General features: G+C 50.5%; 2 protein-coding genes across 4 annotated transcripts in view; both read left to right on the forward strand.

Annotated features, from left to right (window-relative positions):
* NPM1 (nucleophosmin 1) overlaps positions 1–8,117 on the forward strand; it is a 21,003-nt gene extending 12,886 nt beyond the window's left edge. For 2 of the 3 annotated variants that reach the window (XM_003900513.3, XM_031666599.1), the window contains 5 exons: positions 229–286; positions 926–1,012; positions 2,522–2,623; positions 4,925–4,999; positions 7,741–8,117. In XM_003900513.3, coding sequence (XP_003900562.1) covers positions 229–286; positions 926–1,012; positions 2,522–2,623; positions 4,925–4,999; positions 7,741–7,779 — 361 coding nt within the window. In that variant the 3' untranslated portion in view covers positions 7,780–8,117. Of the gene's footprint in view, positions 1–228; positions 287–925; positions 1,013–2,521; positions 2,624–3,603; positions 3,944–4,924; positions 5,000–7,740 lie in introns of those variants that run through there. The other variant, XM_003900515.3, reaches the window with a different exon arrangement.
* Positions 8,118–16,429: 8,312 nt separating this feature from the next.
* FGF18 (fibroblast growth factor 18) lies at positions 16,430–54,268 on the forward strand. The gene is made up of 5 exons (XM_003900512.2): positions 16,430–17,014; positions 17,190–17,226; positions 32,734–32,914; positions 45,511–45,617; positions 53,192–54,268. The coding sequence occupies exons 1-5, from the start codon at positions 16,983–16,985 to the stop codon at positions 53,456–53,458; spliced, it is 624 nt and encodes a 207-aa protein (XP_003900561.1). The 5' UTR covers positions 16,430–16,982; the 3' UTR covers positions 53,459–54,268.
* Positions 54,269–70,133: the final 15,865 nt, after the last annotated feature.

The following is a 70,133-nucleotide window of genomic DNA, read 5'->3' on the forward strand; positions in this document are numbered from 1 at the left end:
TTCAAGGTTCAGTCATGTAGCATGCAAGAGGATTTTCATCGTGTGTGCATATACATTTTCATTATTCAGCCATTTAACAGTTGGGTTACTTTCATCTCTTGGCTGTTGTGAACAATGAATGCTTCGATTAACACGGTGCACAAATAATCACGTCAAGGTCCTGCTTTCAATTCTTGTGTCTTCTCCCAAATTTTGAAAGTGCTTAATGTCTTGATGTTTCATTTGTAGTGATGATGATGATGATTTTGATGATGAGGAAGCTGAAGAAAAAGCACCAGTGAAGAAAGTGAGTAGATACAATGCTGCAAGGTTGTTAAACTAACAATAGAAATAGTAATTTTTTAGTGCTATTTGCTTGTTTTGTAGTTGAGGGAAGCTGGTGTGGGAGATCATCTCATACTGAAAATTAGTCCTTAGGAGGACTACAGAAAACTTATAGTGGGGAATGGTCTGTTTTCTTTATCCATGTAGCCCTCCACCCAATTTGTTAGTCTTGTGTAACCTTTTGTTCAAGTGGTTGCTGCTTTTTCTTTTCTTTTTTTCTTTTTTTTTTTTTGAGACAGAGTCTGTGTCACCCAGACTGGAGTACAGTGGCGCGATCTCGGCTCACTGCAACCTCTGCCTCCCGGGTTGAAGCGATTCTCCTGCCTCAGCCTCCTGAGTAGCTGGAATTACAGACTCAGGCCACCACACCCAGCTAATTTTTGCATTTTTGGTAGAGATGGAGTTTCACCATGTTGGCCAGGCAGGTCTTGAACTCCTGACCTCATGATCTACTTGCCTCAGCCTCCCAAAGTCCTGGGATTACAGGCGTGAGCCACTGCGCCCAGCCTGTGGTTGCTGCTTTTCTTACATGGCTTGGACAGTTCTGTTTGCACTGTTGCTGGGGTCAGGGACAGTGATTAAGATAAATTTCTAATTGCAGTCTATACGAGATACTCCAGCCAAAAATGCACAAAAGTCAAATCAGAATGGAAAAGACTCAAAACCATCATCAACACCAAGATCAAAAGTAAGTGGTTACATTTACATATGGGTCTCATTGATATAGTCGGGGAAAAAAGATTCTACTGTGGAAGAATCTAGTATGTCTGAAATTTCATCGGCCTTTATAGAACCCCTGTAATTGCTGTTTTAAAGTTTAAATCAGCTTGCTGCAGCCGGGCGCAGTGGCTCACTCCTGTAATCCCAGCAGCACTTTGGGAGGGAGGCTAAGGTTGGTGGGATCACTTGAGGTCAGGAGTTTGAGACTAGCCTGGCCAACATCATGAAACCCCGTCCTTACTAAAAACACAAAAATTAGCCAGGCATGGTGGTATGTTTCTGTAATTCCACCTACTCAGGAGGCAGAGGGTGCAGTGAGATTGTACCACTGCATTCCAGCTTGGGCGAAAGAGTCAGACTCTGCCTCCAAAAAAAAAAAAAATCAGCTTGTTATGTGTTACAGGTACACACAGACAAACAAACATACTAAGTAATGTGCTGCTGGGGTTCCAGTGGCGGGGGGAAACCAATAGACTTTTTTTTTGAGAGAGACGGACCCTCGCTTTGTCAGCGAGTCTGGGTTAGAGCTGCGTGATCTCTGCTTGCTGCAACTTTCACTTCCCGGGTTCAAGCGATTCTCCTCCCTCAGCTTCTCAAGTAGCTAGGACTACACGTGTGTGCCACCAGGCCCAGCTTATTTTTGTATTTTTGAGTAGAGGTGGGGTTTCACTATATACGTTGGCCAGGCTGGTCTTGAACTCCTGACTGGCCTCCCAGAGTGCTGAGATAGGCGTGAGCCACCACACCTGGCCTGAATTTTTTATGATTGTGAAGTCAATAGTTGTTTCCTGTAAGGAATCTTTGTTGAAAAGTATACCTGCATAGAGTAGAGATTCTCAACCTTGGCTGCATATTAGATTGAAGTAGAACATTTAGGGCCAGACAGGGTGTGATGGTCTCCTTTCTGGCCTTACCCCCTTCCTTGCAGAAAATGGAATTTAAAGGAGAAAAACTTAAAAAGAACCCAATACTGTGCTCTGCTTATGGAGATTATCATGAAATTGGTCTGGGGTGGGCCCCAGGCATCAGACTGCAATGACTTTCTTGCTTTATTCTTAGGGATCTTCTGATTTCATTTTTTGAACTGAGTATTGTGCATAAAAAAGTGAACTCCCAAGTTACTCCTTTTTTTTTTTTTTTAAAAAAAAAGATGGGTATCCTACTCTTGCCCAGTTGGGAGTACAGTGGTATGATCATAGCTCTCTACAGCCTGCAGCTGCTGGGCTCAAGCAATCTTCCCGCTTTAGCCTCCTGAGTAGCTGGGATTACAGGCATGCACCACCATGCCTAGCTAATCTTACAAGAAAGATTTTTAAGAACAAAATTGTGTGGTGTGAATTTATTGATAATTCCAGTTGTATAATTAGCTTTATAAGGGAGTTTTGTAAGACTATTTGAGGAAATCCAGATAGAATGGGTTTTAAATTAGGAGTTGTATTTATTCTTATGACCTTTTGGAAGTTCATTTCCTTTTCAGGGACAAGAATCCTTCAAAAAACAGGAAAAAACTCCTAAAACACCAAAAGGACCTAGTTCCGTAGAAGACATTAAAGCAAAAATGCAAGCAAGTATAGAAAAAGTGAGTAAAGTTATTTTAAAAAAAAACTTTCTCCCTGCTCAAATTGCATGTGTCTAGTTTGCGTAGACTTGAATGTTTCTTGTTTTTTTTTGTTTTGGTTTAATGTACTTGCCCTGTTTGTGGTATGAATTTTTAAAAAAATGAATTATAAAACATAATCGTGTCTATGGTGATTTGCATATGCAAAATTAAATATGCCTTATTTTCCATTATAAAAGGAATGTAGTGCACTGGTTGCAAGATAACATTCTGACCTTCCATGTTAAAATAGATCAGTGAGAACCCTTGACCTATTCTGGTTGTAAGATATGCTAGAGAACCAACAGAGGGCGTATGAGACTTCATTAAAATTGCAAACAGCTGGAAAAGTAGACTGGTTGGTTGGTATTATAGTTAAATATTCATGATTGACCCTAGTCAGAAGTAATTTTCAGCAGATTGAGACATTTCTGTTTGCCCTTTACACCAAGTTGTCACCAGTTAAATACGTGTAGTAATAGCTAGATTTTGTGAATGACTAATAGGTTTAAATCTAGTTTCCTTTTGTCTTAAATAATGGAAATGTGGGAAGACGATTAGGTCTCTTGTCTGATTGACTTGAGTAGGATATGAAATAAATGGTTTAAATGCCTTGGAAGCACATTTGAGAGAAGCTTTAATTCAATGAACAATACTTTTAGACTGCAATTATTGAGAACAAATGTGGGGTGGTAAGGAAAAATTGCCAACTCATTTCCCCATGTTTTTCCTGTGCTCTATGGATTTTTTGTTGGCTTGTGTAGATTTCCTTGTACAGTGATAAGTCCACTGGAAAAAAAATTTTAGAACTGGAACATATTTCTTGTTTTAGTCACACTGGAAACCCTTTAGCCTTCCTGCTTATCAGATTTTTGTCCCTTGGATACAATGCTAAAATGACATATTTTAGATTCCCCTCCCCTCCATTTTAATATGGTCCTATCTCCTTGGTTTAATTGCAGGCGCATTGAACAGCCCTGGGCACTACATGTAAATTAAGCCCAAAGATGGGGAGAAAGGAAAAGGAGAGACAAATATAGTCCATACTGAGTGTCATCAACAATCCAGACTGAAGTCTTCTATTTTAATCTCAATCCCCTTTTCTGATTTGCCACCCATGCCTCTTCAGGCTGGAAACAATCTCACTCTTGGTTCCCTAAAGCACTTTCTTCTGACTGCTGTGATTCAGTGAACCTTGCCCTTTGCTTCTATTACTTGTGCATTTGCCTCACCTCTGACAATGTTTTAAATCGCCTTTGTATCTCCTTAGCTGCTCAATAAATATTTGAATGAATCAATTAAGAATGTATGTGACAATAATTTTGAAATGGAAATTGAGGTTTATTTTACTAGGTTATTGGAGGCAGTTAAGTTTCCTAATGCTATACTTGATTCTGCCAAGGTCCCTTGGACATTTGAAAACCTTTTCAATCTTTTAAAAATGCATAAAAGATACTTAGAGGGAAAAGTATTAAATTTAATAAAAACAGATATATTCAGTGCTTTAAGGTAATTCCAAAGTAGAGATAAATAAACATTTCAAGATATTTGCAATAGTAATGTTTTGAAATTTTGGTGACAAAAAGTTACAGGTATTGCCAACACTGTTGTAGTTTCTTGCCTATATCCATAATTTGAAGGAAATTGAAGGAAATGGTAAGAGTGATTAGTGAAGTGTAATTACTGTAATTTCTCCCCCATTGTAGTTTCTTGCGTATATCCGTAATTTGAAGGAAATGGTAAGAGTGATTAGTGAAATGTAATTACTGTAATTTTTTCCCCATTCAACTTTATATATCTTTAGTTGATGACCAGATCATTGTTGTTCTGAACTGGTTTGTGATCAACAAGTGTTTTGTGGGGTTTTGTTTGTTTTTTTAAACAACAGTTTGGGTCACTTGACATGGTTCTCCAAAGGAGTGTTATAGGTTGTGTTTGGTTCTGGGTGATAAAACCGGCTTGTTAGATAATACAGATAAGCAGCCGAGTTGCCATGTCATGTTTGTCTGTAGAATCTCAACTGTAGCTTTTATTTTATGTTCCTAGAGAGGTCGTCTGGGAAGGTTTGACCCTTTGGCAAATCTGTTTGAATAGAGATACTAGCCATGCTGCCCAATAGGGCTGTCTGGCCCTGAAAAAGACATTGAGTATTCTTGGAAAGTTGAAGGGAAAAGGAGTAAACTGCTCTATGTAGTAGCATTGCAGATCATTGAGGAATTTTCTAAAGGTATCTCTCTCAGTGTATTTCTCTACTTACCTGTAATAATGCTTTTGTCTCAATAGGGTGGTTCTCTTCCCAAAGTGGAAGCCAAGTTCATCAATTATGTGAAGAATTGCTTCCGGATGACTGACCAAGAGGTAACTGAATTTTCTGGGGACAAGATGAAGTCCAAGTTTTTCGTGATTTATTATTATTCTGCCTTTACCCTTTTTAAGTGTTGGCTCTTTTTAAAAAGTTCCTAGCCACAGATAATTCATTTAATGAAATAATCTGAAATTCATGTATTTAATGAAATACATGAAGAATACAGTTGGCAGTCTGAGACGATAACTTTAGTATATTTTCCAGATTTCCTATAGTTGGCAAATTATTTCTTGGTTATTGAATTCAGTTTTACTTTTTTGGTACTATTTTGGCTAAGGAAATTGCTGTGGTTTTCCTTGTTGCTCCATTTGGCGGCTTGGGGCAGTCTGGTCTTTGCTTTTTTGGGAGTTGGTAGAGATCTTTTTTTTTTTTTTTCCCATAGATCTTATGGGAAATACATTTTGCCAAAATCATCCTAACGTGAAACCTGGAAGCAAGACACTAAATTGTGGCTACTACTAGATATATAAGCTTGAGTTTAGCTGTTAGATTTTACAATTAGTACGAAAGTCTTAGTCAACATACAGTTTATGCATTTATTTTTGCTCTTATTTACAGTTGACTTATAAGTGTAAGGAAAATGTAAAAGTGGTTAAATAGGGACATTAGGTAGGTATCGTGTAGAGAACCGATGGCTGCATTTAATGGTTTTTAGGTTTCCTGTAGTCAGCTTTTTTCAGAAAATTTGGCAATTAGCTGGTTTTTTTCTGCCATAATATTTAGCAGGTCAGTTATTTTAATTGCACCTTAATTTTTAGTTTTCGGGTTTATAAAACCCTGATTTGGTTAATTTTGACTTGGGCTTTGCTAAAGTTGCAGTGATGGGCTTTAAGATGATCAGATTCAGTCTTTTGGTTGCTATTCTGTTTTTTCTCTACATTTGAATCCCAAAGTTTAAAGTGTGAGCTTTGGGAGTTTATTTGGAATACTAAACATTGATTGAGCATAAGTTATTTTGAAACTTTATGCAACAGGTTATTTTGAAGCATTATGCAACAGGTTATTTAATATTGAAAATAGTGGAAAGTCAGACATAAATAACCAATATATACTAACAACTAAGCATAAGAGATGCATTTCTTCAAGTACAGCCAAGGAAAGTGATAATTTAACAATTAAGTTGCAGTGGTCCTCTGTACTTTATAACAAAGGCTTGTAGCTACAAAGTTTTGTAGCTATTAAATTACTGAACCAGCACTTCTACCAGAAGTATTTTGTTTTTAAAAGTATTTTTCCCCAGGTTGTTCTTGAACTCCTGGCCTCAAGCAGTCCTCCCAAGTTGGCCTCCCAAAGTGCTAGGATTACAGGCATGAGCCACCTTGCCCAGCCTACCAGAAGTATTATCTTGCTCTAGAATTGAAAGTATTCTCGTGTCAGAATGAAATTTCTGCAATAAATAGTAAATGTTTAATAACTTGAATTACTATTAGAGATTATCAAAACTAAATGCTTCCCGTCTTTGACATAGAGATGCAAGATGCAAGCAATGACAATGTATATTTGTTTGAACCTGATGATGAGAAGATCTTTGGCTGGGCGTGGTAGTTCATGCCTATAATCCCAGCACTTTGGGAAGCAGCATGGCAAAACTCCGTCTCTACTAAAAATAATAAATTTAGCTGGGCATGGTGGCATGTACCTGTAATGCCACCCACTCAAGAGGCTGAGGCAGGAGGATCGCTTGAACCTGGGAGGCAGAGGTTGCAGTGAGTGCCACTGCACTCCATCCTGGGTGGCAGAGTGAGAGTCCATCTCAACAAAAAAAGATTTCTATGATATTTAATATTGGCATTCAGTATTCAGTTATCTTGTACCTGAGAACCCATTGGCTGTGAAACAGTGACAGCTGAGAGAATCCTGTCATCTTATTTTCTAGTTCTTGGTGAACTTCTGGATTTTTATTCAGAACCACCTTGCCATGTTGGCCAGGCTAGTCTTGAACTCCTGACCTCAGGTGATCCACCATCTCGGCCTTCTGAAGTGCTGGGATTACAGGCGTGAGCCACCATGTCTGGCCAGCTGTTTTTTGTTTGCTTTTTGTTTTTGGGTTTGCTTTGGTCACCCATCTGTAGTGTGACCTTGGCTTACTGCAACCTCTGCCTCTTGGGCTCAGGCAACCCTCCCTCCTCAGCCTCCTGAGTAGCTGGGCCTCCTATAGTTGCACACCACCATGCCCAGCTAATTTTTGCGTTTTTAGTAGACAGAGTTTCACCATGTTGCCAAGGCTGGTCTCGAATTCCTGAGCTGAAGTGATCTGCCCACCTCAGTCTCCCAAAGTGTAGGGGTTACAGGCGTGAGCCACCATGCCTAGCTTCAGCAGATAGTTTTTTCTAAGTGTACACATGCACAGGCACACATGCACAGGCAATTCAGAATACGTTTCTGGTGTTTAACTTTATTTGCTAAATCTGGCCAACTCTAAAGCTGATCTCAGGGAAGATGAAGTTGGAAGTAACATTGGCCAAATTGGTCTCTGGTCTTTCTCTTTATTTCCTTAAGTAAATGAACTATTAAATATTAGTATATTCATATTATTTTTATGACTGATTAAAGTATTAGGAATTAAATTATATCTGAGCATAAATTTTCTTGGAGTCATTTCTTTATCTAGAGTTAACCTATTTGGTGGTAGAATGAAAAATAGATGTTGAACTATGCAAAGAGGCATTTAATTTATTGATGTCTGTGAAGTGTTGTGGTTCCTTAACCACATTTCTTTTTTTTTTTTTTCCAGGCTATTCAAGATCTCTGGCAGTGGAGGAAGTCTCTTTAAGAAAATAGTTTAAACAATTTGTTAAAAATTTTCCGTCTTATTTCATTTCTGTAACAGTTGATATCTGGCTGTCCTTTTTATAATGCAGAGTGAGAACTTTCCCTACCGTGTTTGATAAATGTTGTCCAGGTTCCATTGCCAAGAATGTGTTGTCCAAAATGCCTGTTTAGTTTTTAAAGATGGAACTCCACCCTTTGCTTGGTTTTAAGTATGTATGGAATGTTATGATAGGACATAGTAGTAGCGGTGGTCAGACATGGAAATGGTGGGGAGACAAAAATATACATGTGAAATAAAACTCAGTATTTTAATAAAGTAGCACGGTTTCTATTGACTTATTTAACTGCTTTATACTTTGTCAAAGAAATAATTTACGTAGTTAGGAATGGCAAATAGTATTCTAAAATTCTATGAGAATGTCCCTGCCCCTCCCCTTCAATAGTTCACTGGAGCTAACCACTTTTTCATCATAAGGATTTAGTGCTGTGTTCCCACCTCCTGATGATAGTTAACAATTATAACTATGCAACATGTTTCCAAATGTTCCATTAGACCTCCTATCCGCCTATTCTAGCCTCACTCACAAAGAAAATCTGACATGTTAAAACAGCTTAAAAGCAGCCTTTCAACCTGTATTCTTGTTTTTTTTCCCCTAGGCTGGAGTGCAGTGGCACAGTCTTAGCTCACTGCAGCTTCCGCTTCTTGGGTTCAAGCAAGTCTCCTGCCTCAGCCTCCCAGGTAGCTGGGATTACAGGTGTGAACCACCAGCCCGGCTAATTTTTGTATTTTTAGTAGAGATGGGGTTTCACCATGTTGGCCAGGCTGGTGTTGACCTCCTGACCTCAAGTGATCTGCCCACCTCAGCTTCCTAAAGTGCTAGGATTATAGGTGTGAGCAACCGCACCTGACCTCAACCTGGATTCCTTGTCTGAATCAAAGCAATTATTTCAGTGACTATTTGCTGAAGTTGCCTAATAGTACTTCTTACAGATGTATAGGAGAAAAATTATCACATAGATATGAGGATATTCGGGGACTAATTAGCACCTTTATATGTTCTACCTTAAGCTGGTTACACATGATCTGAGTTGGATATACTGATTTCATTTCTATTGTTTTGCTGTGGTATATACTCCAGTAGTTTGAGCAGATGAGGGAATGTTCTCCAGTTCTGTGCCGTTTTCCTTGGGAGATTTTCATCTCCCACTTCTATCCATTCTTAGACTTGTTTGATTGTCTTGGATAGTTTTTCTCATTCCTTTTTGTTTAAACTCGGGAAAGAGACTTTTATTTTGTCTTTCAAATTTTTGTGTTGATTTTAATATACCAACTGCTTGCTGCTTTGGGTGTGTATCTGAAATCTAAAAACATCACTCAACATTTTATTTATTCCAACATTTTGAAGTGGTCTTGAATTTTTTTCCTTTCTTGTTTTGAGATCTATTCTCGTTCTGTCCCCTAGGCTGGAGTGTAGTGGTGTAATCTCAGCCCACTGCAGTCTCCCATCTCAGCCTCCCAAATAGTTGGGATTACAAGTGTGTGCTACCACATCTGGCTAAGTTTGTATATACACATAAAAACAAATATGTAAATATATATAGTATATAAATATACTAAAATATAAATATATTTTGTGTGTGTGTGTATATATATATATAATTTTTTTTGTTAGTAGAGATAGGGTTTCACCATGTTGGTCAGTCTGGTCTCGAACTCCTGACCTCAAGTGATCTGCCTGCCTCGGCCTCCCAAAGTGCTGGCATCGGGCGTGAGCCAGTGTGCCCAGACAGGCTTTCATTCTGTGCTGGAAATGATTTTAATGTGATTTTTTTCTTTTTTGCCAATTTTTAGAATGATGGATTGATACCTAGCAGCTTGTGAAAAGGAATCAGTGAGTGAGTTTAACCTTAATTCAGATTTTCTGTATTTGTATATATCTCAACCCACTGTGTTTTTTTGATGCTGATATTTTATTTTTGACCAAGGGAATCCCCTTCAAGCTTGCTCCTGTCATAGTAGATCTCAGTAATCTGATCACTCTTTGACTTCTTCTGTGACAGGGTGTTTCATCTTGCTCATTTTCTTCCTCAGACCTGGAGTGGCCATTTCCCCCAAAGAACCCTGCCTCCCTTAGAAATAATGGTATTTGTAGACCACTGTCTGGGTGGGAACATTGCTTGTTAATACTGGGTTTAGGGTAGTCGGTTGATTAGATCAGACCAGACCCTTTGGAAAAACAAGGGAATGAACAATTTTAAGTGCCGAGAAGGGCATGTTGCACAGGTTGGCTGACAAGCTTTTCATAAGTCAATAGTCAATGTAACTACAGAGCTACCTTCAGTCTCAACCAGAGAACAGGTAGAACAGGTTACAGTAGTAAAAAGTAAGGCCATGCAGGGAAAGCAGATGAGCTTAAAAACACGCAAATACAGAATAATAGGTGTATCAATGCAGAAAATACATGGTTTTGACTTAATATGTAGTCATGGGTCACTTAATGAATGATGGGGATACGTGCTGAGAGAGGCACCATTAGGTGATTTCGTCATGTGAACATCAGAGTCTACTTCCGTGAATTTAGGTGGTATAAGGTACAACCCATGCCTCCAAGGCTACAAACCTGTGCAGTATAGGTGAACTGAATACTATAGGTACTTGTATCTCAATAGTATTTGTGTCTCTAACAGAGGCATGGTAAAAATAAAGATAAAATGGCATACCTATATAGGGCACTGGAATGAATACAGCTTGCAGAAGGGGAAGTTGCTGAGAATGAAAAGCCTAGGACATTACTGTAAACTATAAACACGGTATATGGAAGTTGCTGAGTGAGAATGAAAAGCCTAGGACATTACTGTAAACTATAAACATGGTATACTTAGACGTTAAATATAAAAATGTTTTTCTTCATTAATCTTAGCTTACTGAACTTCATAAACTTTAAAAACTTTGACTCATAATACTTAACTACAAAAACATTTATGTTGCCCAGGCTGGAGTGCAATGGTGTGATCTTGGCTCACTGCAACCTCCGCCTCCTGGGTGCAAGCAATTCTCCCGCCTCAGCCTCCCAAGTAGCTGGGATTACAGGCACCCGCCATCATGCCTGGCTAATTTTTTTTTTTTTTTTTTTTTTTTGGTATTTTTGTAAGGGTTTCACCATGTTGGCCAGGCTGGTCTCGAACTCCTGACCTCATGTGACCTACCCACTGGGTAGTGCTGGGATTACAGGCGTGAGCCACCGTGCCCGGCCTCAAAAATACCTTCTTATTCTGTACATTTCTATTAAGTTTTTTTCAACTTTTTTGTTAACTAGGCGTAGGCTTACGATAGGGTTATTAGCCTAGGCCTACCATAGGGTCAGGATCATCAACAAGTCACTCATCCACCATACATTGTCCCACTGGAAGGTCTTCAGGGGCAATAAGACGATGCTGTCATCTATAACATTGCCATCTGGAATACTGCCTGAGGCTTTTTTTTTTTTTTTGGTTAAGGATAACACTGATAAAATGCAATAAATATGTAAATCAGTAACATTTATTTTCATAGTATCAAGTATGTGCTGTACATAATTGCATGTACAGGTTTCTTTGCACCAGCATCATGAACACGAGTAATGCATCTGGTACAATGGTCAGCTCCCTTTTAGTCTGGGTCCACCATACAGGTGGTCTGTTGTTAACCAAACCATTGTTAAGTAGCTTTTATTTTTGTTCTGTTTTTTGAGAGTCTTGCTCTGTTTCCCAGGCTGGAGTGCAGTGGTGCAGTTTTGTCTCTATAACTTCTGCCTCTCGGGTTACAGTGAGTAACCTTCTGCCTCAGCCTCCCAAGTAGCTGGAATTACAGGCAACATGCCACCATGCCTAGCTAATTTTTATATTTTTAATAGAGACAGCATTTCACCATGTTGGCCAGGCTGGTCTCGAACTCCTGACCTCAGGTAATCTGCCTGGCTTGGCCTCCCAAAATTCTGGGATTACAGGTGTGAGCCACGGCGCCCAACCAGCTTTTTTTCTTTTTTTCTTAACAGATAAAATCTTTTTTTTTTTGACAGGGTCTCAGTCTCTTGCCCAGGCTGGAGTGCAGTGGTGTGATCTTGGCTCACTGCAGCCTCCGCCTCCCGGGTTCCAGTGATTCTCTCACCTCAGCCTCCTGAGTAGCTGGGACTACAGGTGCACGCCAACACACTCGGCTAATTTTTGTATTTTGTATAGAAATGGTTTCACCATATTGGCCAGGATGATCTCAAACTCCTGACGTCAAGTGATCCATTCGCCTCAGCTTCCCAAGGTCTGGGATTACGACCCGCTATGTAGCTCTTGATAGTACTAGCTTAATGAGCAAGGAGAGATGAGCATTGTATAGGGTGTGAGTCTTTTCTTGGAAATTGTCCAAGAAAAAAAAAGTTGAGGGTTACAAGTTTGTACTGAGCCTATTATAAAGGTGTCCTGGACTCTGGAAATACAGGGTTAAAGTTTAAGAAAGTGAGGCTACTTTCTAGCCAGTTCCTTAATGAAAAGCCAGTTGCTCCCTGACTCGTGGACTTGGCAGTAGAGGTCCCAAGATTTAATGCTGTGTGCTTTCTAGGAGCTGGCTTTGAGAAAACTTTACAGCCTATTTGTGCTAAGGGTCTACTTTGCTGATTATCTGATACTACTGAAGACAGTGCTGCTTGAGGCTGCTTGTCCTTTTTTTTTTTTTTTTTTGAGACGGAGTCTCACTCTGTCCCCCAGGCTGGAGTGCAGTGGCCAGATCTCAGCTCAGTGCAACCCCCGCCTCCCGGGTTCAGGCGATTCTCCTGCCTCAGCCTCCTGAGTAGCTGGGATTATAGGTGTGTGCCACCATGCCCGACTAATTTTTGTGTTTTTAGTAGAGACACGGTTTCATTGTGTTGGTTAGGCTCCTCTCAAACTCCTGACCTCATGATCCGCCCACCTCAGCCTCCCAAAGTGCTGGGATTACAGACGTGAGCCACCGTGCCCGGCCTGTCCTGTGTTCTTAGGCTAGATGTTTTCCATCTCTGTCTCCACAATATTTGTACTCCACAGATTCCCTGAATCTTAGGCGTCTTCTCCGTCAAGACTGGGAAGAAGTGGAAAACAAGTGGAAAGATTGCAGTGCTCAGTTTACTTGCACACTTGAACAAAGGGATTTAAATACATACTTTGTCTTAGACAAAAGTTCTAGGTGCTTAGGGTTAGTCAGTAGGCAAGGCATCGAGATGCTCTGCAGGGCTTTCATTTCATTGTGTTACCAGTCAACATACATTCTTAACTCCCTCAGAAAATTGCCTGAGTTTATTAACTTAGAGCTGTGAATTTAATGCAGGTGTGTCTGATTCCGACCCCAAAATAGCACATGGCTGCGTAGCCCAAGCTACAGTACCCTTACCTGGACTGGTAACAGCTAGCTTTCTTAGTGTCCTGCTTACTCCAGCTACTAAGAATGAAGTGGGATGGTGTAACAGCATTCCACTTCATTCTTAGCCAGGGTAAAGCTTTTTTAACAAACTGATTTTTGACTCAGTTTGAAAGCCCTTAATTGACAAATTGTGGCATATCTATACTATGAAATACTATCCCATGATGAAAAAGAATTGACTACTGCAAAATGCAACAACGGACCAATCTCAAACATGCTCAGCCAGACACAAGCACATACTAGGTGGTTCTGTTTATATGAAATTGAAAATAAACCAGTGCCAGATAAATGATTGTTTGGGACCAGTAATTGGGGGCTGGAAGATTGCCTGAGAAGAGGTGGTGTTTGTACCTAGATACATTTGTCAGAACTGAACCGTACACTTAAAACGGATGCATTGCAAAACTGGTACCCTTAAGCCATTGATGGCTACTTCATTTCCTGCGAAGGCCTGGTCAAGAACATTGCCTGCTTTCACCCTTATCTCTTGCCACACTCTCCCTGGCTAACCCTGCCAGTCGCCTAGCCTTTTTCTACTGGAGGCACTTTGCATTTTTTACCTGGAATATTCCTTTGCATGGCTATCTCCTGTCTTTGGGTCTTGGCCTAAATGTTACCAAGAGGTCTTCTAGCTTGCTCTATCTCCTGTACTGTTCATCTCATCCCACTGGTTTATCTCAAAGCACTGGTAACAAGCCAGCATTTATCTCTTGGTGTGTTTGCTTATGGCTCATCTTCCCCAGTGGAGACGAAGTACTTTTTTAGTGCAGGGATCTTGCCTGTCTTTCAGTGAGGGCCCGACACTGTAGGATCTCAATAAATTGTGATTGAACTAGTAAGAAGTGACTACTAAAATAGTGGTATACATTAAGTGTTGTATGAACATGCTAAATCCAGATAGAACCCATTTAAGATTCAGGCATATGGTAAATAGGACATATTGGTAAATAGGTACATGAAACCAGACGTGAGGGTGTGAGTGGTGGGGAAAAGAATGTGTAGTATAAAATTGATTTGGAGTCAAAAGACATTCTGACTAGATGCCTCTTCAACTGTAAATTGGAAGTGATCTTGCCTCCCTACTTCATACAGTTGTTCAGAAAGAAATGTGAAAATAACCTGAAAACCATAATTAGGATTATTAGTTAGCTAAAATGTTTGGAGTTTTCATTGTGTGCCAGACACTCATTGAGTACTCACAACTCTGTGAGAGTCGTTACTGTTCTTAGCCATATTTTGTAGAGGAGGAAGCAGAGTCTCAAACCGTTGCTTGCTGGAATTTGTAAGTAAATGTTGGTGACAGTATTCAAATGCGCTACCTCTGACTCCTGAGTTTATGCTCTTACTCAGAAGTGTTCTCTTGGCTGGACTTTTTGGTCAGTCTGATTTGTTTGATAGGTGAGATTGGCAAATATACTTTATCCGAGCATTGAAAAATACTGCAAGCATTTTAGATAGGGTATAAATAATTATATACCCATTCCATTCACAAGTAATAATAGTAACAGTACAGAAAATTTGAAGCATGATTCTTAGCCAGGAGATACTTCAAACTAGCAGATGGTAAGGCAAAAACCCCTCTTCACTGGGTTTGTCAATCTTCCTATAAAGCAAGATCAAAGATGGTGGCAATGACTGAGGTCATCGGTGGGAGAATTTCTGTCCATTTCTATTTATGGTTCGTCATTGCATCCTATCTTGGGATTGGTTCATTTTCTCCAGAACTTGGAAAGTTACGAGTAACTTTGCAAGTCCAGCTCTGGCAATCAGAATGTCTAAGTAAATTCAGCTCAAAAGCTTCATGCAGGAATTTTCGCCATCACTCAGCACCTGGTTTTGAAAAGGTTTTCTGCACTTGTGTCCAGTGTTGGAACAGAGGCTGTTTAAAATAGCCTCAGCTTTGAAAGGGAACTTAAAATAGCTTGCAAGGAGGCCTGATATTTGGAACAATTACTAATGTTTTATATTCATGGCTTCAGGAAATAGCACCGTTCCACAGTCCTACCTCAGTTTATGCTCTAGTGGACCATCAACCATTGCCAACGCAAGGAGGCTTTAACCAAACAGTCCAGATTCCTGAGTTTTGGTTGAGGCTGTACTCCAATGTCTTTCTCACTGACCTATTTTCCTTAGCATCGGGCCTAAGCAGAGCTTGGCTGACACCGGCTCTAGACAGTGAGGCAGGTGCGTGACAAGAACATCTACGTTTTGGAGTTGGTGGGAAGGACAGGACTTATGCCTCTGGAAGGGGTGGAGGCGGTAAGAACCAGTGTCCTGAATGGGACCCTGGTTAAAGGAACGAAGCTGCATAGTATGCAAACGGAGGCAAGTCTCAGCCCGGTTTTGGGAGGAGGCCGGAAGAGGGCCTCAGCGTGGTCGCTGACCAGAGTCCTGCTGGCTGCTCCCCGGCGTGCAGCCGTCCGTGCTGGGGTTGCAGTGACGTCTCGGGGCCGCTTGGTGGTAGCCGTGTGTTTCCAAAGCTGGCTCGCCTACGGGAGAGCCCAGCTGGGATCCCGTGAACCGACCCCAGAACCCTGGAGGCGGCAAGGGGTGGGAAGGAGAGACGCCCCGGAGCCCCCTTCGCAGCGGCAGGGACGTAAGAAGAGAAAGGGGGCTCACTTAAGTGCATAGCCAGTCAAGAGGGTGGCTGGGAAACTCCACGATCACAGAGCGGGTAAAAGCGACCCCCATTCAGTGGAGCCGCCCCGGGGCTGGGTCTGACCCGCCCCCTCTCGGCTCCCCACTCGAGCGCTGGTGAGTGCGACTAGCGAATGTGGGCAGGTGAGGACGCTCCGTACCTAACTGCTTTCTTGGGAAGCATCGTCTGCCCAGTTTGGGCAACGTTTGCGCGGAGGAGCGGGTCACTGCGTTCGGGCGCAGAGCTCCGACGGCTTCCAGCGCTCACCAGCTTCAGTTTCGTGGGTCCTGCCCCTTCGGAGCTGCCGGTTCCGTCGCCGAGAGTCTGAGCGCCTCCCCTCCAACCCCGAGCCGCCGGGAGAAGGAGGAGGAGGCAGCGAGAGGCCGCGGCAGGCAGGCGAGCAGGCAGGGCCGCCTTTGATGTGGGCTGGGCGCACCCAGGCGAGCTGAGCGCCCGTCCGGCCGCGCCCCGAGGGGGGAGCCCCCAGGCCCCGCATCCTCATTGTGCCGGCTCTGGCCCGGGCCCGCCCCCGGCCCCCCGCCCCCTCGCCGCCCGCGCGTAGAAAACGCCCCGGCCGCCGCCAGTGGTGGGAGGCGGCGATGCGCACGGCCGGAGAGACGCGGAGGAGGAGACATGAGCCGGCGGGCGCCCAGACGGAGCGGCCGTGACGCTTTCGTGCTGCAGCCGCGCGCCCCGACCCCGGAGCGCTGACCCCTGGCCTCACGCAGCTCCGCGCCCGGGCCGGAGAGTGCAACCCGGCTTCCAGCCCCGCCGCGCATGCTGTCCCCGAACTGAGCCGGGAAGCCAACCTCCCACGGACGCCCGGACGGCCGGCCGGCCAGCAGTGAGCAAGCTTCCCCGCACCAGCCAGGCGCCTCCTGCACAGCGGCTGCCGCCCCGCAGCCCCTGCGCCAGCCCGGAGGGCGCAGCGCTCGGGAGGAGCCGCGCGGGGCGCTGATGCCGCAGGGCGCGCCGCGGAGCGCCCCGGAGCAGCAGAGTCTGCAGCAGCAGCAGCCGGCGAGGAGGGAGCAGCAGCAGCGGCGGCGGCGGCGGCGGCGGCGGCGGAGGCGCCCGGTCCCGGCCGCGCGGAGCGGACATGTGCAGGCTGGGCTAGGAGCCGCCGCCTCCCTCCCGCCCAGCGATGTATTCAGCGCCCTCCGCCTGCACTTGCCTGTAAGCGCCCGCGCGCGGGGCTGCCCACCCTGCCTGGCCGTCTGTCCGTGTGCCTGTGCCCTGTGCCTCTGTCTACCCGCCCGTCCGTTCGCTTGACTGTTCGACTGCGTGTCTGTCTGTCCGTGCGCCCCCCTCCTCAGGTCCCACTGACCGCTTTTCCATCTGTTTCCCGCAGGTGTTTACACTTCCTGCTGCTGTGCTTCCAGGTACAGGTACGTGGGCTCCTGACTCTGACCTCCTCCCGCCCCTGCCTCGCGGTACACGCCGACCCCCCTTCCCCGGCCGCGCCCCCTCCCTGTGCCCCACCCCTCCTGGGCGCCGAGCCCAGTGCACCTGTTCCCAGGGCGCGGAAGGGCGGCTCCGCGCGCGCCCTGCGCCGGCGGGGGACCGGCCAAGGGCAAGGGGCTCTGCCGCGGGGCCCGAGGCGGCGCTGGCTGTCGCGGCCCCTGTCGGCCTCGGCTGGAAGGAGATCCCGCAGACCCGGCGGGTTCAGCCGCAGCACTATACCCGGCTCTAAGACCCCTGCCCGCAGTCAGCGAGGGGTAGGACCTAGGGATTTTCTCTGCCAACCTTCCCTTAACATCACCGCTTCCAAACAAAAAGGCTTTCAGCCGAGTGGATTTCGAGTCCAGGGAGAAAGCTTCAGTTGTAAATTACTCTGTGGTTTTGAAGGCGCTTGGAGCACTGAGACACACATACAGACACACACACGCCCGGGACAAGGGGAACCTCGAGGGCGCCTAGGCCGAGTGGCCGTTGCCCGCGAGGCCGCTCCCGGACGGGCCACGCTCCGCACTCCCTCGCCTAAGGTGGTGCAGCCCTCGTTGGTTCCCCGCCTGCTCCCCGTTCGCTCGCTCTCCGTGAATCAGAAGAGGGCTTGGCGCTCAGCCTGGAAAGCACTTGCTAAAATCTGATCTGTTACTTCAGCAGCTTTCAGACTCGGGAAGGTCTTGGCACACAGACAGTTGGAACGCTCTGGCTTCCAAAGCCGTAGAAATGAAGGAAAAAGGGTTGGGGGGAGGGAGAGAGAAGAGCGAAAAAGGGAGCCGACTTCAGCCCCGATTAGAACCAGACCAGGGCTGCCTCTGCATGTTGGGGGTGGGGGGGCGGCGGGCAAAGGGAATAGGAAGCGTCAGCTCCCCAAGCCCCCACCCACCTAGCGCTGCAAGGGGCCAGGCCAGGAGGAACTGGCCACAGGCCAAAAGAAGGTTGTCTGACCCTTCCCCCTCGGTGGAAGGCAGGTGGCTTTCCGGGATTAGAGAAGAATCTTAGACCTTAGCCTTCTGGATTCAGGAGATCCCCAGAGCAAGTCTTAAGCACAGGAAATTGGTGGTTCTCCCGGTTTTCTGGCTCAAGGAGTGTTGTGTGCCTTGAGCACTGCTGGGACTCAGCAGCCTCTCGCCGTGTTTGGCGGTGGTGGGCCTGTTATCTTCCCTCCACACCCAGGAGAGGGTTGTTACCCTCCTGATAGGCACTGAGCTGGGGGCATCCAGTAGGGCTTGGGGACGGAAGGGTGGACGGACTGATGGGTTCTTTCCTCCTGTTGGCCAGGCTGGAGTCCCCAGTGACTCCTTGAATCAATATAACTGGAGTCAGTAACTTAAGACTGGCTGTTTGCCAAAGCAGATGTGACCCTGTGTGGTGATGGGGGCGGGGGTGGGGAACGGCTGGTGTCAAAGAGGGAGGCCAGTGCCAGGCATGGCCTGCCTGGTCTGCAGCTGAGTCCCCAAGCAGAGGGCAGGCCCCGGGGTCACTCCAGGGGGTCTGCTTGTCTGACCTGGGCAAGAGCTCTTTTCCAGAGTTCTGAGCCTGGGGGCAGGAGTGATGAAATGGGCATGGAGTAGCAGGGAGGCCTGCAGACGTGTGGCTCAAGCCTCTGGATGCCTGCTGCTCTTGGTTCTTCTTGAAGTGGGGCCCAGGAGGGGCTGCTGTGTGGTCTTTGTGTTCTCCGGGGGAGCTGGAGGGAGGGAGTGTGGACTCTGCATCCCACCTCCACCTCCTGGCCAGAGCTAGAGCCAGCATCTTGGGAAAGAGCTGGGTGGTCTGCCCTGGTTAGGTCAAGCGGCAGCCTTAGAGCAGGTGAGGGAACCTCCTCTCCCCACCACCTCCACCTTCCCCCTTCCATCGCCCCTTTGTCCCCACCGGCCTTTCTGCATCCAAAGTGCCATAGGACTGATGTTTTTAACCCATGGTCCATGTACCCTTGGAGTGTCAAAGGATGGGATTGTGGGAGGGGGAGGCCCCTGAAACATTGCACAAAAATGGTGCTCAAATGTGCTGTGTCTGGAAGAGCATTGTCTGCTCCCCACAGAGTTTCAAAACATCTATGACCCCTAAAGATAAAGAAATGTTATCCTGGGAGTTATGGGCAAGGTTGTCAGGCTTATGTCCCCATTTACACTATAGGAACAAAAGTCGGGTGGCCTTAATGGTTGAAATGAGGGGTGGGAGCCACATGATGTTAACTGCCAGGAATCTCAGGCCTGCTCCCTGCTGAGGTTTGGGTAGGCTGCACTTAGCGGGTAGCAGCTGAAGCTCCTTTAGGGTGAGCAGGGCCCAGGGAAGCCTCTCTGCGTGGAGGGAAGGGCTCAGGGCTTTGCAATCCAGTGGCCTAGGCCTGAACCCCAGCTCCAGCGCCATCTTTCCCTCTCTGTGGATCCCCAGAATCTTCGCTGCATCATTTGTGAAATGGTTGGTCATGGAGTTAAACTGGTATATGATAGGGGTGGGGAAGTTTTGCCAGTTCTCATCCCCCCAGGAAGGCACACTGTGGCTGCTGGGAAATGGATGTGCCTACACCCTTCCCTCCCCCACCTCAGTGTTTTCCAGGACTGGTCCAGTCTCAGCAGTGGAGTTTCTGGGCCCCTCCTTTCCTCCTGTCCATCGCTACCAGGCTCAGAATGGGTCCCTGCCCCCAGCTACGTTTCCATGAGCACATTCAATGCCAGACACCGTCCTGCCCACCCCCGAAGTGGTGAGCCCCGCCCTCACCCGCTGGCCACCCTAGGAAGTAGGAAGCTGGGAATTTAATAAAATCCCTTCATCCCTTCTCCACACGACTCGGGACACCGTAGATAGCTCAAATTGGAAGAATTTTAAAAATTTCCGTGGGGAGCAAGCGGCGTGACCAGTAAATTGCTTTTCTGCACTTGGCTGAGCTCTGACAATGACACCGGGCTGGGCCTTTCCCGCAGCTCGGCCGGCACCTGCCTGACATTGTTCCTGCCGCCAGGCTCGGCTAGGTCCTGGCCTTCCCCAGACAGACCAGGCATGACGCAGGCCAGGCCGGGCGGGGTGCGGGGGGGCATCCCCGGCCTCTTGTCCCTCCTGCCAGCCCCTTAGCCCCTTGTCCCTCCTGCAGCGCCACTTCCTCTCTCACCACAAGAAGTGTTCAAGTTTGGAAGTTTCCTTCCATGCCCCCTCTTGGCGTGACCACCCCCACACCCAGCCTCCTCAGTGAGGTTTAGACCCTTTCTTTAAGCTGGCTAGGATGGGGAAGCTGGAGACAGTGTCCTTTGGGACAAAAAGAGGATGCAATGCTCTGTTAGTGGATGGCACTTTTTTTTTTTTTTTTTTGAGCTCTGTCACCCAGGCTGGAGTGCAGTGGCGTGATCTCGGCTTACCACAACCTCTGTCTTCTGGGTTCAAGTGACTCTCCTCAGCCTCCCAAGTAGCTGGGATTATAGGTACACACCACCATGCTGGGCTAATTTTTGTATTTTTAGTAGAGACAGGGTTTTACCACGTTGGCCAGGCTGGTCTCAAACTCCTGACCTCAGGTGATCTGCCTGCCTTGGCCTCCCAAAGTGCTGAGATTACAGGTGTGAGCCACCCACCTGGCCTTTTAATTTCTTAAAGCAACATCATCCATCCATCCACAGTCAGGTATTCATTCAGCACATGCTTGCTGGGAGCTTGCTTCTTGCTGCCTTGGGAATAAGGTCTGGTCAGTCCCTGGCCTCTAAGTTTAAAGGGAGAAAGTGCCAGATGAGCAGAGTCTTGTCTATTCTGCTCCCTCCTCTCCCAGCACTGTGAAGTGGAGTGAGGCAGGCACGTACATCTTCCTTCCATTTAGCAGGGGAAGAAACTGAGTCCGAGGAGCAGTGATTTGCGTGAAGGAAAAAGAAGGTGCTTGTAGAAATTCTAAAGTGTCCCTTACATTGGGAAGCTGGTTCAGTTCTTTCAACCATTCTACAGGGAGGGAGGGCAAGGTAAGAGAGGGTAACAATTCTGTTTCACAGACGGAGAAACCGAGGCACAGAATGAGGAAGGGATTTGTTCAGGGTCATAGCTAAGACCCAACATGCTGGATTCAAGATCTTGTATTCTTTCTGCCATAGCAGATGGACCGTCTTCTCAAAGGATCCTGAAATTATTCAGAAATAACATTGGTGTGCCCGTGGAGTCCTTAGGGACATGCTAGGGCTCTGTAGTGAGATTCTCTTTGGATTCTGGTGTAGGGGGGGATGTTGAGAGCCCAGGTAGGCGTCTCTGGGCTTGAGGGTGTCTGACTTGGAGTCTGCAGGTCCTGATCCTCCTGGAATGTGTTGATCTGAGAGGGTCCCAGAGTTAGCGGGGGATACTTGGGGGCTGGGGCCTGGAGAATTCAGCAGTCTTCTTCCAGCCTTTCCCCAGCGGAGGAGGAGGGGGAGGGGGACGGGGCGGGGCTCCCCACCAGCATTCCTGAAGCTCGGGAGTGTCACCCGCTCTGAGATAAGGAGGTGGATTTTTAGAATTTCTTGTGATTGGCACGGCCAGTGTCAGCAGGCTTGGGGCAACCCATCAGGGTCACAGATGCAGCCTCTACCCTGCCCTGGGCAGCTCCAAGGACACACTGGACCCCCAAAGGGAGACTAGAGGGGGATCAGGAAGAGATTTCCATTTTCTGCAGGGCCTTTTGGTTCTGACCTAGTCCTCTAGCAGGAGACTTGTGGGTGTGGAAAATTGGGGTACAGGCACATCAAGCCACCAAAAACAACAACAGTATTCATGGTGGCCACCAGGTATAGTGCGCTCACTACAGACCAAGTGCTTTTTTTGTTATTGTTGTTGAGATGGAGTCTTGCTCTATTGCCCAGGCTGGAGTGCAATGGTGCAATCTCGGCTTACTGCAACCTCTGCCTCCCAGGTTTAAGCAATCCTTCTGCCTCAGCCTGCATGCCACCACGTCTGGGTAATTTTTGTGTTTTTGGTAGAGATGGAGTTTAACCATGTTGGCCAGGCTGGTCTTGAACTCTTGACCTCAGGTGATCCACCTGCCTCGACCTCCCAAAGTGCTGGGATTACAGGCGTGAGCCACCGCACCCGGCTGCCGTGTGCTTTTTTGTTTTGTTTTGTTTTGTTTTTTGAGACGGAGTCTCACTCTGTCGCCCAGGTTGGAGTGCAGTGGTGTGATCTCGGCTCACTGCAAGCTCTGCCTCCTGGGTTCACGTCATCTCTTGCTTCAGCCTCCCAAGTAGCTGGGACTATAGGCGCCCGCCACCACGCCCGGCTAATTTTTTGTATTTTTAGTAGAGACGGGGTTTCACTGTGTTAGCCAGGATGGTCTTGATCTCCTGACCTCATGATCCGCCTGCTTCGGCCTCCCAAAGTGCTGGGATGACAGGCGTGAGCCACCGCGCCCGGCCCGGCATGTGATTTTGCACATTATCCAGGTCAAGCCTCACAACCAGCCTGGAACTAGGGAATTCTACAGAGGAAGAAAAAGAGAGGCACCGGGGCATGAAGTAACCTGCTTTTGGTCACATAGCAAGAGAGAGGCAGAGCTGGATTCAGCTCTGGGTCTGCCCGACTCTAGGACTCAAGCTGACTTGTCTGAGGGCTCTGGAGTGTGGCTCTGCCTTCTCTTTGCTGTGTGACCTTGGGCAAGTTACTTAACCTCCCTGGGTCTCAGCTTCTGCATGTGTACAATGGGAAAAAGCAACCAAGGAAACCGTCCCTACTGCCTCAGATAGTTGTGGAGGGACAGTGCATGATCCAAACTCTTGTTTGTAGTCCGGACCACGCTCCTATGCCTCTTACTCTAGGAAGGTTCCCTTGCCCCCTGCCCGCCCCCAGCAGGTATAGTGAGTCCTTCCCCAGGGCTGCTGTCTTGTCGTCACTGTGGGAGGGGAGGTGTTGATTTCTCCTTTCTGTGGGTGAGGGCTGCTCTGAGGAACCTCTGTATGCTCCTAGCTTTTGCTGTGTCAGCTCTTCTCTAATGCATAAGACCCCGTGGCAGTGCATGGAGGGGAGGGCTGGCCTTAGAAGGGGCTTGAGCCAGCCGGGCGCGGTGGCTCAAGCCTGTAATCCCAGCACTTTGGGAGGCTGAGACGGGCGGATCATGAGGTCAGGAGATCGAGACCATCCTGGCTAACACAGTGAAACCCCGTCTCTACTAAAAAATACAAAAAACTAGCCAGGCGAGGTGGCGGGCGCCTGTAGTCCCAGCTACCCGGGAGGCTGAGGCAGGAGAATGGTGTAAACCCAGGAGGCGGAGCTTGCAGCGAGCTGAGATCCGGCCGCTGTACTCCAGCCTGGGTGACAGAGGGAGACTCTGTCAAAAAAAAAAAAAAAAAAAAGAAGGGGCTTGGGCCTGCTGTCAGCACTTTGGGCCTGAGCATGGGGATTTGTTCTGAAACCCCAGCAGGTCAGTAGGCCCCTTGGGCTTCGGTCCGGCTTGCTAGCAGTGTGTTTGCTCTGACATCTCAGTGGCAAAAGGCCTCAGGCCATTCAAAATGCTGTTGTGCCAAGGATGGGGCCCAAAGACAACCCCATGTGGGCCACAGAGAAGAATCCCTGAATACCTGGGTTCCAGTCCTGGCTCTGGCCTAGGCTCACTGACCTCTCTCTCTGAGCTTTGATTTACACACCTGGGTATCAGTGAGGTGAGGTCAGTGGCTTCTGTACTGCTTGAATGCATAGGCTTTGGCGTAGGGGAAACCTAGGTTGCATCCTGGCTGTGCTTCTTGGCAGCTGCTCAGCAAATATTCCTTAACCTTCAATTTTCTACACCTCAGTGTCCCCATCTGTAAAATAGGATCATGAGAAATACCTGTTTCTGGCCGGGTGCAGTTGCTCACGCCTATAATCCCAGCACTTTGGGAGGCCAAGATGGGTGGATCACTTGAGGTCAGGAGTTTGAGACCAGCCTGGCCAACATGGTGAAACCCCATGCCTACTAAAAATACCAAAAATTAGCCGGGCTTAATGGGTGCCTGTGATCCCAGCTACTCAGGAGGCTGAGACAGGAGAATCGCTTGAACTTGGGAGGCGGAGGTTGCGGTGAGCCAAGATCACGCCACTGCACTCCAGCCTGGACAACAAGAGCGAAACTCCATCTGAAAAAAAAAAAAAAAAAAAAAAAAGAGAGAAATACCTACTTCTTAAGGGTTATTGTAAGAAGTAAGTGGGATATTGCACACAGAGTAGCTAGCACAATGGCAAAACACTCCATGAATAATTGAGTAAAAGTAATTGTTCAATCAATGATATTGTCTGTGTTAGGTACATAACATGCTATGGGGTGCTAAAGAAAGCTAGAAAGGATGTGTTCCTTGGATCAGTGGCATCAGGCCTCCTCCAGTCTGAGTTGGGAGCACAGGCTTTGGACTTAGTCTGGACTTAATTGCCACTCTACCACTCAAGACTGTGTGGCCTTGGGCAAGGCCCTTAACCTCTCTGAGTCTCCCCTTCCTCACCATGGCAAATTAAGGATACTAATCCCACTCCCCTGGCCTGTTGGTAGGAGTAATTGATGACCAGACATGTAGTAGGCACTTAAATATAGTGCTGCTCATCATCAACAATCCACCAACATTTACGGGACACTTGCTGCATACCTGGGCCTGGACTGGTTTTGAGGGGAATGAAGAAGGTATCCAAGGCTCTTCTTCCATGACGAGATGGCACATACTTCGGGCAGCTCTTGTTTCCCCCAATCCCCATCCCACCTTCTGCCTTGGAATCGCATAGCACTTGGCCACTGTCTTTGATCCAGGGCACTCTGCGGGGCTCACGGGGATGGATGGGTTCCAGGCCCAGCACGCTTCAGTTGGCCATGTGATTGAGTGATTGACTGGCCTCTCTGTGACTTATCATTCCTGTAGGCATTAGGACAGAACCTCCCTCCCGGGGTTGCTGGAAGGGTGAGTTCCCCCTGCCCGGGGGATGCACTTGGCATAGCGCCTGGCTGATGATAAGTGTTGAGTAAACGTGAGCTGTGTATCTGCATTCAACTCTGGGGTGTCTCAAGGCCGGCTTGTCCACCAGCCCACGGGTTCTTGGAAGTCAAAGGGAGGTCTGACCTGTGCTGCAGGCACCGTGGCACCTGGCACAGACCTGGCATGCTGGAGGAATGTTGGGTCAGTGAGTGGAGGTTTGGCGGAGAGGTTCTCTGGGGGTGGGGACCCAGACTGACTCCCCCCACCCACTCATCTGTGCCAGGGGCTGGGGCACAGCAAAGGCCAGCACCTATCCTAGCCCTTGGAGACTTGAGAGGAACGGGGGGGTATGTGCTGGAGAGCAAGAGCTCAAGGGTGCAGTGGGGACTCTGATGACAGGCCCGGAACCAGACTCTGGGGCAGAGGGTCTGGCCTGGGTCGATGCTTCATGCAGATCTTCAAATAAGAGCAAACCGGGTGAAGAGGACACTGTGAGCCTCCGCGTGACTGGGGTGGCTGGCGCATCCATTCCCAGGAATGGGGGTGATGGAAAAGACTGTGGTGGGTTTTGAATGCCGGAATAAAGGGCTTGTTTGTTATCTCATGGGCATGGATGGCTACTCTCCCTACCCGGGGGCTTTAGAGAGCTGGAATTGAAACAGGGATCGGTGGGAAGAGGAAAGGGAGGGAGAGAACAGGGCATCGTCTTTATGGCTCCAGGGTTGACTGCCTGCAGCAGCAGGGCCCATATTGACGATCTGTACCATGAAGGCTGATGTATGGGGAGAGGAAGCCAACCCTCAGGCCCAGCCCCCTATCCTGCAGCGCCCCCTCCCCTGCTGATGGCTCAGCCCCGCCAATCAATACATTGATAGCCCTGGGAGCTTAATGGACAGGCTGGGGGGTGGGGAAGGGCCCTTTGCGGCATCACTGTCTGTCCTGGCTGAGTTGGTGTGCGGAGTGTGACAGGCAAGAGGCCAGAAGCCTGGGGTTGAGGACGTGGGGGCACCCATTGGAGCCACACTCAGATTCAGGGTGGGCCCAGCCTTCCTCCTCCCCTTTCCGTCCATGGGAAACTCATGGGCTTCAGATCCAGAGATGGGTTCAGATCGTGGCTCTGTCAGTTTCTGTTCAATTTGGGCCAGTCTCATGGCCTCTCTGTGTCTTCCTCTGTCACCTGGAACACAGGGATAGTAATAGTTTCAGCTGCTCAGGTTGTTTGAGGAGTGGACATGGGCCTGGCATGGGCGCAGGTGCCCAGCCAGTGGGAGCCAACATGAGCTTCACTCTCAATGACAGTAATCCAGAGAGTGCCCCTTGGGCCAGAGTCCAGGAAGAGTTAGGGGAGCTGCATTTTCAGGTGGAGAGAGTGGATTTTCTCTCCACAGTGGAGACTGCATTTTCGCTGGAGAGGAGTGAAGGTCTCCAGTTTGAATCTAGAGTTTGGAGAAGATCTGAAAGCCTTGGCTGGCCCGATGCTGCTGCTGCTGCTGGAGGAGGCAGGTGGTGTGGAAGGTGGCTGAAAGTCTGGGGGCTGCCCCTTCTGGGACCAGGGAAACCTTCCCTTTCTGGGCAGGTTGCCTGGAGACAGGAGCACGGGTTACATGAAGCCTCAAGGATCAGAGGATGGGGACCTGGGCGGGAGAGGCTGTGGGGCCCCATCCCTCTCTCTTGAATGGGAGCAGAAGGCTTAAGGGCTCCAGCTTTTTTGTGGACAATATTCCAATCTCCTTGCCCCCAAACTATGGCCTGTGGCCTGAACCAGTTGTCATCCTGGAAAAGTAGAAAGGAGGTGGGTGAGGAAGAGGAGGGAGAACAGTGGCAGGTGAGGGCAAAGCAGGAGAGAGCCTGGGCTGGATTTGAATCTTGGTTTCTCACCAATTCTGTGACATAAAACAAGTGTTGTAACCTCTCTGAGCCTCAGTTTCCCTCTCTGTAAAATGGGGATATAATCGTACCAGGTTGGGCGCAGTGGCTCACGCCTGTAATCCCAGCACTTTGGGAGGCCGAGGCGGGTGGATCATGAGGTCAGGAGTTCAAGACCAGCCTGGCCAAGATGGTGAAACCCCGTCTCTACTAAAAACTACAAAAATTCACCAGGTGTGGTGGCAGGCGCCTGTAATCCCAGCTACTCCAGAGACTGAGGCGGGAGACTCGCTTGAACCTGGGTGGCAGAGATTGCAGTGAGCCAAGGTCACGCCATTGCACTCCAGCCTGGGCAACAGAGTAAGACTGTGTCTCAAAAAAAATCGTAGCAAGTCATAGGGTTGTTCTGGGCATTACATACGAAGATGTCCCTCAAGAGATTCTTAGCACAGAGGAAGTGCTCAACACACAGTGGCTGTTTAAGAAACAAAACAAAACTAAAGGAAAAAGAGTCATGATTGTTACTAATATAATCTCTTTCTGAGATACGTATTGTAAACAGTTCCCATTTTGCTGATGGGAAAACTGAGAGCTAAAGAAGTCAAGTAAGTTGGTTGACTGGGGGTGAAGCCAGGTGACAGCTAAGGTCAGTCAGTGCTGGTTGCTGTGTTAGTGTTGCCTGGGTGGTGTGTGTACATAGGTGATGTGTGATGTGATGCACATGTGTGGGAGGTGGAAAGGGGGGCCAGGAAGAAAGAGGAAAATCCCAAACATGCTTTTCAGCCATGAGTGGGCTGGAGAGGCTGAGGTCTTCAGGCCAGAGGGAGTGATGGAGGCTGTTGGATGCCCTGGTGTGAGATGGTACCTTGGTTGATCCCTGGAAGCTGGCACTAGGCTGGGGGCTCACCTCAACCTCTTTTCCCGTGGAAGGTTCTTACCAAGGTGCCTAAGAGGGGAGGCTTGCAAGGTAGACGGGGCTTGATTGTAAGGATGACACTTGACTGTTGTCCCGGGTAATAGGGAGCCTGGGCAGGGACATGGCATCACATTTCATGTTAAGAGCTGCACCAGGAGAGGATGGAACCAAAGGCAGAAGGTGGGTGGGCTCTGTGCCACTGAGCCCCATGATTGTCCCCAGGGCTGGGGGACCTTGGCAGGCTTGGGGGAGGGATTTGAGCCTCTTGGGGCCTCCTTGCCTCTGTGCGGTTGCTACATTGGAAGAGTGAAGATTTCTACCAGAACTGAAGCCTTTGAGGCAGGGGAAGCAGGGGCTGGGGACAACTGGAATCTTAGGCTGAAGAGGACCCTAGGCCCAAAAGATAATCCATGTGCATGGCGTGGCAGGCAAGGTAGAATGACAAAAGGCACCTTGTCTCCGTCGAAGACTTGCTTTATGCACCAACCCTTCTCTCCTTTTGAGAGTTGCAGCAGGCTGGGTATGGTGGCTCACACCTGTAATCCCAGCACTTTGGGGGGCCGAGGTGGGCAGATCACCTGAGGTCAGGAGTTCAAGACCAGCCTGGCCAATATGGTGAAACCCCATCTCTACCAAAAATACAAAAATTAGCTGGTGTGGTGGTGGGCACCTGTAATCCCAGCTACTTGGGGAGGCTGAGGCACGAGAATCAGGGAGGTGAGGTGAACCTGGGAGGTGGAGGTTACAGTGAGCCGAGATTGTGCCACTGCATTCCAGTCTGGGCGACAGAGTGAGACTCAGTCTCAAAAAAGAAAAAGAGTTTCAACAATTTGATTTTGTTCAAACCGCAACTTTTCAACACCCCTGATCATTGTATGCCTGGAGGGGTGTTAGCCAGGCCGACAGCAACACTGACTGTACTGGGAAGACCTTGAAGATAGGTCCCCCTTGCAGGGCACCGAGCCAAGTGATCTGCCACCCGGCTAGTAGCACAGGAGAAGTGGATGTTCCCAAGGCAGCCCCACTATGCATGTACTCTGGCAGCAGACCTTGAAATGGGCTTTAACTGGTGCTCACCTCCACGGGTCATTGAGGTGCCATGTCTAGGGGTCATTTTCTTCTTATTATTATTTTTAAATTTTTATTTATTTATTTATTTATTTATTTCAGACAGATTCTCACTCTGTCACCCAGGCTGGAGAGCAGTGGTGCGATCTCTGCTCGCGGCAACCTCTGCCTCCCGGGTTCAAGTGATTTTCTGGCCTCAGTCTCTTGGGTAGCTGGGATTACAGGCGTGCACCACCACACCTGGCTAATTTTTGTATTTTCAGTAGAGACAGGGTTTCAGTATGTTAAGATGGTGTTGAACTCCTCAAGCTGGTCTTGAACTCCTGGCCTCAAGCAATCCGCCCACCTCGGCCTCCCAAAGTGCTGAGCCACCGTGACTGGCCTAGGGGTCTTCTTAGCAGCGTGTCTGGAACAGAGGAATGCTGAGCAGTCAGTTGCCTTAACACATCCCTCTGTGGGGCACTCTGGCTGGTGAGTGGGAGGGCTGATGTTGGCCTCCAGGTTTCCCTCGCTTTTGGCCTCAGCCTTTTGGCATGCGTTTGCTGGTTGCCTTCTGAGGGCAGAACTGAGATTCAGGGATGAACCAGTCACACTGGACTTGGGACAATAAGCCATTGCAGTAGAGTGTTTGGGGGCCCTCACCCAGCCTGGGAGGTGGGGCTAGGAAAGGCTTTGGGGTGGGGGGTGTCACACCCTCCAGAGGTCTTGCCTGGGAAGCCCGGGGTGCCTCCTGCCTTTCCAGGAGAACAGACCTTGTTTCCAAACCAGAGGCCACCCCCCGCCGCCTCCCTGGGAGTTGATCTGGCCACAGAGTGGGGCTTCAATGGTGAGAGCTGGGCAAGATGGATTGTTCCCTCCCGCATCCTGGGGAAGTGCCACCCGATAGCCCCTGCTGACCCTGGGTCACCCACGCTGCCTCTGTCCAGTGGGCCAGGGAGAAAATCATTAATGGGAGGCCGGCTTCTGGGGCAGGGCAGCTCCCCTCGGGGACCCGGGGGAAGGAGATTGGTTTGACCTCTGGTCGATAAGGTCTCCTGTGAGCAGGAGGAGAGTTGGAGGACAGGGAGGGGACGCTAGAGGCCTGCCCTTGGGGGAGGGGACAGGGCTAGCCACCTCCGGAAGTCATTCCAGGAAGGTCAAAGGCCACGGGTGGGGCGTCTTCCGGACAAATGCCCACCAGGTGTGGGCCTCAGGGGCACTGGAGTTCTTCTGTCCCTGAGCAGCAGGATGTGGAAGGAGGCGGGCCCCAGGTATCAGACCCGGGCTGCCAGTGGTGGAGTGGTGATGTGTGTGGCCACTGAGGGGAGGGGGAAGTGAAGAGGGGGCACACTTGGTGGGCCAGCAGGCCAGGCCCTGCCTCACTGGGCTGTGTGGTTTGGAGCAATGGACTTAACTTTTCTGGGCCATAGTGTCTGCATCCGTTCAGTGCGGGTGAAAAGCGTTCTCATGGTGCATGGTTGTCAGGACTATGAAAAGCAATAGTATCTTCCCACATGCTAATCTTGTTTGCAGGGCTTCACCTAGAGCCCCGTGAAAAACTCCCTTGTGTTCTCCCACTAGTTACCCCTAGTGAGCCAGGCACGGCTCTGAGCGCTTAATATATGGCTTTATATATTTAATCTTTACAGCCACTCACGAGGAGGGTGCTGTTATCATCACCCTATTTTATAGGCGAGGAAACAGGCACTAGAGTTTAATAACTTGCATAAGGTTCTTTAGCTGGAGAGTGGCACACCTTGGGTTTTGAACCCAGGACCAGCTCCTGATGGCACTGGTGGGGCAGGCAGGGCCCTGCAAGGCAATGGCCTGGGGCTGCCTGCAGGGGTGGGGCTCAGGAAACACAGTCTTTGGGGTCACAAGGCCTGGGGTTAATTCTGCGTTACTGCTCAGTTTCCTCATCCGTAATGTGGGATGATGCTTCCGCCCTGAGGACAATCGTGAAGGTTCAACAATGTGGTCCTGCTGACATACCTGCGGGCCCAGTCCAGGATCAGGAGATACATGCAGGTCTGCTTAGGGACAGAGATCCTACTGTAGCAAATGAAGGAAACACAGGCCTGCCCTTGGGAGCTCACAGCTGAGAGGTGAGACAGATGTTTTGGCAGCCAGGGTCCTAAGAGCTCTGCCATGGGCTGAGTGGGGCTGTGCCAGCGTGGGAATGGGGGTCCCTTGTGCCTAGCATCGTGATAGACTTTGTGGGCACGCAGGGGACAAACCCAGAATGCTGTCTGGGCTTCAGGAATGGCTCAGCCTTATGGTTGACATGGGGTAGGACATGCATACAACCAGCAGGGTACAGGGGACCCTGCCCCAATGCTAAATGGCACAACAGGACTCCCGGCCTTTTCAACATTTGTTCATGCATCCATTCGAGAAGGGTTTGAGTTTCTACCATGTTAGGTGCTGCGGATATAGTGGCAAATGAGAGACACTGCTCCAGCTTTCTCTTTCTCTCCCTCTTTCTTTTTTTTTTTTTGATGGTGCTACCAGTCTACTGGGGCCAAAAGACAGAACCCAGATAAGTGCTGGAAAGAAGCACAAAGCATGGTGGGGGGAGGGAGAGTGTCAGAGCTGGAGGTGGCTTCAGAAAGGGGTCCAGGAAGGCCTGCATGAGGAGGTGACATTTGAGCAGAGACCCGAGTGAGCTCAAGGGGTTAGAATGTAAGGATCTGAGAAAGAGCATCAAAGCAGAGGGAAGAACAAGTACAAAGGCCCTGGGGCAGGAGTGTGCTTTGATTTTGGAATGCCCAGAGTCACGCCAAGGTGGCCAGTGGCCAGCATGGCTGGTGGGGAGGGAGTGGTGGGAGAGGAAGGTGGAAAAGCATTCAGGGGCTCGCCTTGCAGGGCCTTGAGGCCTCGGAGGAGTCCTTCACCGCAGTGTGATGGGAAGCCCCGGAGAGTATGAAGAGGGGATTGGGTTTGGTAAAGAGAGACTACCAGAAGGCGAGAGTAGAAGCAGAAGGCCAGTGAGGAGGCAGGTGCACGTCGTCCCAATGAGAGGGGAAGGAAGATGAGCGCGGTGTGTGTTGGTGTAACCAGAGAAGGCTTCCTGAAGGATGTGGACAGGCACAAGCTAACCCTCAAGGGAGCTGGAATTTTGGTGGCAGACGCAAAACAAAGGCTTCACCAGAGGAGTTAAGGATGTGGGCAAATGGTGTGGGAGCGAGCATGAGGACCCTCAGGGTGTGAGGAGGAGACCCCAGCATCAGCTGCAGTCACAGAGGACTTGGCCTGTTGGTTCCCCGGATGAGGCTCTCCAGGCCTTCCTCTTTCCCCATGGATGCGGCGTTCCGTCCCCTCTCGTTCCTCACCCATCTCCATATGGATTTGAGTACTTTTCTTCCCATTTGCTCACTTAGTCCTCACAGCTACCCCGGGATGGAATCAGGGTAGGGGCTCTGCCCCACCACTTTACCGAGAATTGTTCTTGCTTTAACTGGGGGCTGTGGTGGAAAGAGAAGCTTTGTTGTCACATAGACCTAGGCCTGATTCTTAGCTTTGCCACTTTCTGGCTGGACCACCTTGGGCAACTTGCCTCACCTCTCAGAGCCCCCATTGCCTTGTCTTTTGAATGGGGGTAGTGAGGGGGTGGTTATCAGTGTGTGCCACGGCCTGGCTCAGAGCCGGTGTAGACATGCCCTTGGTCTTTGTGGTGGGCGTGGCTGGCTCCTGCATGCAGTGGGTCTGGGACATCTGGGGTGGCTCATTATGTCCCTTTCCCTGCCCAGGTGCTGGTTGCCGAGGAGAACGTGGACTTCCGCATCCACGTGGAGAACCAGACGCGGGCTAGGGACGATGTGAGCCGTAAGCAGCTGCGGCTGTACCAGCTCTACAGCCGGACCAGTGGGAAACACATCCAGGTCCTGGGCCGCAGGATCAGCGCCCGCGGCGAGGATGGGGACAAGTATGGTATGTGCCAGCCCTCTTCTCCTACCCCGTATACATGGCCTTCCTGGCCTCAGAGACCTCAAGCTCAAATGCCTGCTCTGCTGGTCCTGGCTGTGGGATCTTGGACCTGGCACTGATCCTTTCTGGGTCTGTTTCCTGATCTGTAAAATGGAAAATGGGGATGCAATAGCGAATCCCTGAGAGCCTTGTCAGGCGCACTTACTGAAGATGTGAATGAGAAGATCTTTGGCTGGTAAACGCCCCCTAAGTGGCATTTGCTGTGGTATCCGTGGCTTGCCTGGGATGGCCTAAAGCAGGTGGCTGCTCCCATGCCACCACTCACCAGCCCCAGGTTCGGCCACTTCAAGGGGCAGGAGCCTCTAGGTGATGCTTTGTGGAAGCTGCTGGTGGTGGAAATCAGCCTAGTGTGTGTGTTCTGTGCACGTGTGCATATGGGCGCTTTGAGCTCGAGCCTGTGCACCTGTGATACGTGGCATGCGTAACACCTTGGGCCATGGTCCTGTTGACCTGCCCTTGACCCTGGAACTGCCCAACCCTCCTGGAGTGCTTGGGAGCTCTCCCCACTCCCCTGCCTGTGCTGCCTCTGCAATGGCTGGGAGGAGTGAGACATCTCAAGGGCCTGGTCCACAAAGGTGCTCAGCAGTGAGCGAAACAGGCAGCGCTCCGCCTTCCCAGAGCTTGGAGGGCATCTGGCCTAGACAGACACTGAGCAAATACCACACAGATTATTTATTTAAAATTGCCAGGCAGGAAAAGCGGAGACTGCTGCGAGGCCTCCTGGTCCTTGCCACTCACTGGGAAAGCACCTGCCCCCACCCATTCCTGCCTTCTCAGGCCCAGGTTCTGGGGATCTGGGGCTGTGGTCCTGTGTGTGGGGCCAAACCTGCCAGCCTGAGTGTTTTGGGGGTGATGCCCCGCCTGCCTGCCAGCCCTGCCTGTTGCAGTCAGGACATGACAACAAGACAAATAATTTCTTGGACCTTTTATCTTGGACACCATTTATTTTCCCTCAGCCCCGGGGCAGGACTGACCTCATAGTAGGGCCCAAGTGTGGCAGCTGCACCGTTACTGGGGGCTGGGCCAGGCCAGGCCAGGCTGGGTAGGGCTGGGCCACACTGGGCTTGTGCACCTCCGGACCAGCTGCCTCCCTTCTCCCCGACATCACTCTTCACCGCCTCTGCTCCCTTTCCACTCTCTTTCCCCTTCTTCCTTTCCCGGCTCTTTCCCGTTCCCTGTTTTGTTTCTGTCCACCTCTCTGTCCCCCTCCCCACCAGCTCTGCCTCCGTTCTTCGGACCACAGCTTCCCTCCTCCCCACCTCTCCCAGGCCCTCTGCTGGCCGCCTCTATGGGGCCTCCCATCCCTCGTGCCCCCCTCCACAGACGCCTGGCTGTGCTGGGCTGACCCAGGTGGTGGTTTTCCCTGGGATCTGCTGTCCAGTTGCTGCCAGAAGGGGCAGCTGGCTGGCCGTGGCGGGAGGAGGTACCCTTCTGGGGAGTCCCCGGAGCTCTCATTGGCCCCTCCAGGCTGGGAGAGTACAGGGGGGTCAGACTCTGGTCTGAACCATCTGTCCACACCCTGAGACAGGAGGCGGGAGCTCGAGAGGGAGGGGAGCCCGGAAATGGCCGGCCCCTCACCCCAGAAGCAACTCGCCCTCTCATTCCCTCTGCCTGAACTGGGAACTCAGAGAATCTTTCCTGCTGTGTGACTTCAGACAAGCCCTTTGCCTTCTCTGGGCCTTGGTTTCTCTTCTGCATGATGCAATGGTTGGGCTAAAGCAGTGCTGCTTCTTCTTCTCTCTCTTTTTCTTTTTGAGACAGACTCTTACTGTGTTGCCCAGGCTGGAGAGTGTAGTGGCACGATCTCAGCGCACTGCAACTTCTGCCTCCCGGGTTCAAGCAATTCTCCTGCCTCAGCCTCCCGAGAAGCTGGGACTACAGGCATCCGCCACCACACCCAGCTAATTTTTGTAGTTTTAATAGAGACGGGGTTTCGCCGTGTTGGCCAGGGTGGTCTCGAACTCTTGACCTCAGGTGACCCACCCGCCTTGACCTCCCAAAGTGCTGGGATTACAGGCATGATCCGCCGCGCCCCGCCATGCTTCTTAAGTGTAACATGCGTGTGACCACAGAGGGATCCTGTCCAAATGCCCGTGTTGGTTCAGTGGGGCTCGGGGGTGGGGCCCGAGTTGCTGCATCTGACAAGCGCCTGGGTGGGGCCAGTGGGCGGCACTTCCAGGACCTAGGGACTAGGCCTTCTTGGCTTCTCTGCCAGCACCACACTTTCTAAGATTTTATGATCCTCTCTCAAGGAATATGTTTCTGTACTCCTCCCACCCGCCGACACCCAGGGCAGTGCAGGGCCTTGCTGCTGCTGCTCCATTTAAATGCCACATTAGAGACACAGATGAGGCCAAGGGACCCCAGCTGTGAGCCCGGGGAGAGGAAGTGAGACAATGGAGCCAACTGAGGCTTCCAATCTAGATCATCAATACAAATATTATTGGGAGGGTGATTTATGTGGCCAAGCCGGGGCAGGAGGGTGGGGCTGCCCTGCATTAGGGGCCCGCCTTGTCTCAGGGGAGGGCGGCCAGGGCGCCCAGGACAGTTCAGTTCAGGAACCTGCTCCCACTAAGAATGGTGCAGTCTGACATGTACCACACACTTTGTCAGAATCGTGTGATTTGATAACATGCAGTCTCAGAGTCTCAGCAAACACCACGGATACATCCCTGTAAACACCTGGAATCTGGAATCACATGGACACTCAGAAACTCAGATTTGCCTCTGTAAAGGCCAGAATCCTGAGGTGCCGGCTCTGTGGGGGGGCACGAGGGGCTCTTGGCCTGCTGCACAGCAGTGGGTGGTCCTTCAGTGAAATCTGCTTAGATGTCAGTGGGGCTTCCGCACCTTGGTATTCTGCAAGAGGGTCTCCCTGTGGCCCCCTAAAGCTTTCCCAGTACCGAAAAGCTTGAGGGGCTCAGAGAGTGGGCTGCTCCAGGAATAAGGGACTTTCTCAGCCTTGCTTTGGGTTCTGGAGGGAGAGCACAGCTGGCCAGAGGGCTGGAGACTTAGGTAGTTGAATATCTGGCAGGTGGGAGGTTGTGGGGGAGGGACATCCTGCCCACCTGGGATAATATCAGCCTCCCCTCTTCTTGCCCTTGGTGCTGGACACTCTGTCCTGCAGGCAGTTGCCAGTCAAAGAACACCACTGGAATGAGAAGCAGGACACTGAGTTCCAGCCGCAGCTCTGCCGCTGAGCATCCTGCAGAGCTGGGGAAGAGCCTCCATGTCTGGGCTCAGTTTCTTTATCTGCCGAGTGGGGAGGAGAAGGCCCCCTCCACCCGCCCTCAAGGTGGATGTTCCTAAGCCTGGGATGTGACCAGAGCGGGAGGCACCAACTCCTCAGAAGGAGGGGCCAGCTGAGCCCACACGCAGGGAGACTCCAGCATCGGGGAGTTTCTGGGGCAACTCTGCTTTTAAAGTTTATGAAACCTTATGATTGGATATACCTGCCTGATTTTATTTGAAAAAAGATTTCTCTGAGAAAAAAAATGATTGAAAAAACCCCATTTTGCCGTCGGCCAGCCTCCAGACTGACGTCGCCCAGAATAACTCTGGGCAGGCCAGCACAGGGGCCCTGCTAGCCAGGGAGATGGTATTTGGAGGACTGAGCTTGTCAACTCGGGAATCCAATGGGATTTGAATCTTGGCTCCACCACTTTCGAGTGGGAGACCGTGGATCTGAGTTAGCCTTTCTGATCCTGTTTCCTCTTCTACAAACAGGGAAATTGAAATGGGAGAATCTTTTGCTCAAAGATTATGTGATCATTAAACCAGTATTAATAATCACCACCTGACCTCCTTACTGTGGGTGTGTGGGGCGGTGGTGCTGTCATGGGCTCGGGTGAGGAGCTGCCATCAGGTACTGGCTCCAGAGGCTTCCAGAAAGGACCTGAGGGAAGAAGCAGCGGTGCTCCTGTTTGCTGTCAGTGGGACCCTGGCAGGTTAGATGCAGGTAGAGGAGGCGTCCTCCAGTGATTCCCAGCAGCAAGGTCTGCCCCGATGAGGGAGGAGGGCCTTTGGCTCCCCTGATTGGGTGTGTCTCCCCTCACTCACTTATTCATTCAACATAAATTACCAAGCACAAGCACCAGGGGAGGCGGCTGCTGTGGTGAGTGACATGCCTCGTCCCAGTCATCAAGGAGCCTTCAGTCTAGGGCCCCCTGTTCCTTACTAGAGGCTGGCTTTGAGTAGGAAGAACCTAGGCTATGAACTTTCCACGTGACTGTGAGCCCACCCGTTCTCTCCCTGAGCCTCAGTTTCCCCACCTGCAATGTGGGTGGGGTAAAGGGTATGCAGCTGGTACTCTGCAGCTTCCTCCAGCTCAGGCATGCGGTGAGTCTGTGATTCCAGCTTCGCAGGGAGTCAGCGGCCCCAGTGCAGATGCTTCCCTGAGCCCCCGGGCTGGGTGCAGAGCCCCGGAGCCCCTGTGCTCGCCCTTGTCCCAACAAGGGTCCTGCTGTGGTGGAACCATCTGTTGACATGGCTGGTGCCCTGTGAGAATGTGAGCTCCTTGGAGGGAGTGACCTTGTCTTGCTCTTTGCCATGTCGCCATGTCCAGCACAAGGCCTGGCAGAGAGCAGGGCCCCTTTAAAGGCGGCCAGAAGGATGCATAAAATATGTACGGGCAATTCAAAGTGGAACCGGGGGCTGCCCTCAGTGGCTCACACAGGGAGGAAGGTGGGGGCTTCAGGGCTATTGCTGAGTTGGTGGTGGAGCTAGGAGGAGGTCCTCTCCTCCCTATTTCCCTCGTTCCGGTAGTTGCCAGAGGTCCTTTGGACTGGTTGGGTGGCTGACATAGCAGGGACCCCTAGTCTCAGAGTTGAGCCCCCATGGTTCATTTTCCACGCACATCCCAAAATGTGAGCGTGTTCCTCCACAGCGCAGAGGTGCTCATCTCACTTAGATTAACACTCATGTCCTTGAGTCAGCTTGCAGGCCTGGTGCGCCTGGCTCCTGATCCTGTGGCAGCCTCAGGCTCTGCCTCAGCTCCTTGCTCACGTGGCCGCAGCCACAGCAGCCTTCCGGGCATCCTGTAAACGCCCTAGCGCTGTCCATCTGAGGGCCTCTGTATTTGCTGTCCTGAGAATGCTCTTCTCCCAGATATCCCCCTGACCTGCTCCCTCACCCACTCAGGCTTCTGTACTATTGTCCCCTTATCAGAGAGTTAGTTCCCAGCTCTGTCGCCACTTCCTAGCACTTGTCACTATCTGACCTTCTGTTATATATTTAGTTACCCACTATCTGTCTCCCGTGTTTAGAGTGTAAACTCCTGGAGGGTGGAGGTTTTGTCTGTCTTCTTCACTCCTGCATCCCCAGTACACAGGGCCAACCACGAAGACGCTCTCAGTGTATGCTTGAGCAAGTGAATGTACGGTTGACGTCTGTGTGTGTCGGGGTGCGTGGCAGATATCATTTCCCCTGGCGCATTGGGGCAAAGGGGCTTCTTTCTGTTTGGCACAGATCTCAGTGCACAGTAGGTACTTGGCAAATCGGTGCTCCCTCCCTCCTTTCCCACCACCCTTCCTTTCTATCCAGCCAACCTTGCACTGTGCAATGGGGATAGGGCGATCATCAGACCCAGCTTTCTTCAGGAGCTCTCCCAGCTGGGAATGGAACTTCCTATCTCCACCTAAACCCCTGCCCCTCTGAGCTCATGTCCCACAACTTCTGTCCCCAGGGAGGACCATCCACACCTCACCAACCCCCTGACTGACATGGCAGCACTAGAGCTACAGCTAGGGTTAAATAGAGCTCCCGATGAACCCTACTGATTTTTCCCACCGACTTTCTGGTGTGTCCATATGGAGAAAGGGAACTGTGGGCACCTTTGAGAAAAGACCATATACAGCAGTCTGTGTGTGTGTGCATGAGTGTGTGTGTTACAGTGGACGGGGAAGCGACTCCAGCAAGGATACCTTCTCCTCCAACTCCGCCTCTCTCTCCCTCTCTCAAGACCTGGTCTGCCTTCAGTGGGGAAGGAGGGAGGGCTGACTCGGGGTGACCCCTCAGTGCTGTCTGTAGTGAGGATGGTTCTTCACTGGGGGAAGATGCCTGGAGAGCAGCCAGCAGCTGTGTCAGCACTGGGATCTTTGCAGTTGGTCAGCTACCGTCCAGCCCTCGCAGGGCCCCGGACCGGGGGCCCAGCCCCTCACTGGCTCCCAGCTCCCCTGCTGCTCTTGCGGGTCTCGGGGACTTTACCCCAGGCTTGGGGAAAACAAACTCACCCTCCAGCTTTGTTCCTTGGGTTCCGCCTCTTTGGGTCTTGTCCCCTGTGTCTGTGGGATTCAGCTCTGTCTCTGTGCTGTGTCTCTCTCCAGGCCTCTGGCTGCCTCTCTGAGTCTTTCCCTGCTGTTTCCCACCCTTCAAACCCAAAGTCTTCACAGCAAGGCCCCGGATCACCCTCTGGGAAACCCGGCTGGGGAAGCACACTGGGATTAGTCAAGCAATCAATCAATCAGTCAATGCCATTTCCCCTTTCTGTCATCACCAGCCTGCGTAATGTCTGTTCCCACTGCCTGCGTCCCTCGGTCGGAATCTCCATCTGTCTCAAACTGGCTCTGGCCTTGCTCTGCCTGCGTTCAAATCCGGGTCCTTTTAACTTATCTGCATAACTGACTTAGTTTCTTCGTCTGTAAAATGGAGTAATGGTTCCTATCTCATAGGGCTGTTGTGACGATCAAATGAGATATTCCACATTCACACTCTTTTTTTTTTTTTTTTAAGATGTAGTCTTGCCCTATAGCCCAGGCTGGAGTGCAGTGGTGCAATCTCGGCTCACTGCAACCTCCACCTCCCAGGTTCAGGTGATTCTCCTGCCTTAGCCTCCCGAGTAGCTGGGATTACAGGCACGCGCCACCACACCCAGCTAATTTTTGTATTTTTATTAGAGACAGGGTTTCACCACGTTGGTCAGGCTGGTCTCGAACTCCTGACCTCAGGTGATCTGCCTGCCTTGGCCTCCCAAAGTGCTGGGGTTTCAGGCTTGAGCCACCGCCCCACATTCACACTTAACATTGCCTGACACATGGTAGATGCTCAGATAACTAGTCACTGTTACCATCATTCTTTAGTCATTTTTGCTGCAGGCATTCAAGTGGGAAGAGACAACGTGAGTTTTTTGTAGAAAGTTTTCTCTCCAGCTCCCTTCCTGCGCTCTTTCCCCTTTGCTGCTCTCCTCTCTGGATGCTGGAGAAGGGAGCAGAGCCTTTGAGCCCTTTTTCTTTACACCACTCTCCTTGGCCCCAGCCCTGGGTGGCCTCTGGGCTCCTGCTCTGTGTGGAGCCCTGGGGAGACAGGCTCTGTGGGCCCTCCTTCTCGGGCAGCTGTGGCCCGGGGTTTCCCTTTTTGTATTCCTCTTGTTTCATGCAGCCTTTTCTCCTCTTGATCAGATCTGAAACCTGCCTTGCCTCTCTCTGGCTGTGGTCGCAGCCCAGCCCTGGGTGGTCCTGAGGGCTTCCCCCTCTCCCGATATCAAAGGTATCTTTCTCAGGGTGACCCTAGGGGCTCCCTCCTTCCTCAAAGTCATTTGGAAGTGGAGCTGAGGGAAGGTGGACATCCCCGTCCACTAACTGCTGCCCAAAGAAAGTGGGGCCAAAGAGAAGATCCTCCTGCCTCCTTCACTGTTCACTCACTCGTTCCTCAGGAAAGGGGCTGCGGCCTCTGAGAAGTGAGGGCTGGGGTAGACAGGCAAAGCCCGAGACTTCTGGGTCGGACTGCCTGGGCTTGGATCTCAGCTCTATCACTGTGTGACTGTGGGACTTGGTTTTCTCACCTGTAAATTGGGGATAATAACAATAGTTCAAACCTTCTAGGATGGTGGTAAGAATTAAATGAGATAATGCATGTAAGGTAGTTAGGACAATGCCCAGCGCATCATAAACTCTAAAGAAATGTCAGTTACTGATACTTTCCAGTGGGGCAGAACTGAAAGAGGCCTCAGAGGTTACCTAGATCTGGCCCAGAGAGGGAAAAGGTTTTCTGCTGTGTCCCTGAGGCTGGGGATGGGTGGGTGGGAACCCATGGTTCCTGCAAGTGGCACCGAGAGTCACACCAGGAAGGTGCACAGTGGCGAAGCGCATTGACTGTGAAATCAGACACTGGACTCAGACCTTACCCTGCTCTTCCCAGCCATGTGAGTCAGGCAAGCCACTTCACCTCCCTGAATTTCGTTTTCATTAGCCAGTGAATGGTGTTAGTCATCTCCACACCACAAGGCTGTTGATGAGCTTATTAAAACTGGCTTGCCGGTCGGTCACTCTGAGCCAGGCGTGGGATAGGCACTGGAAGTCAGAGTGGTGATAAGACACACAGGTTCTTGTCCTCGTGGAGCTTACTTTCTGCTGGGTGGAGACCGACAATAAAAATAAGAGTTTCGGAGAAGAGCTCTCAGGAAAATGGAGCAGGGGGATGGGGTAGGGCTGGGCTGGGGAGGGTGGTGCCAGCATTAGACATCATGGTCTGGGAAGGCCTCTCTGAGGGGCAATATTAGTGCCACAACCTAGGAGATGAGGAGCCACTCTGGAAGCTCTGGGCAAAGCAGCCTCCAGGCAGAGGAACGGCATGTGCAGGGGCCCTGTGGCAGGAGCATGCTTGGTGTGCTAGAGGGGAGCAACAAGGCAGGGAGGCGGGGCTGGCCCACAGGGGCCAGGCTGTGTGCCCTTTGTGGGTCCCAGTGAAGAGTTTACATGTTCTTCTGTGTGGCTTGGGGATCCCTAGGAGGTCTTTAGCAGAGAAGGGACAAAATTAAATTGATATATTTTTTATTTTATTTTTTGAGGTGGAGTCTCACTCTGTCGCCCAGGCTGGAGTGCAATGGCATGATTTCTGCTCACTGCAACCTCTGCCTCCTGGGTTCAAGTGATTCTCCTGCCTCAGCCTCCCAAGTAGCTGGGACTACAGGTGTGCACCACCAAGACCGGCTAATTTTTGTATTTTTTTTTTTTAGTAGAGATGGGGTTTCATCATGTTGGCCAGGCTGGGTTCGAACTTCTGACCTCAGGTGATCCACCCGCCTTGGCCTCCCAAAGTGCTAGGATTATAGGCATGAGCCACAGCGCCTGGCAAATTTATATTTTGAAAGGATTCCTCTGGCTGTGGTGTGGAGGAGAGGTGGATGGGGGTGAGAATGGCAAGGGGAGGGGGCTGTTGAATTGTGCAGGCTGGAGGGGACAGTGGCCCGGCCGGGGCCGTGAGGAAGTCTGATGAGCAGGGTGAGATAATGTCATCAGCTCCTCTGCCTGGCCTGGTGCAGGCCCCTCGAATGGAGCTGTGCCTGAGCCCGGATGAGGTTTACAGCTCTTGAGAGCAGCATCCTGGGGGCTTGAGTCATGGGAGTGGGTGCGTGATGCTGAGGACCTGGCCTGGGTGGTGTCTCTCTCTTCTCCTTCTCCTGTTTCTCTCTGTCTCGTTCCCTCTCTCCCTCTCTCTCTCTCTGAGAACTGCTGCTGCTATTACTCCCCAAAGACTTTACATAATTCTGGCCCGGCTCCCTCCTCATGATGTCATGTGCTGAGTGGAGTCTAGGTCACTCCATCGCATGCTGCGGTCGGGGAGAGAACAGACTTCTGGCTCCCCTGGCGTGACGGCCAGGCGCAGACCCTCCCCATGCTGGGGTGGGGTGGTGAGGCTGCCCCAGGCCCTTTGGACAGCTCAGGCAAAGGCCAAGACCAGGGCTTCCTTCCTTTGGTGGTGCTGGCTGGTGAGGAGTGGGGGTTGCGCTGGGAGGCCTGTCCCTCCAGAGCTGGGGGCCTCTCCCCTGGAGCCCAGGCCCCAGTAGAAAGAGGCAGGCAGTCCTGAGGTCAGCCCCTGTTACCGGGCTGATGCTCTGAATCTAAGTTTCCTACACTGTAGAATGGGGACAAAGACACCCAATCTCATAGGGTTGGATGGTTCAGTGCGCTCTAAGGGGAGCATAGCAGGAACTGTTGCGAGGACAGAGGCCCAGGCATGTGCTGGGAAGGGCCGAGAGGGAGTCTTCCCCTTGGGCCTATTTGGGGTTATCTGGGCCCCAGCTCAGTGGCTTTACCTACTTCCTGCATCTCCCATCCCTGCCCCTCTGCTAGACCCCACTTCCTAATCCCAAGGAGAAGGAGAATAGGGTCGAGCCCCTCCCCCTTGCACAGGTAGGGAAACTGAGGCTCAGAGTGGGGTATGACTTGCTCAAGGTCACACAGCCTAGGATGGCAATGCCAGAAGGAAACTAGACCCGGTGAGCCCCAGCCCCAGGCATTTTCTGATGCATTTTACAGTGTGGGACGCCTGCAGCCCTGAAGGATGCTGGGAAGGTCAGGTCATAACTCAAGACCTGGGGAGGGAAGCTCTGCTGCTGCTGCTCCACCCTTGCAGACACCTCCGATTTCCTTCCACTATATTTTCGTTTTTCTTTTCTTTTGGGAAAACAGTTTGGTTTTGCAGTTTGTAGGAAAATTAACATTTATTGAGTTTTCTCTCCCTGACCTCTGAGAACAGAGTGCTAAGCTCTTCACAGCGTCATTTTGTATAATCCTCACAATAACTATTGAAGATTATACCCCCATTTTACAGGAGAAGAAACTGAGGCCCAGGGTCATACGGTTGGGGCCATGGATTCATATCCAGATTTGTGCACCCTAAAGCTCTCACCTTTCCCCCTCATCAGAAGCGCCTGAAATTGTCCTGATGCCCCCATAACTCCTCACCCGCTGTGGGGCCTGAGCTTTGCGAAGAGATGGAGAAAGCAAGTTTCAGAGCTGCAGTGATGTTTGGCCCTGGGGAGGGAGTTCACAGATGAAATGACAGGGAGTTTGACTTAAGGGGAACAGGGAGGATGAGGGGCTTGTACCCACCGCCATCTCAGCGTTGGTAAATATCCCTGACTCAGTGTTGACTAGGGCTAGGGGGAGGTGGAGGGAAGAATGTGCCTCCCCTTGTTTCTAGAGTTACTAAATTCTTGTTAGATCTTTAAATTTTATGTAAATTCTTCTTTTTTTTCCCTCTTGGAAAGGTGGGTATCGTATTTTAATTAGTAGTGGTGTCAGAGGAGGGCTAGATTAATTATTGGAAATCTCAAGTTCCAGATGGTTTTAATTTTCACAGCAGGGCACCAGGGTCTATATTTGTAATTTTTTTTATTGAAATCATACCTAGTGTATTTTAGGGGCACTGAGGTATACTCTTTGTGGCTCTAAGGATACTGTACTCAGGAATTTGGGGCTATGATTTTTGTTATGGAGAAGCAAGTCCCTTGTCACTGAAATTAAACTTTTGTGGGTGAGGGAGGGGCAGGGGCTAGGAAGCAAGGGGTCAGGAGAAAGAGTGCATGAATTGGGAGGGGGGCGGTCACAGGCAAAGAAAGCAGGTGGTACTGGGGAGTCAGGCACAGGGGTTTAAGATCAGAGAGGAGAGAGAGCTAAGAGAGGGCACGTGGCCTACCCAAAGTCACACAGCAGCCTACTGGGGAGAAAAATGTGGGCTGGCAGAGGGAGAGGAAAATTCGATTTGGATACAGCACACCTAATCAAGGGACAGTCACTCTTTGCCTGCTTGACGTCCTTGTTCAGGCAGGGCTTTGGGGGATCAGCTCTGGACCCCTCATCCTGAGGGAGGCTCTGTGGAGCATGGATGATGTAGCATGGGGTCTCCCACCCTGGGGGGATCGCAGGGGGAATTGGGTCCTGATTGGAATTTCTGGACTCCTGGGAGTTAATTACCCTTCAGTTTTGGTGGCCTCCATGGAAGGCAGTGGAATATCCTGCATACCCTTTCTCAGGGAGCTCGCATCTCACTCCCTGTGCCCTTCCTGCTATGAATAGCCAGGGTAAAGGTGCCAGGGGGCACTAGCAGGGGCTCCAGATGTTTGCTTTGCAGGAGGGGGCCATAGACCTAACTTTTGGAGGAAATGGCTTGACGTCCTGAAAGGCAGGGGAGGTGTGCGTGCACGTGCCTGCATCTGTGTCTATCTGTCCCCTTGGTCCCCTTAGCTACTTCTCTGTGGTTATTTGTATGGCATCTGTCCTGATTTGGGGAATGGGGTTATTTTTATGATTGTCTGTCTTGCTTTGGGTTTGCGGGATGGAGTTATTTGCACTGCCGCCTGTCCTGCTTGGGATAATGGCCTTTTTGTATGGCTGTCTGTCCTGCTTTGGGAAATGGGTTTTTTGCACGGCTCTTTGTCCTGTTTGGTGCAGTAGAGTTGAGGGGCTAGGGAAGGTGGGTGACGATGGGGAGAAGGGCACACTGGTGTTTAGCCACAAGGGCAGAACTCCCTTCTGGCTGGAGCCATCTGGATCCCAAGCGGAGCCAAGAGAGGCTGGAGGGAAGGGAACAGGTGATCGGCAGCGTCCATCTCCCTGCCTGAGGGGCAGGGACTGCTACTTCTCTGACTTCTCTGTGGTTATTTAGGCATCTGTCCTGTGGGACTTGTTAGGCCTCCCCATGCCTGATTTTGGGGGAGTGAGGGACCAAAGATAGGATCAGGGACCATGTCACTGAGCCTTTAGACCAAGCCATTGCCCCTGGTAATAAAATGTGTCTTGTTCTCTTTCTGCCTTTCGAAGCCCAGCTCCTAGTGGAGACAGACACCTTCGGTAGTCAAGTCCGGATCAAGGGCAAGGAGACGGAATTCTACCTGTGCATGAACCGCAAAGGCAAGCTGGTGGGGAAGGTGAGTGATGGTTTGGGATTCCTGGGAACGTGGGCTTCCCCTCTGGCAGCTCTGGGAGCTGGAACAATGTGTCCATGGCACTGTCAGCCCCAAATGGAAAACAGGCCTTGTGTGTGTGTGTGTGTGTGAGTGTGTGTGTGTGTGTGTGTGAGAGAGAGAGAGAGAGAGAGAGAGAGACTGTAATCTCTTTCTTTCACCCCACCCCATCCCCCACTTCTCTGCCCGGGCACTTGAGCTCACCAGGCTGAGGTATCCATGGCTATGACTTATGGTGCACACAGGGCCCTGGTTTCTGCTGCTGGGTGTGGAGCTCTGGCTTGCTTGGTAGTGGGAGGATCCTTGAGGGGCTCTGGGGCACCCCAGCTACCTGTCCCTGACTCTGGGAGCAAGGGACCAGCAGGCCAAGGGCTGTGACTGCAGCGATCGTTTTAATAATCGCCAGGGGCTTACAGCGCCGTCCTGCAGCAGTGGCCTCTGGAACCTGGCCGCCTTGGCAGCGCTGGGCCTCATGGTTCTAGCATTTCAGGAAGATTTTATTACTTTGAAACTGGCAAGAGAGCTGCATGTAACAAATTAGGGTGGAGGCAGGGGAGGGTGCAGGTCAGGGGGACCCTCAGGTTGGGAAGACCCACGTGTGTGGGGATCTGAGTCTCCAATGATGCTGCTTCTCAGCACCCCTGTTCATTTCCTGGATGCACTTCTTTGCAGAAGTCACGAACTGGCTTCCTCTGGGTGTTCGAATGGAAGGTGTTATCCACAGGAGCTCTATGGTAGGGTCAGGTTTTCTGTCCTCTTCTCTCTGCAGGGAGACTCCCATATCCAGCTTCGGTAACCAGGATTGAGGGGGTTCTGCCTGGATAGGTGGAGTAGGGTGGAGGGTAGGCCTGGATTCCAAGGGGGATGGGCTTGTGCTTGGGGGCAATGCCCTAGCTGATTATTTGCGGTTCATTACATCTTGTTGGGGATGGGGGAGATGACTTCAGTCTTGCTGAAGCTATGTTTTTGATTTTTTGAATTCTCCAAGTCTTATCCCTCCCCCCTCCCCCATACCCAAGAGGCTGGGGAGGATGTAACAGGCCAGGAATCTCAGGGCATTGTCGCATTATTTTGTTAATAATTACAGTCATAATAGCCTCCGCTAATTGAGCACCGACTTTCTGCCTGGCACTGAACTGAAACGCTCCCGGTGAATCCCAGGAGGCTGCCACCGCTACCATCCCCATTCCACAGATGAGGAAGCCGAGGCTCGGCCACGCCCGGGCACTTGTCCCAGGTCCCACACTAGAGCTCGGCGGGATTCAAAGCCTGGTTTGGAAGGAAAAGATTCCAGCCGCACTGCCCACACCAACTGAGGCTTCTCAAACAGCAAAATAATAGTAATCCGCAGAGCGCAGCTCCGGGATGCCGAGGAGTGGTTTTAATTAGTGATTCACTTTCCGCCGTTGCAAGGCCGGCCGGCCGGCGAGGGGGGTCGGGGCCGGGGCCGCGGACTGGGGCGCGGGCGCCGGGTCCCCCTGGCCTGGCCGGTCCCCCTGGCCTGGCCGGTCGTTTCCTGTGGCGGCGCGGCCCAGCCCCGCGTCAGGCGCTTTGTTCTCCTGCCCGCCTGGGCCGCCTCCCAGGCCCAACCTGCTTTGAGTTTTCGGCTCGTTTTTCTTTCTCCCCCAGGAGGGGCCAGCGGCACCAGCCAGTGCCCGTGCCCACGCCGCGGCCCGCCCTCGCCGTCTGCGCGCGGTTCCCGGCATCCTGACCCCAGGAGGGCCGCGCGGGGGTCAAAAGAGCAGCCCCGTCCCCTCGGGCCGCCCCCCCACCCCGCCGCCGGCCGCCTCCCGCCCGCGGGCTAGCCGCTGAGTCACCGCTTCCACAGGAGCCGGCTCCGATTTCCTGCCCCCTCGCCCTCTCTCCCGTCATTAATATTGGTGACGGTTCAGCTGGCGCGGCGCGCCCTGGCGCAGCGGAGGGAGGCCCGGCCCCGGTCCCCGGCGCCTCCCCCGCTCCCGCCCGGGCCTCCACGCCCGCCCCCATCCCTTGCCAGCCTTCTGTCTTCTGGGCCCACCCGGGGGACTCGAGGACGCCCCCAAATCCACCTGTCCAGGCTTGACCTCTGCCCCGCCCAGCGCCCCCTCACTCTCTGGCCCCCGAGGTGGGAATCTGGCACCTGGGCTGCGGTCCTCGCCACAGCCTCCCTGCCCAGTCGGGCCTCGGGTCCTGGGAGTCCCCTCCTGTCCTAACCCCTGCCACGGCCTCTGTTCTGGCCTCCTACCATCCCGGAAATCGTTGCCCCAGCCGCCTGGTGTGTGGCTTCTGCACCTCCAGGCCTTTCCCTGCTGTCCACCTTCAGCTTTCTACAGCACATACGGCATTGGAGGGCAGCACATGGCCTGCCCTCCACCCCCACCCAGCTCCAAACCCATCCATGGGTCCTCCCACCTTGCTATGGGACACCAAAGGCCCCAGGGAGCCTCCCTGGGCACATGGATTCCTTATGCTCCAGATGCGTGGCACTGAGCACCACTGTTCCATGGACCGGGTCTTTGGGCCCTCTGCGGGCCTGCCCTTCCCTCTGTCCACTTGCCCTGAGTCCTGGCTGGTCATTCCCGGACCCCTCCGTCAGCCCACCCACCCCGGAGCCCCACAGGCCCTCGCGCAGCCCCGTGCTGCCTGTCTGCTGACCTGGGTTATCACTGTTTGTCTTCCTGCCTGCATCCTCTGTCACACTGGGAGCTCCCTGAGGGCCGATTCTGCATCCATTCATTTGAGATCTGTGTACCTGGCCAAAGGGCTCTGAGGGCACCAAAGAATTAGAAACGTGTTTCCTGCTGTCTGTGGATTGACTCTTAAGCTAGAGCCTGAATTATCCACATCAACCCAAGGGAGTGTAAGCCCCCTGGCCTTGCTGAGCCTCAGCGTCCTCATCTGTAAAATGGGAATGATAATCCAGACACTTAGTAGACGAGTAGGCACTTGCTAAGTGTTAGTCCCTTTCCCCTTTGGAGCCGGGTCACCAGGTCACTTCTTCACCTGTGGGAATGCCTGGTCTCAGCTCCAGTGCCGACTCCTTTGGAGTGGCTCAGTGGGGCAGCTTCCTTCGGCCATCTGTGTGCCAACCCTGCACATCTCTGGCCACAGCAAGGGTCGCTGCATCAAGCCCTTGACAGAGCTTTCCAGAGGTCGCAGGCCCTTGCTGGAGTTACTCTTTCTGCTGCGTTGTACTAATCAGATGCCAGCTCTGTCCCAGCCCCTGCATGCTCAGGCGGCCCCCCTTCTCCTTGCTACCCCTCTGGAACCCATGTCACCTGGCCCAGGAGGTGGCGCTTCCTTTCATTTTGTAAACAGTGGTTGAGTGTCTAGCATGATGTGCTAGGCGTTTTTTTTCCCATCTCTGGAGATGCAACCCAGATTGTATTTTTCTCATCTGCCACCACCTGTTGCAATCACTGATGAGTCCTTTTTGGGGCAACATAGAGCCACAGACCTTTTCAGGTCAGGGGAGTGCTCTGCCCACCAGCACACCTTCCTTAAGATGACTTTGGCTGCAAATGGCTGAAACTTAATCTAAAATGCCTTAAGCAAAAAGGGAATACGGGGCTTATATAGCAAACAACAACAACAACAACAACAACAAACAGCAGTCCAGGGGGTAGTTCTAGTTTCAGGTAAGATTGGATCTAGGGGCCAGAGGAGGTCATCAGGATTCCATCTTCAGATCAAATCGAAGGACTAGGGCTGCAGTTTGGGAAGCGAGAGGTGGGAGGTGGTAGTAGGAAAGAGATCAAGTTCTGCTACATCATCAGGGTTCTGGGATGGAATATTCACTTACTCTCTACACACTGATGCTTCTGCCTTGCCTGAACTAATCGTGTCAGAGTTTCTGGGGGCCGGGCCCAAGCATAGGTGTTTTTGGAATCTGCTGTGGTGAGCAGGGTCATAGCCATGTGGTAGCCAGGGGCAGAGGCAAGTGTCAAGCCCAGGTATAGGGTGCTGTTAGGTGCTTATCCATTTTTGCCTGAGGTCATGGAGGGGAACTTGTGATCATCATAGCCCCAGGCTGGTTCCCAAGATTTGTGAATTTCAGCCAAAGCCATTCAACCCTTTTAAGTGAACCCAGGCATGCACTGAGCCTGTGTGTCTGGCACTGGGTAGCTCCTTGTACATCCAAAACCTCGCTTTGTGCCAATGGTGGCTATGTAGGCCTGGGGGAGGTGAGATGTTTTGATGGGCAGCACCTGCTCTTCCCCACCCTTTCCCCTTGCGGACCTCTCCGGAACTGGGCAGAGGAGAAGTGAGCTGCAGTGGCTAGGGCAAGTTCAAATCCCAGCTCTGCCACTTACCAGCTCCATCACCTTGGGCAAAACAATTTGCTTCTGAGCTCTGCTTTCTTCTACCAAGCAGAGTCGAAGAAGAGGATGAAATGCAGTAATGGAAGTAGCAATGTTTGGCCTGTAGTTGGCAATCAATAAATGGTTAATGAATGAGTAGGGAGACCAAGTGGGCTAGACAATTTCTAGGGCTCAGCTTGCTTTGTCTCCCTAATCAGTGTGTCCCAGGAGGGACCTCTCATAGCTTATGATTGTCTGTGGGACATTTATAACAGATCCAGGAGGGAGAGTCTGTCTTCTTCAGGAGGAAACCCCTTTCATGTATCATCCCACGGTTTCCATCCTCATGAAAATGCGTTCAACCCCAAATGCTCGGGGCACCTCTGTCTTGAGCTAAGGCCTGTGCTCAGCGACAAGGGAACTGAGAAGCAGCCCTGACCTCAGCAGGCACTTGGGCTAATGCGGAGGCGGGCAGATATGGAATTTCTCTGTTGGGGTGTGGGGAGAAGGAATAGGGTTCAGAAGATGGAGTACGTGAGCCCAGTAAGACTTGACACTTGAATGGAGTCTTGAATGAGGAAGAGGAATTGCCCAGGGAGATAAAGGGCAGTCCTAGAAGGCTTCCCAGAGGAGGCAGTTTTTGAGCTGAGCCTGGAGGGATGAAAGCCATTTTCCAGGCAGTGGCAGGTATTCTAGGATGGGGAAACATCATGGTGTAGCCTTTGGTCTGTTTGCTCCTACTCTTTAGTTGAGACCAGGCAAAGAACCTGGATTCAGGTTAGACAGGCAGCATCCAGAATTTTCCATGGGGTACCCAGAGCCCAGGGACGACTCCTCTCCACCTGCCTTGCACGCTTACCCTGGCTTTCCTCACAATAGATCTTTGCTGCTCACACCACCCATACTGTCCTCTGGGTCCCACGTTTGTGTCCCAGGCCTGCCCCTGCCTGTTCTGCAGCCTCCTTGAAAGATCTCATCCTCCAGAGTGTTTTCTTACCCTGCCTGTCCCTTCTGCAAAGTTCAGCACTTTGTCTGGAGGGCCCAAGCTTGCCCTCTGCTCAAAGGTGAACGTTCCTGGAAGCTCCAGCCTGTTTTCCACTTCAAACAAAAGGCTGGAACTTGCACCTCAGTCTCCACACACAGCCAGACCGCTGGGCTTCCAGCTTGGCTGGGCATCCGTCCGTAACGAGGAGTGGGCCCGGCCTAAATTTGGAGATGTTAGTTGGAAACTCGAGTGCTGCTAATTCAGGCCTTCCAACTTTATGTGTTTCCCACTCTTCCCCATCGAACAACTCGGCTGCCTCAGAGAGGAGACTAAAACCCTGCCTCCCCACCACCCCCTGTCCAGATCAGATCTAAGAGCGCCCTGTCAGGAGCAGCTGCCCTTCAGGAATAATCTAGCACTGTGTGTCAGATTCATTTATAAGCATCACTCCTACAGTGTCTCTATGATGCCGAAGTCATTGTTCCCATTAGGTAGGTGAGGAATTTGAGGTTTACAGAGTGGGACTGACTGGCCTGAGGTTACACAAGGGAAGTGTTAGAGGTCATTTGTTTTCTGACTCCAGATCTAGTGCTCCTTGCCCAGCATACCCAGGCTCCCAAGGGATTTCACACATCGGCCCAGGAGCCTGAGATCCCACAACCGATGGCACAGTTTGGAGTTTGACCATGTGAAATCTCTTGTTATTGGAGGCCCCCACCTTACTTCATACCAAGTATTAAGATGCACCACATCCCACATGACGTGTAATTTATATTTAACTAGATCACAGTGGAGCTGAGTTACAGCTGAGTTGCTGATTTAATGTCGGGTTTTATGCAAATCTATCAGGACTCATTTCTGTTGTACGCGATAGAACACAGTATCATCACCTGGTTTAAAGGAAACGAGCCATTATTGGCTCACATAACCGTGAGGTAACTTGAGCTTCAGACGTGGCTGGATCTAGAGCCCAAATGATATGACCAGTATGTAGTTTCTCTCCTTCTCCCCTCCTTGGCTTTGCTTTATCTGTGCTGGCTTCACTGTCAGACAGGATCTCCCCCCATGGTGATAAAGTGGCTGCCTCTGCTTCAGCCTTACAAACTCCTCCAGCTTAAATCCACCTATGTTTGGGGTTGCCTAGAAAAGGTCTCAAGGAACACTCTGACTGGATGGCTTGGGTCACTTGCTCACCTGTGAGCCAATCACTGAGGCCAAAGGGAAAATAGTGTCTGGATATATTGCTCTGGTAGGGATGAGGTGGAGCCCCTGGGCTATGAGGGTGGAGAGTGGGGAAGAAGGAATAGATTTCTTTCTTTCTTTTTTTTTTTGGAGATGGAGTTTCGCTCTTATTGCCTAGGCTGGAGTGCAATGGCGCGATCTCAGCTCACCACAACCTCCGCCTCCCGGGTTCAAGAGATTCTCCTGCCTCAGCCTCCCGAGTAGCTGGGATTACAGGCATGCACCACCACGCCCAGCTAATTTTTGAATTTTTAGTAGAGACAGGATTTCTTCATGTTGGTCAGGCTGGTCTCAAACTCCCGACCTCAGGTGATCCACCAGCCTTGGCCTCCCAAAGTGCTGGGATTACAGGCGTGAGCCACCGCGCCCAGCCAGGAATAGATTTCTGAATGACAGTGGGAGTCTGTTACCTAATTGGAGGGTGGGGGAAAGATGCAGGAGTCAGTAACAAAAGTTTACTCCACACATCCAGGAAGTGAAGGCTGTCTCTCCTGTGCTGCCCCAGCCACAGCCTCCTGCCCATGCCCCTTGTACCTACTGTCCCCTTTCTCTCCTCCTAACAAAGAGTCTTCACTTGGCCAAACTAGAGTCAGGCTCTTGAACCTTCTCTTAGGCCCATCTGTGCACTTTTGTAAAATCCAGTTTTAGCAAGAGCCGTGATAAGTCATTTTAGCAAGAACCCCCCACTCTTGATATATGATCAGGGTCCTCATCCTCCTCTATCACCCAGGTGATGTCTGGTCACCCTGGCCTGTCCTCAGCAAAAACCCTGTTAGGTGGCTTTAGCCAGAATCCCCCACACCCTCGATGTTTTCTCTTAGTCATTTTCTACTCTGCTCCTTGGTTATAAACCCCCACCTGCCTGTGCTGTATTCAGAGTTGAGCTCAATCTCTCTCCCCCTCTGCAAAACCTCCTTACAGATGTCCCTACAACGATCACAATGGTCCTGAAAAAAACCTTCCTCACTGTGCTTTAGCGAGCATCACTGAGTCATTTTTTTTCTTGAATACTCCCCCTCTCTCCCCTGCAGCCCGATGGCACCAGCAAGGAGTGTGTGTTCATCGAGAAGGTTCTGGAGAACAACTACACCGCCCTGATGTCGGCGAAGTACTCCGGCTGGTACGTGGGCTTCACCAAGAAGGGGCGGCCGCGGAAGGGTCCCAAGACCCGGGAGAACCAGCAGGACGTGCATTTCATGAAGCGCTACCCCAAGGGGCAGCCGGAGCTTCAGAAGCCCTTCAAGTACACGACGGTGACCAAGAGGTCCCGTCGGATCCGGCCCACACACCCCGCCTAGGCCACCCCGCCGCGGCCCCTCAGGTCGCCCTGGCCACACTCACACTCCCAGAGAACTGCATCAGAGGAATATTTTTACATGAAAAATAAGGAAGAAGCTCTATTTTTGTACATTGTGTTTAAAAGAAGACAAAAACTGAACCAAAACTCTTGGGGGGAGGGGTGATAAGGATTTTATTGTTGACTTGAAACCCCCCGATGACAAAAGACTCATGCAGAGGGACTGTAGTCAACCCACAGGTGCTTGTCTCTCTCTAGGAACAGACAACTCTAAACTCGTCCCCAGAGGAGGACTTGAATGAGGAAACCGACACTTCGAGAAACCAAAGTCCTTTTTCCCAAAGGTTCTGAAAGGAAAAAAACAAAAAGAAAAACAAAGAGAAAGTAGTACTCTGCCCACCAACAAACTCCCCCGAACTTTCCCAATCCTCTATCCCTGCCCCAAACTCCAACAAAAATCGCTCTCTGGTTTGCAGTCATTTATTTATTGTCCGCTGCAAGCTGCCCCAGACACCGCGCAGGGAAGGCGTGCCCCTGGGAATTCTCCGCGCCTCGACCTCCCGACGACAGACGCCTCGTCCAATCATGGTGACCCTGCCTTGCTCGCAGTTCTGGAGGATGCTGCTATCGACCTTCCGTGACTCACGTGACCTAGTACACCAATGATAAGGGAATATTTTAAAACCAGCTATATTATATATATTATATATATATAAGCTATTTATTTCACCTCTCTGTATATTGCAGTTTCATGAACCAAGTATTACTGCCTCAACAATTAAAAACAACAGACAAATTATTTAAAAAACCATGAGGCGAGTGGTGGCTGGTGGCAGGGCGGGGGCAGGGTGGCCTCTGTGTCTCATGCTTTCTGGTCGATCTGTGGTCTTTGCACGGAGAGCTAGGGCCTTGCACATTCATTCATTCTTTGAATTCAACATTACTCTACACCAGGCACCGAGAAGGCAGCCTTAGAACAGATGGGAATCCTTGCTTTCAGGAAGATTCCATTCTAATGGGTCATTGATTCAGTGGCCGCTTCAGTCATTTGTTCATATGCAGTTACTCATACCTCTCATGTGCCAAGGCTCGATTCCAGACCCTGGGGATTTATCAAAGAACGTGGAAAAAAATCCCGGCCCTCAGGGAACTTCACTTCTAGTAATTCATTGATTCATTGCTTCATTCACTCATTTATTGATGGATTCATCCATTCAATATATATTTCTTAGACACTTAGTAAGTGCCGGGCACTCTTCTAGGTACTGGAAACTCATCAAAGAATAAAACAGACAAGAAATCGTGCCTCTCAGAGCTCGAGTCTAGGGATTAATTGATTGAATCACTTGTGTCTTCCCCATCAGTGTTTTGCCAGGCACAGGTTGAACAAGGGAATATGGTGGGAGGATCTAGGTCAGTTTGGGACCTGGCGTGTCTCTCCTCAAACTCCCAGGGGCTGGAGTTTGAGGAATCTGGTGATGTTACCTTCCAAGAACCCATCCTTCAAGGTCTTATTTCCCAGGGCCTGTCCCAGGATGTCAGGGAGAGGCCAGGTTAGTCTCGGGATTGAGGGAGATTGAAGGTTAGTGAGTCCTCTGCCCTGAGATTTGGGCTGTGTGAGCAGTCAGGCTTAGAGTGGGGGACTGTTTCTGTTTTTCCCCTCTCCATGGCCTCCAACCTAAGTGTCTTCGTAGGGGAAACCATATATTCCTGGTGGGGCAGGAGATAGCCTGAGGCAGAAGGCACCTCTGCTGCTGGGGTCCTGTGGCTGTCACCTGCCTGCCTTGAAAACTCCCCCTCCAGGGCTGGTCGGGAGAGGTCCCCCTGAGACCCTGAGGAGAGGTGGGGGCAGAGGCAGTGGGAAGGGGTAGGAGTGTCTGCTCTGCAGGTTCCTAGCCGGGGTTGGCATTCCACTTCTTCCGAGCATAGCTCTTGGTCTTGCCTCGCTCTCTGCGTCATGAAGCCTTATCCCTTCACCCCGGGCCCTGTCCTGCATGTCTGTGGCTCGCCCTCCTGCCCATCACAGCACGTTTCTGTAGAGTTTTGTGAAGCTCTTTAGCTGCACATCTCATGGTGTTCTCAGGATGCCATTATTATCCCCATTTTATAGATGAGGAGAACTGAGGCTCAATAACATTACGCCACTTCTCCAAGATCACAGAATGAGAAAGCGGAAGCGGGTGGGCCTGTGTCCAAATCTTAACCTCTCTGGGATGGTGACGGCTGCCACTTGGAAAGTGTCTAACATCATCGGAACCTCTGCTGGGGGCTTCAGTAGGTGCGCTGCCTGGGTATCCATCAGACAACTCTGTGTAGGAGGTGGGTATCCCTGCATGAGAGGTGGGCACCCCTGCTTCCACACTGGACAGAGACTCCAAGAGAGTATCAGCCTGCCCCAGGCCTCACAGTGAACAGGCGACAGCCTGAGACTCTGGCTGATAATCACAGTGATTCACGTTGTCATTGATGGAGCACCTGTTACATGTCAGCTGCGTTCACTCTTCCTGTATCATTTTATTTAATGGAAACAATAATCCTAAGAGATGGGTGTTTGCTAGAAAATTGTGGAGCCAGAATGCAAGCAGTCATCTGCTCATTCATCCAAAAAATATTTATTGACTTTACGCTGTGCCTGACACCGTCCCAGGGGCTGGAGATACAGCAGTGAACTGCACAGAGCCCTCCCTGGTCCTCATGGGGCTTCCAGTCTATTAGGGAAGGTCAATAATAAAACAAATAGATACAAAATGTAACGCCAGGGAGTGGCAAATCGTAAGAAAAAATAAAACGTGGTGAGGGCAAAGAGGATGCTGTTTTAGATGGGGTAGTCAGCGAGGCTTCTGGAGGGGGGATATTTGAGCAGGAAGGAAGCGAGGGAAGCGTGTTCCACAGACAGTACCACAGCCTGGAGGTTTGTGATGAAGAGGGGCCAGAACGGCTGGAGCAGAGTGGGTGGGGTTGAGGGGAGGGGGCAGATCACGATCACGACCTGAGCTTCTACTTGGAGATGAGGAGCCACACGTGATGTGCCTTACACCTAAAGGGATTGCTCTGGCTATCGTGTGGAGGAGGCTGGGCAGCACCTGGCCCGGCTGGCTGCACAGTGCCATAGCCTGGGCTCTCACTCTGACCCGACGCTGCCTCCTGCCGCTGGCTTTGACGCACCCCTGCCCCCAGCACAGCCCAGGCCTCTGTCCTGGGTCTGCAGGCTGCTCGCACCTCCTGCACCAAAGACCTTGCCTTTGCTCCATCCCTGGGGGCAGTGGGACCAGCGTTCTTTCCTTGTCCTGCCTTTTAGCATCCCTGCCATTGGAAGATGTGGGCCCAGCTTTTGTTTCCTCTAGACAGAACTTTCTGGACATTTCCTGAGCTATGAGTATGTTGATGATAAGCACAGTGGTCTGGGGGCACGTTTCCCAGCCACAGATGCTGTCTCCTTAGGCACGCTTGCTTGAGGCAGGAGGCTGGCAAGGGTTGCCATAGTCCAGCTGGGTAGGAACCCCAGGGATAACAGCTATGACTTTTGGAACATCTACTGTGTACCAAGCACAATCCTACTGGGCCCACCCCACCAACCTTTGAGGTGGGCATTTTTAACCCCACTTTATAGAGCAGGCTCAGAGAGGTAGAGTCACTTGCTTGAAGTCACACAGCTAATAAATAGAGGAGCTGGGGTTTAAAGCCAGGCCCTTCTGTCTCTAGAGCTCTAACTTGATCCAAGTCCAGATGCTTGGAGCTCTTGGCATCTGTCCAGGTTCCAGTCTTCTTCCCTTGACCCCTGATTCTGCGTTGGCATCCATCATTTCCCAACCCACCAGAGGGTGGAGGCAGGCATAGACCACATGCCCAGGTGCCGACGGCAGCCCTTCTCCCACCCTCCACACCCTCCCCAGGATATTTCTGTCATGGGGACCACAGAGACATGGGACCTGGAGTGCTTCAGTTTGCCTTTGACGTGGCCACTTTGCCAGCTGTGTGACCTTGGGCAAGGCACATCTTTTCTATGAGTGGTGTCTCTCATCATCCCAGTCGATTCTACCTTGTGGGGCTAATGTAATGCTCCAGAGAGAGCAGAGCAAACACCTGGGGACGATTCCTGCCCCAGAAGAGGGGAGAGGACCCAGGCAAGGGGCTTTATCCTCTCAGGCTTCTCTCTCCATCTCATTGCTTTAGAGAGGAGGGAGCCAAGACCCACAGAGAGGAAGCAAATTCCTCCAGGTCCCCCAGTGAGTCAATGACAGAGCCCATTAGATGACCAATTCATAGGAATGATAGTGGGTGGGGTGAGTCGGGGGTCCCTTCAGTGGCCAGCCAGACCCTTCTCACCCTTCCCAAATTTGCAGCAGAGGGCAGTGGGGAGAGGCCCTCACCATCCACCCCGCCAGCCCTATAATGGTGCAGGAGGTGAGTGAAGATTGAACCTTGCCCTAGCATTTCAAGGGGCAGGCAGGCAAGTATGGTGGCGAAGGGCCCCTGAATCTGGGACAGAAGTGGATTTGGGGACAAGGGCACTCTCCCCACCTCCCCGACCCTATGCGTTGTTTGGACCCAGAGTCCTCTCCCTATGGCCACCCCTTGCCCTCCTGCTTTATAGCCCCCTTGATGTGCACACATCCAGCTTCTAGTGGACGGTTCCTGGGGCAGAGGAAGCTCTTTGCTCTCTTTTCTTTTCTTTTTTTTTTTGAGACGTAGTCTCACTCTGTAACCCAGGCTGGAGTGCAGTGGTGCGATCTTGGCTCACTGTAACCTCCGCCTCCTGGGTTCAAGCGATTCTCCTGCCTCAGTCTACCGGGTAGCTGGGACTATAGGCGCATGCCACCACGCCCAGCTAATTTTTGTATTTTTAGTACAGATGGGGTTTCACCATGTTGGCCAGGATGGCCTCCATCTCTTGACCTCGTGATCTGCCTGCCTTGGCCTCCCAAAGTGCTGGGATTACAGGCGCGAGCCACCGTGCTTGGCCAGCTCTTGCTCTCTTAGTTGTTACTCTGATCTCATTTGGTTGACACAAGAACCTAGCAAGATAGATGTTAGGATGTAAATTTTGGAGATGGGAAAACTGAGGCCCTTAGAGAATGTAATTGGCCCAGGTTCCACGGTAGAAAGTGACTGAGCTGAGATTTGAACCCAGACCTCCCCGTTTCCATTTTTCACCTTCCCAGCGTTCTTCTCCATCCCTGCCTTTGCTGGGGGTGGAGTGGGGGAATAAAGCTCCAAAATTGAGGGCCAGAGAAGCAAGTGGCCCTACCAGGGTGGGTGGGGAGGGCCTTTCCCATGACGAGTGGGAGAGGCTGTGTTTTGGGAGTATATTGCCAGTGCCAGCCAGGTGAGTTACAGGTGTGGGAAGGCACAGCCCCAGGCTGTCTGCGGGACGTTGAGGGGATGCCCTCCTGCCTGCCTGCCCAGCTGGAGCCTAACAAGGCCAGGCTGGGATGGCCCCGGGCTTGAAAGCCCCATAAATGGGGCAGAACCCTCCCTCCACAGCAGCAGGATTGGGGCTCCCAAAGAACAATAGTGAATTAGGTGCTAAAGATGTGAAGGCTGCTCCCCGACCATGCAATTAGCTTGCAGGTCTGTTACAAACATTAGGCAGTCGAATTGGGGACCAGATGGCGGCAAGGCTCACCCTTGCTGTCCCAAGACGGCCTGGCTTCCTGGCTGAGGTTTCCAGCTCTGGCAAGGAGGGAAGGTGGCAGGTAGCCCCGGTGTGTGACCCCCTGCAGAGCAAGCAGCCATTAATCAGGCATCCCCTCCCGTCCCTGGGGCAGCTTCACGACCCAATTAGCACTTGCTAGAATTTCTGCGCTGCTCTTCAGTCTCCCAGGCTGACCGCTGCAGCTGCAGGCCCCGTGTCATCCACCCTCTGGGGTGGGTTGGAGGTGCAGCCGATTTAAAAAGACTGTCACAGACCCTCAGTCTCTTTCCAGTACCAGCTTGGCGGGGGCCTTCCCCCAATTCTCTCACTTAATTCCCACCACAATCCTCCTGGATACTTATTTTTAATCTGCTTCCTACCGATGAGGAAACCGGCAAACAGAAGGGAGGTCACTTGCTCACGCCATCTGTGTGACTCCCCATATCCCGCGCGTGACTATTACGACATGGAACAGCGCTCCACCAATCACCAGACCCAGGAGCTGGTGTGACTCCTGTCTTGCATAAGGACGGAAGATCCGAGAGGCAAGGTGACTTGCTCAAAGTCACAGTTATTAAGTGGTGAAGCCATGTCTACCAGGTTCCGGAACCTGCTTCTTCTCCCCTTCTGCACCTTCACTCCTGTTCCTCTGCTATTCAGGATTCTTTTGGCTGCAAGTGACAGAAACACATGAAAACCGACTTAAACCAATAAGGACATGTATTGGCTTATGGAACAGAAAAGTGCACAGTCCTCTGGCTTCAGGCAAAGCTGGATCCAGGTGCTCACTCTCCTCTCCTTGCTTTCTGCTGTATTGGCTTTATCCTCAGGAAGGCTTTCCCTGCTGTTCTAGGCTTACTAATAACTTCAGCAGAAAGACAACATATCTTTCCCAGAGGCTCCAGTAAAAGTCCCCGGTGGACTCTGATTGGCTTAACCCGCTCTCTTGAGTACTCTTACGTCAGTCACTGGGATGAGGGAGACAGAACAGTTTAATTGTCCAGGCCTAGGACATGGGCCAGTCCCTGGAGCCGGGCTGGGGAAGGGATAAGCCAATTTTACCCAACTCTAAGGTCTGAAAGTGGGAGCGGGTGGCTTCCGCTAGGAATATGGAAGTGTCGTTACCGGAAGAAGGGGTGATCACAAAAGCAAGAGAGGTCTATACCAGAGGTTCTCACTCGAATGTGCATCAGTCCCCAGGAGAGCTCGTGAACACACAGATTGCGGGGGCTCACCCCTACAGCTTCTGCTTAAATATCTAGGGTAGACCCGAGAATTTGCATTTCTAGCGAGTTCTCGAGAGATCCTGATGTTGCTGGTCTGAGGCCACATTTTGAGAACCACTGTTCTGCGCCCTTCTTTTACACGCATGCTCCCGCCTTCTTTGTACAGTATCGCCATACAAGGGTGTGTTCTAGTCCCAGGCCAAGAGGCACATGGATACTGTCATCTTAGGGAATCCGTGTACATATTCCAAGAGCTCCTTCCTAACCCATCTGCTGCAGAACGCCCCTCTGACTGCATGTGTTTCCTCTTCCCACCCACTTTGCACAATACTCAGCTGCATTTTACAATGGAAAGGTACACCTCTTACTGGCCCCGCATTTCACTGTGTGTGTTCCCTCGGGGGTGGAAAACTCCAGACTATGGAATACAGGGCCCATCTCAGTGTGGGGAGCTCCCTTGAATCCTGGTGCCACGCATTCATGGTAAGGGCTCAGGGCAAAATGCAGCCCCTGTTTTGGCCCATGTTGAGCTCCTCTGAATTCAGGTATATTGTACAGTCAGATGGGGGGAATATTGAGAGTTTTTCTTGAGTTACCGTGTGTCTTTCGTTCCCCAAATATTGTCCTGGAATGCATTCAGTATTCACTACTAAGGGAGGGTCTTATGATAGCAAGAGAAATATTGGCAGTAGGAGTAACTCATTCAGGGACACAAACTCATGGCTACATACCATGCTCTCTCTCTCTCTCTCTCTCTCTCTCTCTCTCTGACTCTCTCATCCATCCATCCATCCATCTATCTGTCCATCCACCTACCTACCTACCTACCTGCTGACCAACAAAGTCATCTCAGAATCACAATGTTTAAGATTTGGAGACAGCATGCTGGGAACAAGGAATGCCTGGAGCATTTTCTTATCCATCCCTTCCTTGCTTTATATCTCTGTAAAGTATTTTGTCCAATTCTAAAGAGAAGGAGGTAAAATGTTTCAAACTTGCTGTCTACTGGTCATTTTTGAGTAAATGATCCTGTCTTGGAGGGAAGTTTGTGTTTTTTGTTTTTGTTTGTTTTTGTTTTGACGGAGCCTTGCTCTATCGCCCAGGCTGGAGTGCAATGGTGCCATGGTGCAATCTCTGTTCATTGCATCTTCTGCCTCCCGGGTTCAAGCGAGTCCCCCTCCTCAGCTTCTCAAGTAGCTGGGTTTACAGGCGTGCATCAGCACACTCGGCTAATTTTTGTATTTTTAGTGCAGGCAGGGTTTTGCCATGTTGGTCAGTTTGGTCTCAAACTCCTGACCTCGGGTGACCTGCTGCCTCAACCTCCCAAAGTGCTGGGATCACAGACGTGAGCCACCGCGCCTAGCTGAAGTTTGTGTTTTGTAAATTCTTGAACATTTATTCTGATTTGTGAGGGGAATATTTTCACTTAACTTGTGCAAAAAGATTACTGGCTACTATAAATCCACACTCACTTTTTAAAAACTTGGGTGTAAATCTTATTTTCTCTCACTCATCACTGCTCATATATTCATTCTCAGTGAATATTTATTTGATTTAGATGAACTTAATTGAGTATGAGATGGATTCTACTAAAATACACAGTTTTCAAAATTATTTAAGGGAGTTCATGAGTAAAAAATGTGAAGAGCCCACTCTAGTCAAATCCATGCTTCGATGGTCTACATGCACACATAGATGCACAGCATCAACCTAGAAAACATTCTCCTGGGCCCTGGGAGCACAGAGGTGCCTCAGCACAGTCCCTTGTGGGTGTGTCAAGAGGTAGCCCTTGGGGAGCTCACAGCTGAGTGCTGGAAACAGGTGGACTTTGAGGCAGCAAGAGAGGAAGGTGGAGAGGCAGAACCTAAAGCTTTGGATGCACAGAGGAGGTGATGACTAGCTGGGAAGCAGATGAGAGCTGGGGGTCAGGAGACTTGGGGAGGCTGAATAGAGCTTTAACTGTAAAGAGAAAGCGGGAAGAGCAGCCCAGGCCAAAGGAACAGCACATGCAGAGGTGGAGAGAAGTAAAGCCGTATGAAGGTTTACAGAAATGTGGCATGACAGGAGCTTGGAGCAAGTGGAGCGATGGGAGCTGGAGGCAGGAAGGGAAGGAGATCAGATGGTCAAGGCTGTTGTGTTCCTAGTTCTCATTTGTGCACTCACACTCTGACGATCATCCAGATGCTTACAGCTTACACCAACTCGGGCCTCCCCTCTTCCCTCCTTCCTTCCTGCTTCCAACATTCTCTTTCTTTTTCTTTTTTTCTTTTTTTGAGACAGAGTCTTGCTCTGTTGCCCAGGCTGGAGTGCAGTGGTGTGATCTTGGCTCACTGCAACCTCTATCTCCTGGGTTCAAGCAATTCTCCTGCCTCAGCCTCCCAAGTAGCTGTGATTACAGGCGTGCACCACCATACCCAGGTCATTTTTGTATTTTTAGTAGAGACAGGGTTTCACCATGTTGGCCAGGCTAGTCTCGAACTCCTGACCTCAGGTCATCCACCCACCTCGGCCTCCCAAAGTGTTGGGATTACAGGCGTGAGTCACTGTGCCTGGCCTACTTGAACATTTTCTAAGTGCCTATTCTACACTGGTTTCCTTGGAGATTAAAAAAAAAAATGAATCTGGTACAGTCTCTGCTCCTACAAGTCTTGTTGAGGAGACAGACAGTTAGCAATGACCACAACTTGGGACAAGAGCAACAATGGGCAAGGATAGTACAAAACAGGAGTCAGAGAAGGCTTCCTGGAGGAAGAGACATCGAAGACCTGAAGAATGAGGAGGCATTGGCAGAAATAAAATGGGGATGAGGCATTCTAGGGAGTAGCAGCAACGTGTGCAAACACGTGGTTAAGAGAGACCATAACCTGTGGGAAATAAACAGAAAAGGAGCTGGGGAGGACTTATCTTTTCCATATAGGAGTGGCAACTCTGTTAGAAAAAAATGAAGGGTTGGGGAAATGTCACCGGGGACTTTGCGTTGAGTTTCTGGTCTACTGGGGATGCTCGGGCCAGGGCTGATGATGTGTGGTGGTGGGCACCACAGCCTCCTTGAGCATCTCATGGGCTGCCTCAGACTCATGTGTGGCTTGGTTCCACAGCACCTTGGCTCCAGTGATCCGTGCAGCCATTGAGGACTGTGGCCTGGATCAGTGATTCTCACCTGGGGTGATTTTGTTCTCCAGGGACATTTCAGCAGTGCGTGGAGACACCGTTGGTTGTCTCCAACTCCCCAGTTGTCACAACTGGGGGCTGGGGGACTGCCACTGGCATCTAGCGGAGAGAGTCCAGGGATGCTGCCGAACATCCTGCAGTGCACAGCACAGCCTCAACCACAAGGAACTGTCTGGCCCCAGATACCAACTGTGCCAAGGCTGAAAAACTTTGGCCTAAATTCATTATTACAGGAGGATGGCAAAATGACAATTTTCAAATTCTATGATCTCTTCACTGTCTACTGACTGGGATTTTCCTAAAAACAGGAACTTTCTTTCCATCAACTATTCAGTTACCCCAAGATACAATTCATACAGGAAATATAGGACAAGTGCCTGATTCTTTCTCTTTATTTACCAGTTTTCAGAACGTTAGTTAACTAGCACTCTCCAAAGATGAGGAGTGCATTGTTTAAGTCTCACTATGAACTTTTGGATTTTAAAATTATTTATTTATTTATTTGTTTATTTAGGGACTGAATCTTGCTCTACAGCCCAGTGGCGTGATCTCCGCTCACTGAAACTTCCGCCTCCTGGGTTCAAGCGATTCTTGTGCCTCAGCCCCCCGAGTAGCCGGGATACAGGCGCCTGCCACCGTGGTCAGCTAATTTTTGTATTTTTAGTAGAGACGGGGTTTCATCATGTTGGCCAGGCTGGTCATGAACTCCTAACCTCAAGTGATCCACCCGTCTCGGCCTCCCAAAGTGCTGGGATTACAGGCGTGAGCCACTGCGTCCGGCCGGATTTTAAAATTTATTTAATGGGTTTCAATCCACAGTAGTCACTGTTCTTTTTGAAGGTCAAATTTTTCAATTTTTGGCCAGTGAGGACTCCTGCAAGTGGCTCTTGTGTCTTTTTGTCATCATGGCCTTTGTGCTTTGACGGCTTCTTTGCTTTCTGGTGTGGAAAGACGTCCCGTGTGGTCTCAATGTGTTGTGCGTTTCCCAACCCTGACCTGGGATCAGCTCTTTTTCCTAGGGCCCTGGTTTAATTTAGCGGAGAGTGTCAGGACTTAGTGAGGATTAAACAGAGACACAAAGAAACCCACAAAGCTGGAACCTGGCTTTGCACAGTGCCTGGAACATCATGTGGGCCGGGTGCGGGGGCTCACGCCTGTCATCCCAGCACTTTGGGAGGCCGAGGCGGGCGGTTCATGAGGTCAGGGGTTTGAGATCAGCCTGGCCAACATAGTAAAACTCCGTCTCTACTACAAATACAAAATTAGCTGGGTGTGGTGGTGGTTGCCTGTAATCCCAGCTACTTGGGAGACTGAGGCAGGAGAATCACTTGAACCTGGGAGGCGGAGGTTGCAGTGAGCCAAGATCGCGCCGCTGCACTCCAGCCCGGGCGATAGTGCGAGACTCTGTCTCAAAAGAAAAAAAAAAAGAAAAAGAAAGAAAGAACATAGAGCTTGTGTAATATTGTGATTGAGGACAGAAGTCAACTCATCCAAGTTGCTTCAATTCCCTTCTTGTTGCCAACCTCTAATGCATTAAGACACTTGCTTTCTGTACCTCCAGACAGTCTGAGGAGGGGCCCAAGTGGAATAAGGGTTTGGGTTAGCAAGGAGAGAGGTGGAAATAGTGGCTTGCTGGGCAGGGGACCTGCCAGCCCACAGAGCACGTCTATTAGAAATGAAGCCAGGGCAAAGCCAGCAGAGGAGAGGAGCAATTAGCTAATTCAGGAGTCGAGGCCCTGCTTTTATTTTCACTGACAATTTCAGTCCTGTAATAACCTTTGACCTAAGCCCTGGGGCAATTAGTGCCTGCAAGTGAAGTGGTGGTGGGTTTGAACTTCTGCCTTCCTCCCCAGGCTGAGTCAATACTTCTGTATTCTATTACATGTAATTGAGGTAAAAGGGTTTATTTAAGCTAACAAATGATTATTTCCCACAATAGAATCTCCATCCCGGTTAATGAATTGGCTCTTCCAGGCATCCCCTGTTTTGTCTGCAGCCAAAGCCTGTATTTTATTGACTGCCTTGTCCTCTTCTCTCTTTCCTCCTGGCTTCCTTCTCCCTCTTCCTCCTCCCCCTCTCCCTTGGCCTCACAATTCATTTCAGCAAATTCAATAGAACTAGCATTTCCCCCGGCACCTACCTTGGGCCAGGTTCTTAGATCTAAGTACAATTCTGGCCTATCTGGAAGGATCTCACAGCCTAGCGACAAAGACAGACTAGTAAGCGATCATTTATAAATTACACTGTGCTATGATAAGTGCAAAGTAAGTCAACAAGTCTAGACAAAGGAGAGAGATGGCGTGGAGTGGTCTTTATGTAGAGGAGTCTAGAAAGGGGGACAAGACTGGAGACATTTTAATCCATCAGACACGAGGCTCCCATGGACCAAAGAGAGATTTTATCCAAGTGGCCTGAGGGGTGGGTATTTAGAGAAGTATTGAAAAGAATGTGGTCGGCTTCTCACTGCAGAACTGGGCCTGGCTCGGGTTCTGTGCTCCCCTATGGGGTCAGGTACTTCAGAGAAACTTTGCCCCCCTACCCTCGTCATCCTCAAAGGGTGAGTCTTTTTTTGTTTTTTTATTTTCTTCTTTTTTGAAACAGGGTCTCTCTCTGTCACCTAGGCTGGGGTGCAGTGGCGCAATCATGGCTCACTGTAACCTTGAACTCCTAGGCTCAAGAGATCCTCTTGCCTCAGCCTCCCGAGTAACTGGGACTACAGGTGTGTTTCGCCATGCTCGACTAAGTTTTTAAAAATTTTTTGTAGATAGAGCATCTTGCTTTGTTGCCCAGGCTGGTCTCGAACCCTGGGCTCACAGGCTCCTCCTGCCTCAGCCTCCCAAACAATGTGTGAGTCTTGATTCATTAGAGCCCATCACGCTAACTGCAGCCCCTGTGCCAATAACTGGCTTCAGACGGGGGCGGTGTGATCATGTTTTGGTCAACAAACTACTAGGGTCTGAGGGGTGGTGGTGGAGGTGGGGCATGTTTCTAGAGAAGTTTTATGATTCTTTTTTTTTTTTTTTTTGAGACAGGGTCTCACTTTGTCACCCAGGCTGGAGTGCAGTGGCGTGATCTCAGCTCACTGCATCCTCAACCTCCTGGGCTCAAGCACACCATGCTTGGCTAATTTTTTTGTATTTGTTGTAGAGATGGAGTTTTGCCATGTTACCCAGGCTGGTCTTTCACTACTGAGCTCAAGCGATTCGCCTGCCTCAGCCTCTCAAAGTGCTGGGATTACAGGCATGAGCCACAATGCCTGGCTTCATGATTCTTAAAAACAGACACAAGGAAGTCATGATTCCTTTTTTGAGTCTGCATTTTGGTGAGGATGTGAGGGCTGGAACTGTTGTAGCTATCTTGAGACCATGAGGAAAACTAGAGGCTACCCTGAGGATGGCAGAGCAAAGTGACAGAACGAGCTTGAGTTCTTGATGATATTGTTCCACTGCTGACTTAAGTCATATGGAGCCTTCTCATTGTCTCAGATAACAAAGCTTTTTTTGTAGTTAAGTCTCTTGCAGCTGGGTTTTTTGTTATGTGTTGCTAAAAGCTTCCCAACTGATACAGAAGAGGAGGTAGTATTTGAAGAATGAGTCTTGAAGAGAAAAGAGAGAGCTTTTTAGGAAGTAGGTACAGTCCAGATGAAGATGTTGAGGAATCAGGAAAAGTACACAGGGGGGCAGTAGGTCCGTGGCAGGTGTAGTTCTAAGAAGAGGTCAGATAGGATTCAGCCCATTAGGCACACCCCCTTTCCATTCCCTCTTTGCCTCTCTCTATCCCTTCATTCCTCCTTTTTTTTGAGGAGGATCTCTGTTGCCCAGGCTGGAGTGCAATGGTGCAATCATGGCTCACTGCAGCCTCGCCCTCCTGGGCTCAAGTAATCCTTCCACCTTAGCCTCCCAAGTAGCTGGGACTACAGGTGAACACCACCAGCTCAGCTAATTTTTAATTTTTATTTTTGTAGAAACGGGAGTCTCACTGTGTTGCCCAAGCCAGTCTCAAACTTCTGGACTCAAGCGATCCTCCCGCCTAGGCCTCCCAAAGTGCCAGGATTACAGGCATGAGCTACCTCACCCGGCCCCTTCATTCCTCTTGAGGGGCTCCTCTTCTTCAACCAGTGTCCTCTCCAATATACCTAAGAGGAAGATGCAGGTGGCAGAAACCTGAGCTTAAATATAAAATGTTTATTGCACGCTCATATGTGCCAGTCCTGCACTGGGCTGCAGTGAATGAGAGATGGTTCCTTGGAACAGAGCTCCCAGTTCAGAGACAGAGACTAAAACATAAACCTATGTTTCTAAACATATGGCCAATTTCAGGCGAAAGGATTTCAGATGGCTTCTGGACTAACATTTGCTTTTTATTTTAACGTTACAAGTTTATTTTGATGATCAATTTCTACATATGATAGAAATATAAATTTTCCTTTCACATACATTTAAGCAAAAAAATAAAGACTTAATTTAAGAAAAACTAGATGGTAATGTTACAGGTGGTATGTGGATATAGTAAAACTTGTGCAATGAGAATTAAATAAATATGTGCGTGTGTGTGCACGTGTGTGTGTGTATGTGTGAATGAGTGACATGTTTGTCTGCTCAGTCTTTTTTCCAGGCATATGAGAGCAGGCTTCTGTTCTTTTAGGAACTGGTGTTCCTGAATTTTATGTAGTTTCACTAGGAGACACCCTGTATATACACAAGATCCCCCACTCCCACTATAGTTGATTTGGTCCCGGATTTTTCTTTTTTTTTTTTCTTTTTTTTTTTGAGACGGAGTCTCGCTCTGTCGCCCAGGCTGGAGTGCAGTGGTCGGATCTCAGCTCACTGCAAGCTCTGCCTCCTGGGTTTACGCCATTCTCCTGCCTCAGCCTCCCGAGTAGCTGGGACTACAGGCGCCCGCCACCTCGCCTGGCTAGTTTTTTGTATTTTTTAGTAGAGACGGGGTTTCATTGTGTTAGCCAGGATGGTCGATCTCCTGGCCTCGTGATCCACCGAGTCTGCGGCCTCCCAAAGTGCTGGGATTACAGGCGAGCCACTCGCCAGCTGGTGCTGGATTTTTCAAACATGAAGGCCTCTCTGAGTGGCAGAGGCTATGAGAGCACCCTGTTGTGACCTGTTCCTTGCCCTGCCTTGGACACTGAGTTGGAGAGAGGGGAAAAGCAGGCCAAGAGAAACAGGAGATACAGTTGACTGTCATTTCTGGTGGTAGTTATGTTCTGTAAGTTGCCACAAATGGAAACTAGTGAACCTGCTCTGCTCCCAGAGGAGCCACAGGGTTAGGTTCCGTGAACTTCTAGTCACAGCGTTTTCATCCATGGATCAACATACACACCTCATTGTATGTGTGTTTCTGTTTAAACACTTTATTTAATATATATTATGGATTCATTATTGACACTGACATGGTCAGCAGCACTGCCTTAACTCCTGGATTAGAGCTTCTCCAGATAAAAATGTGGCACTAAATGGACCTTATGAAAAGGATGCTTGTTTATAAAATGAGGGAAGCTGAACAAGAAGCAGAGCATTGCCTTGTTTGACCTTAGCTGGAAACATGTGCATCATATGACTCCAGTATCACAGGTGGGTGCAGTGGCTCACGCCTGTAATCCCAGCACTTTGGGAGGCTGAGGAGGGTGGATCACCTGAGGTCAGGAGTTCAAGACCAGCCTGGCCAACATGGCAAACCCCTTCTCTACTAAAAAATACAAAATTAGCTGGTGGTGGCGAAGCCTGTAGTCCCAACTGCTTGGGAAGGCTGAGGCGGACAATTGCTTGAACCAGAGCCAGAAGCTGTAGTGAGCCAAGATTGCACCATTGCACTCCAGCCTGGGCAACAGAGTGAGACTCTGTCTCAGAAAAAAAAGAAAAATTATCACCCTCATGCATGCCCGCCTTGAACAACCATGAAAGTGCCATGAATATTTACTTGGGAGTTGCAAATACGTTTGGCAAAATGGGTGAATTCACAAATATGGAATCTGTGACTGAAGTGAGGAATCAAATGTAGATAGACAGATAGATAGACAGACAGATAGATAGATAGATGATAGACAGATATAGATAGATAGATAGATAGATAGATAGATAGATGGAGTAGATAGATAGGTAGATAGATGAATGAATAGATGTTATGTTAAGGTGGGGAGGCCCTCAGCTCTGGTGCGGATTGAGTCACTGACCCTAGCTATCTCCTGGTCCTTCTTATAGTTCGACTATTCAATTTTTGTTTGATCATATGAAATATTTCAGAGGCCTTTTCACATCCACCCTTTTTGGTTTTCTCCTAAGCTGATTCAGTTGGGGTTCTGTTGCTTACAACCAAAAGAGTTCTGACTTAGCATACAAAGCCCTGGCACATAGTAGGTCCTCAGTGAATGTGAGTCCCTTCCTTTCATCACTGAATGCAGGGTTGGCTAAAGGTAACCCTAGACTGTATGTCATAGGGAGAGGCAGAGGTGAGGAGAAGAAAGGCTTTATAATTTAAAAACACAGGGAGACAACATATTTCCAACTCTTCATTTACCCTGAGCCGCAGCAGCAGTCATTTCTTGCCACGTTCCAGTACAGATGGAAAAGTCACTGAATTACAAACCTAGCTGCAAGCTATTTTTGGTGGAGTTGTATGTGGTGGTGGTGGGG

This window comes from Papio anubis, chromosome 5 (assembly GCF_008728515.1).
Source record: "Papio anubis isolate 15944 chromosome 5, Panubis1.0, whole genome shotgun sequence".
In the NCBI taxonomy this organism is placed as follows: Eukaryota; Metazoa; Chordata; class Mammalia; order Primates; family Cercopithecidae; genus Papio; species Papio anubis.

Coding starts and splice junctions, on each gene's coding strand:
- FGF18 (XM_003900512.2), top strand. CDS start 16,983: ATGTATTCAGCGCCCTCCGCCTGCACTTGCCT. Junction 17,015..17,189: donor CCCTCCGCCTGCACTTGCCT/GTAAGCGCCCGC, acceptor TGTTTCCCGCAG/GTGTTTACACTTCCTGCTGC. Junction 32,915..45,510: donor CGAGGATGGGGACAAGTATG/GTATGTGCCAGC, acceptor TGCCTTTCGAAG/CCCAGCTCCTAGTGGAGACA.